General features: G+C 37.1%; 3 protein-coding genes across 9 annotated transcripts; 2 read left to right on the top strand and 1 right to left on the bottom strand.

The window, feature by feature from the left end:
- The first annotated feature begins 20,473 nt into the window (after positions 1-20,473).
- Positions 20,474-21,643, top strand: LOC113332015 (putative F-box protein At1g50870). The gene has a single exon (XM_026578705.1). The coding sequence runs from the start codon at positions 20,474-20,476 to the stop codon at positions 21,641-21,643; it is 1,170 nt and encodes a 389-aa protein (XP_026434490.1).
- A 654-nt stretch (positions 21,644-22,297) lies between these two features.
- Positions 22,298-29,374, top strand: LOC113290404 (putative E3 ubiquitin-protein ligase LIN-1). 4 transcript variants are annotated; one of them, XM_026540019.1, is made up of 17 exons: positions 22,298-22,553; positions 22,906-23,892; positions 24,003-24,063; positions 24,156-24,533; positions 24,626-24,702; positions 24,829-26,112; positions 26,264-26,408; positions 26,524-26,781; positions 26,888-27,197; positions 27,284-27,408; positions 27,490-27,609; positions 27,752-27,883; positions 27,979-28,101; positions 28,195-28,305; positions 28,474-28,617; positions 28,729-28,983; positions 29,073-29,374. In XM_026540019.1, exons 2-17 carry the CDS (start codon positions 22,958-22,960, stop codon positions 29,088-29,090), a joined length of 4,476 nt encoding a protein of 1,491 aa, XP_026395804.1. In that variant the 5' UTR covers positions 22,298-22,553; positions 22,906-22,957; the 3' UTR covers positions 29,091-29,374. The 4 variants fall into 4 exon arrangements, with proteins under 4 accessions (XP_026395804.1, XP_026395801.1, XP_026395798.1 ...); XM_026540016.1 differs by having other exon boundaries at positions 22,895-23,892; XM_026540013.1 differs by having other exon boundaries at positions 22,892-23,892.
- LOC113290379 lies at positions 29,275-52,783 on the bottom strand. Of its 4 annotated transcripts, none has more exons than XM_026539988.1 (34): positions 52,432-52,783; positions 49,307-49,589; positions 44,661-44,875; positions 44,396-44,569; positions 44,208-44,303; positions 43,462-43,531; positions 42,678-42,814; positions 42,419-42,559; positions 42,181-42,338; positions 41,928-42,096; positions 41,738-41,836; positions 41,580-41,657; positions 41,436-41,495; positions 41,152-41,309; positions 40,401-40,602; positions 39,559-39,678; positions 38,899-38,984; positions 38,674-38,784; positions 37,997-38,095; positions 37,755-37,843; positions 37,304-37,452; positions 36,978-37,121; positions 36,782-36,889; positions 36,343-36,453; positions 35,540-35,647; positions 35,319-35,429; positions 34,771-34,925; positions 34,201-34,636; positions 33,596-33,703; positions 33,404-33,462; positions 32,088-32,472; positions 30,264-31,832; positions 29,716-29,926; positions 29,275-29,630 (listed from the first exon to the last, which is right to left on the bottom strand). In XM_026539988.1, the coding sequence occupies exons 3-34, from the start codon at positions 44,796-44,798 to the stop codon at positions 29,530-29,532; spliced, it is 5,940 nt and encodes a 1,979-aa protein (XP_026395773.1). In that variant the 5' UTR covers positions 44,799-44,875; positions 49,307-49,589; positions 52,432-52,783; the 3' UTR covers positions 29,275-29,529. The 4 variants fall into 4 exon arrangements, with proteins under 4 accessions (XP_026395773.1, XP_026395779.1, XP_026395785.1 ...); XM_026539994.1 differs by having other exon boundaries at positions 44,661-44,866; XM_026540000.1 differs by lacking the exons at positions 49,307-49,589; positions 52,432-52,783 and adding an exon at positions 45,891-45,918 and having other exon boundaries at positions 44,661-44,785.
- Positions 52,784-72,089: the final 19,306 nt, after the last annotated feature.

Genomic DNA, 72,089 nt, shown 5'->3' with positions numbered 1-72,089 from the left:
TACATCACCTTTTGTATTAACCGGAGGATCATAGCCATTAACAACAGTACCCATGTTTGAAAATCACGAGCTTGAAGAAAAGCACGCATAGCGATTTTCCACCATAAGTAGTTTGAGCCATCGAATACTGGTGGTACGTTTATGGAGATAAAATTCTTGTTCATAGAGTCAGATTCCTACAAACACTGACTTATAAGGTCTTAATCGTGTTTGCCTGCTCTGATAGCAATTGAAAAAGCGGGGGTCTAACAACCACACCCAATATTTCGATTAGCAATCTGTATGGACTGACTCCAATATACTTTTAAGAGAATCAACTAGACAGTCAGACTCAATCTTAATAAAAAGTATATCAAGGAGTTATATCTCAATTTCTCGATTTAATACTTACTCAAGCAAATAGAAATCTGCGAGTCTAATTGAATACAATAGAAATCACATGAACGGTACCAAAGACCAATGTTCAAGTATCAATCAATTTCAACCAACAACCAAAGGTTGGATTTACCAATTGATCGATTCAACACACAACCTGTGATATTTCAATTATATAACAAAATATAATGCGGCAATGAAATAACACATACACCAGAAGTTTTGTCAACGAGGAAACCGCAAATGCAGAAAAACCCTGGAACCTAGTCCAGATTGAACACACACTGCAATAAGCCGCTACAGATACTAGCCTACTACAAACTAAGTTCGGTCTGGACTGTAGTTGAACCCAAATCAATCTCACACTGATCCAAGGTACAGTTGCGCTCCTTACGCCTCTGATCCCAGCAGGATACTACGTACTTGATTCCCTTAGCTGATCTCACCCACAACTAAGAGTTGCTGGTGTATTTTCAAATAGTTGTAGTGATAGTGATAAAAATGGGTTCTTTTCAGATTTGTGAAGGGAATAAAATTTTTAGATTTTTTTTTTAAACTTAAGAATGTAGCAAAATTAAATAGCAAAGTGATGTGAAATTTTATGGACAAATAGGGGTTTAAGATTCCACCATTCAACAATACTTATATGATCTAATTTTTTTTTTTACTATGCAATTTAAATAATTGGTTTGATTCAAAATATTGCCAAAAGCAGATTTCCAAAATATCAAATGTTAATCACAAGTATAATGCATCAAGAGTCTAAAACTAAGCATGCATTATCAAGGAAAAACACAGTTGATTAATAAAAATTATTTAATTCATTTTTATCAATGCAATTAATCACATAAAAATATTGCATTAAAAAAATAGAGATTACCACATAATTATTGTGAGAATGGCTTCCTCTGTCACCCCTGGGATTGGGTTTAGCTACTCATGATGAAAAACCTCTCAAAATATTTCATTGATGCTCAAAAGTGTTTTACAATGAAGAGAAAGACAAGAAAATTATATAAAACAGGATTCTGCGACCCACAGAAGGCGTCCAGAATCAACGATAGAGATGAAGTGTTGTTGTCGTTGGAAAACTATGACCCACAAACGACAGTCGTTGTCTTTGTTGGTAAACGACTGCCTTTGGTTGTCTGTTCTTCCTCTTCTTCTTCCTCCTCGAGCAGCAGCAGCAGACCCAGAATCTCTGCAACTTCAATTTTCTTGCTCTGTAGTGCTCTAAACCTCTCCCAATTCTCTCTCCCATCTTCTATGAGTCCCCAACACTCTATATATACTCCACAGGATCAAGAAGTCTCGCTATAACTCGAGATAATTCTCTCTTAACTCGGTTTGATGAAAAAATATTCTGGGAATATTTTCTTCCCTGATTTAGCTTCTCACGCGTAGATTTCCATCCTTGTCACTCTAGAAATGTTTACACACGACCCACAATGTTGCTAGAGCCCTCATGGATGAGCAGAACACGCTCAAATCTTCTCCAATCCCGTGTTCAACCCGTGTTTCCCTGTTTTGCATTCCGTGAATTATCCAGCTAATTCTGGCCAAATTTGATCGAACCAAAACCCTAAAACGTGTTTGCTAGGACATATGACAACTTCCTACCAAAAATCAGCCATTGAATCGCCCTAGAACACGTTCAAAAATTCCAACAAAACATCTGCCAGTTGATAGTATTTTTTTCCCGCCAATTTTTGGTTTTTGAATTTGGGAAGAAGATGTCCTCCCCCTAACCAGAACTGGGGTGCGAATAGCAGCTGCCTTGGGGGTGACCTGGGGGTGCTCCGTGCAACTTTTCGAGCCGAATTTTCCAACAATAATTATTTTCCAAAAATACCTACAAACATACAAAACACCATAATAAGGACGAAAACAAGTACTAACAATACGAAACATTGAGGACAAATTAGACACATAAATGTGTCTATCAAATACCCCCAAACTTATTATTTGCTAGTCCTCGAGCAAAAATAAAAAATAAAATCGAGTTAATCTCGGGAGGGTTTACCAGAGGTGTACCCACAAAACCATTACTCCAGACCCTAGCTATCTATGTCGAACCTTGGAAGGCACTAAAGAATCTCCTTGGTTGGCTTACAATCACTGACTAGAGGAGGAAGTACCCTGATGCGAAATTCCAATTGTTGTACACGAGTTTACACTCAAGCATACTAAAATTCATATAAAGTGACAGAGCTCTACTCAGATAGTTGCACTATGGACATCATATTCGGAGTCAAACTAATCATATGGATAGAAAAAAGAGATGGAAATAGAAAAATGTAGATGGTTTTGATGTTAACCAAATCATCGATGTTTCACATATCTGTCTGAAGGCCACTGCCAGAATGAACCTATCCTAATGGACTGAGATACCGGTCTGACTAATATCAACACAACTGGCATATACAAGGGAACCAGTGGTCAATAACTTAAATCTAGATCAACAAACTGGCAAATACAAGGGAACCAGCAGTTGACTACACAGAACAATAACCATTTTTTTTTTTAAATCAACGGCATGAATAGATCTTTTTGATCCAAGCGCATGCTTTTTGTCAGCAGATTACACGATAGTTCCCACGGGTCCTGCAGTCCACGCTTGCTTAGGCGACGTAAACAGGGAGAACACACGCATATTTCTATCCAAGTGTTAATACTTATTCCGATTGGTCTAACTGGTCCGGTCTCTCTCTCTCTCTTTTTTTTTTTTTAGTAACTCAGTCACTCTAATTCACCCTAACAGTGGTAACAACTTGAATCATGTGCCCCACCTAATCACTTAGAGAAACATAGTTTAAAATGAAAAAATAAAATAAAAAAAAAAGAAATGAAAAGGACTCAACGAGATATGGTGCAACTATCATGTTATTTCTAACACCTGAGCTCTGTGCTTTTATGAATAGACTCTATAGATGTTTCCATCTAATCAGATTGGTTCCTCAACTCCTACAACCAAGATGCTTCCATCCACTTAGATTAGTTAGTGCCATCCTGAATACGCATAAATTTCTAGGCTCTAGAGTTTATTTATTGCAACTAAAAGCTAACAAAAAGTTTATTTCCCACCCCCAAACTTAAATCTAACATTATCCTCAATGTTTCTAATTAAAGAGCAGTACCAAAAGTAAAATAACACGAGGATAAGTTGGAAAGATAGTACCTGGGTGAAGAAAATCAAAAACTAATATACAACATACAACTGCCTCGATGGTCAATCAAGGGTAAACAGGGTCCTCCAGAGGGACCTCCTCAACATCACCTGTAGGAAAGGGCTTTAAAAATGGTTTCAATCTCTGACCGTTAACCTTCGAAGAACTACTACCATCCGGTGTCTCGATCTCAACAGCTCCATGAGGAAAAACAGTGCGAACAATAAAAGGACCCGTCCACCGAGAACGTAACTTCCCAGGGAAAAGATGCAAGCGGGTATCATACAGAAGAACTTTTTGAACTGGAGAAAATGACTTCCGTAAAATGTTTCTATCATGCACAAGTTTCATTTTGTCTTATACTCTTCGCACTATCGTAAGCATTTATATGAATCTCGTCCAACTCATTGAGCTGGAGTTTCCTATGGGCTCCTGCCTCGTCAAGTGAAAAATTTAGCTGCTTAACAGCCCAATAAGCTCTATGTTCTAACTCAACAGGTAAGTGACATGCATTGACATAAACAAGCCGATAAGGCGACATTCCAATGGGGATCTTAAACGCAGTACGGTAAGCCCATAAGGCATCAGTAAGCCTAGACGACCAGTCTTTCCGATAGGATTAACTGTTTTCTCTAATATACGTTTTATCTCCCTATTGGAAACCTCTACCTAACCACTAGTCTGTGGATGATATGGGGTAGCTATCTTATGTGTAATACCATATTTCTTCATCAGAAGCTTAAAAGGCCCATTACAAAAGTGTGACCCTCCATCACTAATTATAGCTCGTGGTGTACCAAAACGTGTAAGTATATTATTTTTCAAGAACTCAATCAAAACCCTATGGTCATTGGTTTTACATGCAACCGCCTCAATCCACTTAGAGACATAGTCTACGTCGACAAGGATGTATAGGTTACCAAAAGAATTAGGAAACGGACCCATAAAGTCAATACCCCACACATCAAAGACCTCAACAATTAAAATAGGGTTCAAGGGCATCATGTTCCTACGGGAAATGGTTCCTAATTTCTGGCATCGTTCACAAGTAACGCAGTAACTGTGGGAGTCTTTAAACAACGAAGGCCAATAGAATCCACACTGCAATATCTTAGCAGCAGTTTTCTTAGCACTAAAGTGACCCCCACAAGCATGATCATGACAAAAGGAAATAATACTGGACTGGTCACTCTCAGGTATACATCTCCTAATAATCTGGTCTGGACAATACTTAAACAAATAAGGATCATCCCAAAAGAAGTGCTTAACCTCAGCTAAAAATCTAGAACGATCTTGTTTACCCCAATGTTGGGGCATTCTACCAGTAACAAGATAGTTCACTATATTCGCATACCAAGGTAATTGGGTAACAAAGAACAATTGTTCATCAGGAAATCTATCCCTTATAGGAAGGGAATCATCTGGGGAACTAACAACTAGCCTAGACAAGTGATCTGCTACAACATTTTCGGCACCCTTTTTGTCTCTAATGTCTGGAGAAAACTCTTGCAACAACAGAATCCACCTAATCAATCTAGGTTTAGTATCCTTCTTAGGCAAAAGATATTTTAAAGCAGCATGATCAGTATATATGATGATCTTAGAACCTAAGAGATAGGGTCCAAACTTGTCTAAGGCAAACACAATGGCTAATAGTTCCTTCTCGGTAGTGGTATAGTTCAACTGGGCATCATTCAGAGTTTTTCTAGCATAGTAAATCACATGAAGTAACTTATTTTCTCGCTGACCTAGCACAACACCAATAGCATAATCTGAAGCATCACACATGATCTCAAAGGGTAGGTTCCAGTTGGGTGCCTGGACTATGGGGGAGGTAGTGAGTAATGACTTAAGCTTCTCAAAAGCCTCTAAACAAGCATCATAAAAGACAAACTTAACATCTTTTGCAAGCAAATTGCAAAGAGGTATAGACATCAAGCTAAAATCCTTAATGAAACGACGATAAAAACCAGCATGCCCTAAGAATGACCTAATATCTCTTACGGTTTTTGGGACCGGTAAAGTTTTAATAAGATCAAATTTAGCTCTTTCTACCTTTATATCCTTTGAAGATACAATATGCCCTAGAACAATTCCTGAACGAACCATAAAGTGACATTTCTCCCAATTAAGCACTAAATTATTTTCCTTACACCTAGTCAAAACTAATGACAAATGATGCAAGCACTCATCGAAAGTCGAACCAAACACTGAAAAATCATCCATAAAGACCTCTAAGAACCGTTCTACCATGTCATAAAATATGCTCATCATGCAACGCTGAAAAGTCGCAGGGGCATTACATAGCCCGAAAGGCATGCGTCTATACGCAAAGGTACCAAAGGTACAGGTAAAAGTGGTTTTCTCCTGGTCTTCTGGGACAATAACGATCTGATTATATCCAGAGTATCCATCTAAAAAGCAGTAGTGACTATGTCCAGCTAATCTCTCTAGCATTTGGTCGATGAAGGGAAGGGGAAAGTGGTCCTTTCTAGTGACCTTGTTCAATTTCCTATAGTCAATACAAACACGCCAACCCGTGGTCACTCGGGTCGGGATTAACTCATTGTTATCATTCTGGACTACAGTAATACCAGATTTCTTGGGAACAACCTGAACGGGGCTGACCCACTTACTGTCTGAAATAGGGTAGATAATGCCTGCATCTAATAGCTTAAGAACCTCAGTTCGAACTACTTCTTTCATATTGGGGTTTAGTCGACGTTGCATCTCCCTAGAAGGTTTGGTGTCTTCCTCTAAATAGATCTGATGCATACAAACAGTAGGACTTATACCCTTAATGTCTTCTATGGTCCACCCTAAAGCTTCCTTGTTGTTTTGAAAGACGGTTACTAGCCTACTTTCCTGATCTCTATCCAAGTCAGAAGAAAAAATCACAGGTAAAGTCTCAGACGGGCCTAAAAATACATACTTCAGGGTATCTGGCAATGGTTTTAGGTCCAACTTAGGAGGCTCTTCTAAAGAAGGAACTAGGGTAGACTTAGAAACTGGTAGTGGTTCGAACTTAGGTTTCCATCCATTACTAGTATCTAACAAAGGGGTTGAATCTAACAAAGCATTCACCTCATTAATCACCTTATCATCATCAAAATCAATCCCAAAGTGAGCTATGCATTTCTCTAATGGATCTTCTAACAAAGTGTTTGGTAATGACTCCTCGACTAATGTTCCTATTATGTTCACCTCTTCTATATTCGAGTCATCTAGTTCAGAGGGTAGCTTACTAATATTAAAAATGTTCATCTCAATAGTCATATTACCAAAAGACAAATTCATAATACCATTTCGACAGTTAATGATCGCATTGGATGTAGCTAAAAACGGGCGACCTAAAATCACTGGTATTTGGTTCTCTGGGTCAGGGACAGGTTGGGTATCTAGGATAACAAAATCCACCGGATATATAAACTTGTCGACCTCTATGAGAACATCCTCGATCACACCACGAGGAATTTTAACGGACCTATCAGCTAACTGAAGTGTCATCTGTGTAGGTTTCATCTCACCAAGTCCTAGCTTAAGGTACACATGGTATGGCAGTAAGTTCACACTGGCTCCTAAGTCAAGCAACGCTTTCTCAACACGGTACTTACATATTGTACAAGAAATGGTAGGGGACCCTGGGTATTTATACTTAGGAGTAGTGGTATTCTGAATAATAGAACTCACATGACTAGCTATGAAGGCTTTCTTCTGGACACTGAGCTTACGCTTTCGCGTACACAAGTCCTTAAGGAACTTGGCATAAGAGGGAATCTGCCTAATTGCATCTAATAATGGAAGGTTGATATTAACCTGCTTAAAAACCTCCAATATATCATTAAAGTTGGACTCCCTCTTAGTCGGAACTAGCAGCTGGGGGAATGGGGATCTGGGAAAAAATCCGGGCTCATCAGGACCCTCATTGGTCTCTTTGGAGACTCTATCAGTCTCCTCATTTTCTGGTTCATAAGGGTGAACTACAGCATGTTCACTTTCAGGTATGTCGACCTTATTATCGACTTTGTTTCCACTCCTGAGAGTTGTAACAGAGTTCACATGATTGTACGATTTTTCTCCTCTAGGGTTAGGATCAGTATGACTAGGGAACCTTCCTTCTTATCTCTCATTGATAAACTTAGCTATTTGGCCGACTTGAAGCTCTAATTTAGCAAAAGACTGGGCACTATTCTTAAAATTCTGTTTGGTTTCCTCTTAAAAATTACCCTGCACTAATTTTCTGCCTAACAGCTGCAGTTTTATGCTTAGGGTAGAATTTCATATAGAAAGAAGCAATAAGTTCCTGCCATGTTTCAATGGATTCAGATGGTAGGTTGTTTATCCAGGTCTTGGCTTTATCTCTCAAGGAAAAGGGAAACATCTTAAGTTTCAAGACCTCATCAGTAAGGTCTTTTATTCTGATTGTCCCACAAATTTCCTCAAAGTCTCTAATATGAAAATAAGGGTTCTCATCATACTTTCCTAAGTATATATGGATCATCTGAAGAATACTAGGTTTTATCTCGAAATTAGTCGTAGTGGCTGGAAATTTAATGCACGAAGCTCGGTTGGACCTAGTTGGGAACATGTAATCTTTCAAAGTTGCCATCAGTGGCACAGCAGAAGTACTAGGGGTACTTTCCTCACGAAGAGATAGGTTCTCAAAACTGAAGTTTCCAAAAACGGGGCTCTCAAAGGAAGAGTCTTCGAGCTCCCCGCTTCCACAAGAAGATCTTTTAGGCTCGTCACTAATCAAACGGCCAAAATTATCTCTTTTCCAAGCACGCTCTGTAAAGGAATCGAGCGCTCTTGGCATACACAAACAAAAATCCTAAGGAAGGGAGGTTCTAAGCAAACACACAGCAGGCCGACTCCACCAAATCAAACCTAAAAATTTCTATCAAACAAAAAGCATGATGGCTCCACTTAGATTGTTTCTAGACCATCTTCTAATCCTTCGAAAAAGGAATTCGTTACAATCTGAGCAAATTCTCTGGAATCAATACGAGTCAAAGTGAGTTGAATAGAGGCGGGGGAAGCTCAGTGGAGCTTTGATACCCAAGGCCTCACCGGTATTCAAGGCGGCACAGTCACGCATTCAACTCACAGACACCATCCTGAACTTCGAAGTATGCTCAAAAGAGTAACCAATATTTTTCGAATGACTGTCCTATTAAGCTCGTTACCCTATAGGTCTCGTTCTATTCAAAATTTTAGGCTTAGGTTCGCGTTTGGTTTCGTTTTCCTAAGGCGGGCAAGAAGAGAACGGTGATGAAATCCGAACCCTTATCTTATATGGCCAGTTCTTGCCCTTTACTAGGAAATTAAAGCAGTCGGTTCAGTCCTCAACATATAATCACCTTAAGGCAGATAGTAAACCCGCTGACAGGAGATTCGCGAGTGTTTAGAAGTTTACCTCATGTACCAGACGGGCGAAGAACCGTTGTAGTCGACTCGGGCCACTGACTCCGGTGTCAGTGTGCGAACCCGAGGGGCCGAGACGATATTTTAATCGTTGTCCTTCCCTGCAAACAGTTTGTATTTAAGGGTACCCTTCCGTAGGGTTTAAAAAAAAAATTGTCCAAATGTCCAAAGTCCAAAGTAAAGTGCAAAAATATTACAAAAATTTCCTAATACAATTCTAAAAAAAATTAAAAATTAAAAAAATAATAATAATAAAACTAAATCCTAAAAAATTATTTGTCTTCTTTTTTTCTTTTCTTTTAGCTTTGAGATTTGTTCCAAGTCCTTAGTGTCCAATCTTCAAACCTGCAAATCAAAGACACAAACAAAGAAACGTACAGAGGAACAAATGAAAATAATAAAAAATAATAAAAACCTAAAAATTCTACCTAAGCACAAATCCGCGTCGGCGGCGCCAAAATTTTTGATGTATTTTCAAATGGTTGTAGTGATAGTGGTAAAAATGGGTTCTTTTCAGATTTGTGAAGGGAATAAAAATTTAAGATTTTTTTTTAAAACTTAAGAATGTAGCAAAATTAAATAGCAAAGTGATGTGAAATTTTATGGACAAATAGGGGTTTAATATTCCACCATTCAACAATACTTATATGATCTAATTTATTTTTTTTACTATTCAATTTAACTAATTGGTTTGATTCAAAATATTGCCAAAAGCAGATTTCCAAAATATCAAATGTTAATCACAAGTAAAATGCATCAAGAGTCTAAAACTAAGCATGCATTATCAAGGGAAAACACATTTGATTAATAAAAATCATTTAATTCATTTTTATCAATGCAATTAATCACATAAAAATATTGCATAAAAAAATAGAGATTACCACATAATTATTGTGAGAATGGCTTCCTCTGTCACCCCTGGGATTGGGTTTAGCTACTCATGATGAAAAACCTCTCAAAATATTTCTTTGGTGCTCAAAAGTGTTTTACAATGAAGAGAAAGACAAGAAAATGATATAAAACAGGATTCTGCGACTCACAGAAGGCGTCCAGAATCAACGATAGAGATGAAGTGTTGTTGTCGTTGGAAAACTATGACCCACAAACGATAGTCGTTGTCTTTGTTGGTAAACGACTGCCTTTGGTTGTCTGTTCTTCCTCTTCTTCTTCCTCCTCGAGCAGCAGCAGCAGCAGAACCAGAATCTCTGCAACTTCAATTTTCTTGCTCTGTAGTGCTATAAACCTCTCCCAATTCTCTCTCCCTTCTTCTATGAGTCCCCGGCACTCTATATATACTCCACAGGATCAAGAAGTCTCGCTATAACTCGAGATAATTCTCTCTTAACTCGGTTTGATGAAAAAATATTCTGGGAATATTTTCTTCCCTTATTAAGCTTCTCACGCGTAGATTTCCATCCTGGTCACTCTAGAAATTTTTACACACTACCCACAATGTTTCTAGATCCCTCATGCATGAGCAGAACACGCTCAAATCTTCTCCAATCCTGTGTCCAACCCGTGTTTCCCTGTTTTGCATTTCGTGAATTATCCAGCTAATTCTGGCCAAATTTGATCGAACCAAAAGCCCAAAATGTGTTTGCTATGACATATCACAACTTCCTACCAAAAATCAGCCATTGAATCGCCCTAGAACAGGTTCAAAAATTCCAACAAAACATCTGCCAGTTGATAGTATTTTTTTCCCTCCAAATTTTGGTTTTTGAACTTGGGAAGAAGATGTCCTCCCCCCTAACCATAACTGGGGTGCGAATAGCAGATGCCTTGGGGGTGACCTGGGGGTGCTCCGTGCAACTTTTCGAGCCGAATTTTCCATCAATAATTATTTTCCAAAAATACCTACAAACACACAAAACACCATAATAAGTACGAAAACAAGTACTAACAATACAAAACATTAAGGACAAATTAGACATATAAATGCGTCTATCAGTTGCTACGACCCAAAGTCGAAGCCTTTAATAAACAAATTTGTATCACACAGAAAAATCTACAAGAACAGATAAATTTGTCTCCTACAGAAATACCTACGAGTTTTGTTCCGTATTTTGATAAATCAAGGTGAACATAAACCAATCAATAACCCAGACTCATATTCCCGAAGAACAGCCTAGAATTATCAATCACCTCACAATAATCTAAATCGTATGATGGCGAAACTAGATATTGTGGAATCACAAACGCTGAGACGAAGATGTTTGTGACTACTATTGTATCTTGCCTATCGGAGAAATTAATCTAAATCCAATCTTACTATTGTACTCAAACATGATAGAAACATCAAAATCAAATCACGCAACTACAGAGAAAATAGTTGGGTCTGGCTTCACAATCTCAATGAAGTCTTCAAGTCGTTAACCTACAGGGTCTCGATACAAACCTAAGGTTAAAGGAGAATCGAATCTAGCTTATACAACTAGTATCACACAGGAGGTGTGGGGATTAGGTTTCCCAGTTGCTAGAGTTTTCCTTTATATAGTCTTCAAATCAGGGTTTGCAATCAATGTTACCTTGGTAACAAAGCATTCAATATTCACTGTTAAATGAAAACCTAATTAGATTCAAGCTAATATCTTTCAACTGTTAGATCGAACCTTAGCTTGTTATACACACATGAAATGTAACTTCATTTAGTTTGGGTAACCGTACCTAAACGTGTACAAGTCGTTGGTTCAACGGTAGTTAACCATAGGTTAGCCATATGAGCACTTTCATATCAACCTTATTCTTCTTTACCATAACTAGTTCAAATGACTCAAATAAACTAGTTAGAGGGTTGTTTAATTGCTTAGATCTCATAGAAGTATACAAGACACAATCGAAACAAAAATAGTTTTGATTCACTCGAATCGCTTCATGAACATTATAGTCACGGTTTGCAAAGATTGTATTCCTTAAAATATAAACGTCTTAGTTCACGAATTAAACTGTTTTAGAAAATAACCTACTTAAGTACGCATACTGGTACACAGACTTAAGTACCCGGAATAAGTTTGTTTTCAGTTCACAAACTCCAACAGAAATTCACGGGATGTGAACTTCCGACAGTACGCGTATTAGTACGCGGACTTTAGTTCCTGTTATCCTGAGCAGCAAAGTACACATACTTTGGTTCAAGGTATTGGACTTACATACATATGATTTGTCTCACAATGTTTATATCCAACCATGGTTATATATTCTAAACTCATTTCAATTATTGAAACATTCTTAGAGAACGTTATACAGTTGTTGTTCACAAACTATTTTTCGTCAAAGCAATTTTCAAGTGATTGGAACTAATATTACTTTCGTCACTAGTAAAGATGAACTTGGCCAAAGCTAAAGCTTACCAACACATATTTCGAGAAATAGATAAGCGAGATAAACTCAGATCGAAATAGTACATATGTATAATCATAGTCTGTATAGCAATACGAATTTTGTCTCAAGATATGAGATAAAGTACACTTTTGAGTGATAGATAAGTTCAAGTCTCCACATACCTTTTTGTCGATGAAGTTCCACCAGTTCCTTGAGTAGTTTTTCGTCTTTGCATGATGAACATCGTGGAGTCTAGATCTCAACTACACTTTTTATCCTAGTTTGAGACTTAGATATTAGTAGACTAGAAATCAAGACTTATCATTTTGGCAACTAAACTTGACAAACAAGCTTGAGATAGAAACGCTTGAGAGTTTGACCGAGCAGTGCTCTAATAAGATTCACTCAAACAAGATCGAAGTTTCGACGGGAATCTGTAGATCTAAAGACGTCTTGTGATAATCCATTGTTAGAAGACTTCGTTCTATGTGCGATTGATCACAAGAGATTCAAGTTGATTGTGTGCAGGTGTTTATTGAAGATCTAAGAAGATTTGAAGACAAAGAAGATTGCTTGTTTGAGTTCATAATATTTGGTGTGCACAAAACTTGATCTCTGGGGATCTAACTATAATCGGTTTATCTTTGTGATAACCTTGATTGATTAGTTGAGTAGATCGGCATCAATATATTATCTTTGTGACTAAAAAGTATTGATCGCAAAATCTATACAATTACTTTGGTAGTTGTATTGAGATAGATCTAAGAACCTGACAAAGGAGTTTATTGGGATAAACGGAAGAGCCTTTTATCAAACTCATATCACTTGTTTGAAAAGAGTTGTTGCCGAAGAGATTTGTTGTTCCTTTACTCGTATCCAAGTGCGTCACTTATTACAAGTTGGAGGTGCAGGAATACAAACGGGACTAGGTGAACTATATGTTTAGTTGCTTGGTTTCAACTATACGAAGTTGGTTTAGATTTTGTATAGCGGTTTAATCCTGAGAGTATTCAATTCTTGACAAGGTCCCCGGTTTTTCTGCATTTGCGGTTTCCTCGTTAACAAAATCTTGTTGTATCTTTTACTTTTATATTTCCGCAATTATAATTGTTTTTATTATAATTAGAAGTAACATACACAAACGTTAATTCCTAATTACTTGATAGCAATCCTATTGTGTTTGGTTAAGTCTGAACCTATTATCAAGTAATCATACTTCGTTGTTGTATTGTCTCGATCTTGAATCCATAGTCAATCACACAAGTTATCTTGTTGTCGTTGTCTCGATCTCGTATCCATAGACGATCACACGAAGTGTGAACCGATTAGTTGTATTGTCTCGACTCAGTCCATAGACAATCACTTTCGGATAAAGGACTTATAGGTGGAAAAGTTTTATATTGAGGTATATTTGGGTACCCTCGTCTTTTCAGATGCTTCACAAAACCTAGCCATAAATTTATATAATTATTATCTAAAAATATCCCTTCATACATCGGTTGGGTTTCCTAACCGTTAGCAACATTCAACGGTTAGGATTCCTAACCATAATTGGCTCTGAGTTTGTAAACAAATAGTAGGCTAGTATCGGTTAGAAACTCTTGGCCGTAAGTGAAAACAAGGTTAGGTAAACCAATCGTGGGGCATTTACTGTTGGGAAAGACCTAGCCTTGTCTTTCTATGATAACCCAAAAAAAATTGAATCCTTGTTGCGGCTTGATATCCAGGCCGTGTATCTTGTGTCACGGTTAGGACTCCAAACCGAATATGACATAAAGTAACAACTCTGGTTTACGACGTAGATTCCTATCCGTAAATCTGAAATACCCCAAAGCCTACAGATTTATACTTACTTACGGCTTGGTCGTCATATCGATTTTCTAGCCGTAAATACAAGAATTTCCTTTTATACCACATCCTATCGGCTACCTATTGAATTTTGAAAAATGGATCCGTTAGAAACTGATTTATAGAAGGTTCTAGTTGTTCAACCACTTATGTATACTTGAAATAACTCCACCTCCATTAACCACCCGTTCCAAATCAAAATCACACCTTCTACATCAATAAACTCCATCAAAACCCCTACAAACTCAATGCAATGTACTCAAAGGATAAACCCAACTTTACTTTGATAAAGACTTATCTCTTTGCAAAAAAAATTTGTACTATGCTATCCAAAGAGGGGGAAGAACGAAGAAAAGGTGTTTTATCCAGTCAATCGCATTGGAGTAAGATTTTTGAATTTTTTTATAGTGAAACAAGTAACACTAATAACCATGATGGAGTTGAATTGTATCTTCGATTTTCAGACATACGCAAAAAAGTGGCAGTGGAAGAATATATGGCTTTACTTCGTATTGCAAGTAACTTCGACTTAGAGGTGAAACTGATGATGAAGTCATAACTCGAGCTAAGAAGGAATTGAGAAAATGGAAAGGTTATAATTTTAATTATGAAGCTCAATTCGCCATCATCAAAGACTTCTTGATACATCGTAAGGGATGTTATTAAAACCAACTTTTTAATGCATATCTAGTAAGTATGTAATGGGTTGTATTATGGTCTAATTAATTAAAGTAATACTACCTTTCAATCGTAGTATGTATTCATGTTGAAACTCTAAATTTCTTAACTTGCATATTCATTTACGGATGTCAAAATTACCTTCTAAACATCTTAACCCAGTCGTAAAACAGACTCAGGTGATTCTGGACCAAATAACGGCCAGAAGTTCTTCACTTCCCATATGTTATCCTTATCTTCTTTTCCCAGTCGTGTCCTTACTTTTACGGCTTGGAGTCCCCCAGTTTCCAACTGTAATTAGGTTTTTACGGCTGGTTGGACACAATATTCCAGCCATAATGGTAAAAAAACTCAGATTTTTCGCGGGATTTAACGGATTTGAATCGATAAAATTGCTATTGAGAGTTGATTATAAGGTTTTCCTGATTATTTTGACGAAGGGTTTCATCATTTTCTTTTTCAAAGTTTTTCAAAAAAATCTCACTATACTCATCCTTCTCCTTATTCAAATTCCATGGTTGATTTTCAAAAGATTAATCATTTGATTAGTCTAATCAACTCACTAATACTTATTAGTTAACTTAATCATCTTAGTTAGCACTAATAAAATTGAGGATATATTAGGTATTATAAAAATATCATGATAAAAGGTTCTATGAATTACTATTCCATGACATTGTGCAGCTCTTAGAAAAACAAGCTTATTGCAGCCCCCAACAATCGGATTCAAAAGGATTTCTTTTACCGAACGCCTTTTTTTTTACCCCCCATGTATGCATGATAAGTCACCGACCAAACGACATATCACCAAATCATAAAACCTGAAAGATTTCTTAGAACAAGGGAATCAGAGATGATGAATCAATTAACAACTCCTTACCCTTCAATCTCAATACTTCAAACACTCACAATAATCCTATTTTTCAAATAATTACAAATGGTGTTGATGAATCAACTAATTTTGGTGATCTCCCCGATGACAACAGGGTGGAATACCACCACAATCAAGAAGATGATATTCACTCAATGGCATTTGATAGCACAAGATCTGTACCCAATGGAACTTTTGCTCAAAATCACTATGGAAATCCTGCGACTTTTCACCAGGTTTTTTTACTGAAACCCTAATTTTACTTATATTTATTATTTTCTCAATGATTTTTGTTGTGGTTTGCATAAAAGTAAATTAGGTTGCCTAGTTAGGAATTTTTTGTATGATAATTACTCCCTTCTATCAATTATTCTCAGAGCTCTTGTTCACCAAATTTGCACATTGTTTACATCAACCATCTGCTCAGTTTTTTTATCTACTGTTTGGGTGACTACTATTTGTCTGATTTCAAAAACACTACCAGTGTTGTGTCCTGGCATATCTCTAGATACTTAACTAGTTTTCTTAATAGCTCTAGTCATCAAAGGTTCCATAGAAATTCTGGTTTTTGTTCTTTAATCTCAACTATGAGAATTTTGACGTGGAATTGCCAGGGCTTTGGCAACCCTGATACCATAAATAGTCTGTGGAAAAAAATTAGAAGTCAAAACCCTGATGTTATCTTCCTATGTGAAACCAAAAATGACTCCACAAAAATGAGATAATACCTTAAGAGATTCAACTATCCCAATTATTGGATATCTCAGTCTATGGGTCTCTCCGGTGGTATTGCTCTCCTGTGGAAGAGTGGTTTCACATTCAACATAATAGAGTCCACTGATAAGATGATCCACACAATCATCTCTTCATATCTCAGTAAGCCTGAGTTTCTTGCTACTTTTCTCCATGGTTCTACATACCATGATGAGAAAATAGAACAATGGAACCATATTAATAGTATTGGAATCATAAATCTTCCATGGGTTTTAATAGGAGACCTAAATATAACTATGTTTTCCCATGAAAGATCTTCCAATACTAGACCAACTACTATTGAGCATCCTATTTATTATACAACAAGTTATTGATAGGTCTGACTTAAGTGACCTTGGTTATATAGGGTCTCAGTTTACTTGGTCTAATAGAAAATCTGGATCTGATAATATTAAAGCTAGACTTGACAGGGCTTTAGTGACTGGTCATTGGCTGCATCATTATAATAACTCTAAACCGTTTCATATTGATGCAATAGGCTCTGACCATTTACCTATTCTCTTGGTTGCCAATTACAATGATCACCAAGGTAAAAGACCCTACAGATATTTTATGTGTTGGTTTAAAGACCCTAATTGCCAACAAGTTATTAGAGATGCTTACTAAACATCTGTTAGAGGGTCTCATGCTTTCAAAATGGTCAACTGTCTTAGAAATATTAAATGTGAGCTAAAGAAATGGAATATCTCCCATTATGGTAATATTGATCAAAAAGTTTTCTCTTTAATTGATGAACTCAAGCATCTGAATAATAATCCTTATTCTATTCAGAACAATGAGGCCATAAGAGAGGTGGAACAAAATCTTGAGTTGGCTCAAAAGGCTTAAGAATATTTTTATGCTCAAAAATCCAGAGTAGATTTTATTAATAAAATCATAGAAATACCTCTTACTACCACACAAATGTGAATGGGAGGAGATATTTCAATCATATCAGTGCTCTAAAACTTGCAAATTGACTTTAATCTAAGGATAGAGATACTCTTGAAGACCTCCTTATTTCTCATTTTAAGAACATCTCTAGTACCACCAATCCTATCCTAAATGATAATTTTTCGAATTGCATTGATAGTTGTATCACTAATGAGGAAAATGAGAAACTTTTGAGTCTCATTACTCTTGATGAGATTAGGAATACAATCAAGCAAATGGCCCCATGGGCTACTCCAGGTCCAGATGGGTTTCCTCCAGGATTCTACAAACAAAACCTGAATTTGCTTGAAAAAGATGTTTGGGAAACTGTTAAAAGTTTCTTTGACTCTAAAAATCTTTTAAAAGAAATGAACCACACATTCATTTATTTGATTCCTAAGGTGAACAAGCCTAGCTTCCCTGCTGATTTTAGGCCTATCTCACTTTGCAATTCTAACTATAAAATCATCTCTAAGATTCTAGTCAATAGAAGAAGAAAAATGATAGATGTGGTATCATGGGACTTAAACTTGATATGTTTACGGCTTTTGATAGAGTAGAATGGCCCTTCTTAATTGATGTTCTTAAAAAGTTTGGATTTTCTGACCACTGGTGTCAGCTAATCTTTCAGTGCATTAGCACCACTAATATCCCAATACTCTTGAATGGATCTCCTCGCTCTTCTTTTACTTCCACAAGAGGATTGAGGCAGGGAGATCCCTTGTCTCCATACCTGTTTATACTGTGTATGGAGTCTTTTTCAAGGTATCTCAAACATGCTGAGCAATCCAATCTCATCAATGGTTTGAAGGTTACTAAAGAAGCCCCTAGCATTTCTCATCTGCTTTTTGCAGATGATTGCCTGCTTTTCACCAAAGCTACTCATATTGAGTCTAGTAACCTCATGTCTCTAATCAAGGATTTTAGCAACATTTCAGGTCAAATGATAAACTTTGAAAAGTCTGCTTATTTTTTCAGCAAAAATGTTCACCCTGAACATTGTGTGTCCCTAATTAGATCAATGAATGTTAGGAAATTGATCTAAATGAAAAATACCTTGTCATACCACTCTTTATCACTAGAAATAGAATTGAGTCTATGTCCCATTTAAACACTCATCATGACTCTAAAGTGTCTAAACGGAAAGGTAAACAACTAGCTCAATACGGAAGATCTATTCTTATTCAACATACTTTAAAATCTTCCTCTAACTATCATATATATGAATTCATTCCTCCTTCCAGACACCATAATTGACAAAATGGAACAGTCTCAAAGGGACTTCTGGTAGGGGGAAAATGGTCATAAAGGTTACTATTTTAAAAAAAATGAGAAAAGGTTAGTACTCATAAGTTACATGGGAGTCTAGGCTTTAGGAATCTGGAAAAAAAATGAATTTAGCCCTTTTGACTAAAACAACTTGGCTTTTAATTCATTCTCCTAATGAACTGTGGGTCAAAATTCTGAAGTGTAAGCACTTTTAAGAACTGTCATCCTCTCCATTATAAAAATCCATGGTGCATGTCTTGGGTTTGGTCTAGTATATGTCATGGATTAGATATTTTAAAACAACATGTTTATTAGGACATTAGAGATGGTAATGTTGTTAATGTTTTGATAACTGGATCTTAAATCCAACACAACCTTTATGTGCTAGTTATCCTAATCCTAATTATAAGGTTTATGAGTTCATAAACCATGATACTAAGACTTGGAATGATGCTTTGGTAGAGGATTTCTTTTCTAGAGAAAATAGTCAAAAAAATATGCAGCTTGAGAATCCCAATTTCATGGTGTGATACTTTAGTCTAACCATGTAATAGGAATGGCATTTTAACTTTCAAATCTGTTTACAAAATTCTGGCATGTGAACTTCCTCATAATTCTATTCATAATCCTGACTTGAACACTCATTAGGCTCTTTGGAAGTCACCACTGTTGCCTAGAACTCAAATGTTTCTATGAAAGTGTGTTGAAAATATTCTCTCTACAGGTAGTAAATTAGCTAGATACAACAATAATCATGATTATAGGTGTAAATTGTGTAATTCTGGTGCTAGTAAAACTCCAGAACATATGTTGCTCCATAGCTCTTTTGCTAACAATATTTGGTCCAATATCCTTGTTGTCAGTCAACTTGTTTCGCAGGATTTGAACACCAATATTAGCATTAAAGACTGGATTTCCAAATGGCTCACATCAAAGCACCTTCAATAAAAATGTGCTATTGTTCTAATTGTTGCCTGGTGCATCTGGAAAGACAGTTGTTCTAAAGTTTTTGATAATAAATCCTTAAACCCACAAATTACAGCCAGAAATGCACTAAGAATTGTTGAGGAAACTGTCAATACTTTAGCTTCAGCACCTGTTCCCAATAACAACTATTCAATAACTGCTAATGAGTCTAATTTTCTTGATACTATCTCTCAAGACAGTCTCCTTATATTTTGGGATGCATCATTTGATACTAACAAATCTGGTGTGGGAATTGTGGCAATGAAACCTGCAGGTGAATTCAAAGGCTGTAAACTAATCTCAGGGAGGGATGTGTATTCTGAAGGAGCTGAAAGTGTGGCAATTCTAGAAGCTGCAAAATGGATCAAAGAGAAAATATTTCAGGACTTTTACTTAATTAGTGATGCCAAAAATGTAATGGCTTACCTTAATAATTGCAAAGGTCATGCTAGTGGACCTCTTGCTTTGTTTTAGATGATTCCTTCTTTCTTTTAAAAGACATTATTCCTCTTAGATTCCAACATCTTAAGAGAGAGCTACATGGTGCAGCAGACCTAACTGCTAAACACAATAGAATTGGGAATGTAACATGAGAATGGGATGAGAATAACTTCGGGATGAAGATTACGGTCTAACTCGTCTAGCTTAGAATCATGTAGTCTTAGCAGTTTGTGTAGAATTTTGGGTACTTGTTTACTTATGCTTTTTGCCTAATTGGTATTTTTGGTGTTCTTGAATTCCTTGTTACAGATCTAAGTTTTCGAATGTTTTGCTGACATGTTGAAATTACCTCTAAATTGAACAGAGACTACAACAAGTATGGATTACGAAGTAAAAGAAGTGGTGAGGCAAAATAATAGAGCCGGTAATGTTGATAATATTTTGTAACTCTTTTAGTAGTCTTATTCTTGATGTTTGGAGTCGCAATGATGATGTGATTGCATATGAGATATTAAGTAGACTCACTGTTAAGGAGCTCATGCGATTCAAGTGCGTATCTAAACGTTGGCAATGGTTAATTGAGAACGATCCATACTTCATTAAGTTACACCTTACCCAATCAAAGAAACGTCCAATTTTCCTTTATGTCATTCCACTTTCAAACTACTGGAAAGCCCAAAAAGAAGACAGATATAGAGGATATGATGAACTTCTCTTAACCACAGACTTATCAGACCAAGGTAGAGCAGAAAACACAGTACAAATTTATACCATCAGAAAGACGGATATGTTTTGCTGCGATCATTTTTTGGCATCCTTAAACGGTCTAATTTGTTTCATTGATCGGTACGAGCATGCTGTTTGCATATATAATGTAAGTACCAGACAAGTCACTCCATGGATCAAATCAACATTATTGATAGAAGAACAAGAAAAACATCCAGGTCTTGATGTATACGTCATAAGGGAATGTAGCTTTGGATTTGATCCTTCCACTATGGAGCACAAAGTTATATGTATATCGTCCATCTCTGTGGAGGAATATCATGATGATAGCGATGGCGTTGGTGATGATGATTATGAGGTTTGGGAAGTTTGTGAAGTCCTGACTGTTGGAGAGAATACCTGGAGAAGGATAGATCATGTCCCACCTTCGTATGGATACCAGGCATGTGCATGTGTAAATGGTTCTATATATTGGATGACCAGACATTTAACTTTTGGAGATTGGCGCAAGGATAAGGATCTTGAACATATAGTGGCATTTGAAATTAGAAGTGAAAAGTTTAGAACGATTTCACTTCCAAATTGCATTGTTGACAAGCCTTTGAATCCGAATCGTTATTGCCATCTTGATCAGTTATTTGCATTAGAGGTGGATGGGCGTGTAGCCTTCTTGCTCAGATTAAACCCACAGTTTGTCCAGATAAGAATTTTTAATGAAGAAAGTTCTTTATGTAACAAGGAAATAGGCAACAAGATAACCATTAGTACCGGGGAGAAAATTGGACTGAAGAAACCATTAAATTACCTTTCAACTGGGATAGATTTGGCCAACATGTTGAGTTTTACGGTGTTGCTGGAACAGATCGTATAATTATAGAATTTTGTGAAAGTTCTAGCAGAACTATGAAGTCTGCCTCTCTTTATTCATACAGTTACACGGAGAAATCATTGATGGAAATTAAAGTGAGCGGTATTCCATCTTCAATTCCGGAAGGCCAAATTATTTACACCATTTGTGGAAAGTGTAATACCTGTTCAGAAGAAGTTAACAAGAAGAACCAGGGAAGAACTAGAACTGCATTCAGATTAGAGCATATGGTCTGCTTTGTTGTGGTAAACAAAAGATAATACGAGTAAATTTGCTGGTGTAGTCTAGTCTGGACTTAAAAGGGAGCATTGAAGTCAATTCACAGGTGAGTTGTCCATATTTTTCTGCTCTTAGTAAATTTGTTTTATGTTTCTTTGCCTATCTACCTAGGTTTTGTAGGTAGTCACCCTCTTTTTTCTATAAGAAGTTTAAGATAGAAGTTAACTGAACAAATGAACAATAGAAGTAGAATGTTGTTATATCTATTGCATTTCTTAATCCTTGAAAACCAAAGAAGTCAAATTGTGAGACGGTGCAAATAACTAAACCAATTGTATTAAATTAATCAAAATTAGACATTACAAAGATGCTAAAACATTGGTGATATAAAACCAAATAAACTATGCTTAATTAAAAGTAGTTTGATCATCACCTTTATGTACTTACAAATCAAAAATAGGCCGGCAATTAGAGTGACAGTCAAAGCCGGCTTCCGTCTATCTACCTCACTATAATTAGCAATCAAAAGCTAGTTAATTTTCTTAAACTCTTTTTCCATTGATATCCAGTCCTTCATTAGAATCATTTGCTAAAAGATTTCATTTGTTGCATATATTAACTTTTGTTCTTAGACAAGTCATCCTCGTGTGCGTGGAAGATTTTCATACCCCATTTTCGTGGAGCTTATCTGATGGTAAGATATTGTCTAGACTTTCTGGAATTTGTTTTTCATTTTAGTCTTGAATAGTTATCTCATTTTTTGTATGTTTTTGAGAGTTTGGTTGCAAATATAAACTCTCTGGTTAGTTTTTGAATGTCTGTTTATCAAAAGGGAAAAAAAAAAGGTTTCTGAATATCTATGTTTTTCATTGACTTGTGCTTGACTATGGAATACTTAGCAAGAACCTACTGCTCAAATATGATCATGTTTCATGTAATTTTTCACCTTCGTGACAAACTTGCAAATTCTTGTTTAAGATCAATTACTTTGGACTATGAATGATATTTGAACTTCTAATTGATTCTCGACAGAAGTTTTAATGAAGGGAACACAGCGTATATTGAATTGGAGTAAATTTTGATCGTTGCAATTAAGAAATGGCTGGAAGGTACAAATTCCCGGTTGATCAAAAGGACATAGTAAAGTTCTTGATAGCAACTGTGGGAAGTTCCATTCAAGATAGGTTGATTAACAAGGAAGAAAGGATTCAACACAAGGAACAATGTGCAGAGAGGTTAGCATCTGAAGAAGGGGATGGCGATAAAGAGTCAGAAGTACAGTACTCTGAACAGGCAGTTTTAGCGAATTTGGATTGGGGTATCGATGCACTAGAAGAAGCGATTGATACGTCTAATGTTGAAACTAAACTTGCACGATTAGACCATGCTGAGAAAATGTTGCAGGTTTGTGCAATGTTGAACTCAAGGAAGAAAACTGCTGGAGTCCCGAATTTCTATCTTTCGGCTTGGGCACACCTTAACCTTGCTTTTCTTTGGAAAATGCGGAACAATGTTCATAATTCTGTTCTTCATATTCTAGAGATGTTTTCTGTTGACCCGTTTTTTTCACGGATTGATTTTGCTCCTGAGCTATGGAAAATTTTGTTTCTACCACATATGAGTTCTACTCTTGGGTGGTACTCGGAGGCAAGGCACAAGCTTGTTATGGAGTTAATTCCTGATTCCGCTGATTTGTCGTTCACTGCGGACTTTGATCAGTTTTTTAATGAATCCTTGATTTTAACAATGAGACCTGATCAAGCTGAGAAACTGCAAAAGCTGGAGCAGCTGTACGGGCATGCATTGGATGAGAATACCAGGCTTTATGCGAAGTACTATAAAGATTGTCTGAACTATGATCCTCTAACAAGCAAGAAGGCCGTTCCCATGCTTCCAATTGCAGAACCTCCAATGACACCTTTGCATGAAGTGAGTTCTTCGATTCCAGATTATGTGAAATTTGGTCCTATCTTTCCCCCACATGCTGGTTTTGCTCCATATCTTAAAGATAGGGAGAATGAAAGAAATAGCAGGTTAGCTTCCTACAGTTTTTCAGTTCAATGTGGCACTTATGTTTGTAGATTTATCTCAGTTTGGCTGAATAAGTAGCTTGATTAACTGTTTTTATGGCCTTGACTGACAGATTGAACAAATCTTCAAGTTCTACACCAAGATTAGACATTTCGCTAAAACCGCTTCCTAAAGTATGTTAATTTTGCAATTAAGAAATGTGCTATTTTATGCTATATATCTTTCCTTCAGATTTTGAATCTCTTAGCTTTGTTCTCGTTACCAGGGAGGCTCGTGTGAGGAAAATGAAGATGATTATGACTCCTCATACAGTGACATAGATACAGATACTGAAGCTAAACCTTGCATTGTAACGGATAATATGAGAATGAATGAGAATGCAAGTAACAGGTCACAAATAGAACCAATGGCTTTGAAAAATCTTGCAAATTCTCCCTCGGCTACCTCTCCAATTACTTCTCCCAAGAGCCCAAAGGTTTTATCTCCAACGACAGATATACGTGGTAAACGAGTTCCTGAAGCCATCTTGCGTCTTTCATCTAGTCGCTTCAGTGATCCAAGCAATTCAAAATCCTTGCCCACATCACCAAACCTATGCAATGATTCCGGCATCAATGTAGCAGGCTTTGACGGTGAAATGATTGTACGACAACTTCAAAACATTAATTTTCTTACTACATATACTAGTATTGTGGTTAACCTTCTGACTTTGCTTTATGCACTCCTGGTCTGCAGACACATAACAGTAAGAACTTGAGTTGCCGACGTAACCTCATTTTTGGAGATATAATAACTTCGCCATCTCATAATTGGTAAAGTCTACTAACTTACTGCAAAAATATACCTTTGCTAAGTTCATCATCTGACAATTATATACAATTGGATTTTCTTTATGAATTCTCTAGTCATTTATGACAGAAGTTTTTTCGCCTATGCAGTTATCTTGATGAAACTGAAGACGGAAACCAAAGTTGCCACTCTGCTGCACCATCATCCGGAAAGTTGACTCCACATGGGAGACCGCCAAAGGACTTCATATGTTCAATTACAGGCCAGCTTCTAGGTGATCCAGTGACACTTGAAACTGGTCAAACATATGAAAGAAGAGCAATTCAAGAATGGTTGAAAAGAGGAAACACTACATGCCCCATCACACGCCAACCTCTCTCAGCAACCTTACTGCCCAAAACGAACTATGTGTTGAAGAGATTAATCACTTCTTGGAAAGAACAGTATCCTGATCTAGCCCAAGAATTTTCATACTCGGAAACACCCCGAACCCCAACAAGCAACCAATCTTCAAGAGAACTTCCATCGGTAACCACTCACTTAACAGAATCTAGCCTTCCAAACCCTCTCTTTGCAGATAATCATGTCAACAAAAAGAGCAACCGGTTTATGCGTGCTGCAGTTTCTACATCACCCACTAGTGTCATTTCACAAGTTGCTTCTGAGATTATTATAAACGGGCTAAAGCCTTTCACTTCGTGTCTATGCACTTCAGAGAATTTAGAAGACTGTGAAGCAGCTGTGTTGAAGATAGGGAATATATGGAAAGACTCAAAAAATGATCCAGGAGTCCAGTCTTATCTATCGAAACCTACGATAGTAAACGGCTTTGTGGAAATTCTTTCAGCTTCAGTCAACAGAGAAGTTCTTCGAACATCTATTTATGTTCTATCTGAGCTTGCTTTTGTGGATGAAACCGTTGGCGAGACTCTTAAAAGCGTGGATTCTGATATTGATTGTTTAGCTGCTCTTCTTAAAAATGGTTTAGCTGAGGCTGCCGTTCTTATTTTCCAACTGAGACCAACATATGCTCAGCTATTTGTCCATGACCTGATACCATCCCTTGTCCAAGTAGTCTCAAGCAGAAACGAAGATTCAGATGATTTTCAATTAGGAATGGACCCCAAGGATGCTTCAATTGGCATGCTTGATCAAATACTCAGTGGAGGAGATGAAAACAGCAAGTCAATCAGTGCATCAACTGTTATTTCAGCAAATGGTCTTCCTTCTTTGCTCAGGTGCTCAGATAGAACAGAAGGGAGACAATCTGTCGTGTCTATACTTCTAAGTTGCATGCGAGCGGACAGAAGTTGTAGAAACTTGATAGCTAGTAGAGCTGAGTTGGCTCATGTTCTTGAACTGTTTCATGCTGGCAATGACAATGTAAAAGGCACATGTATCGAGTTTTTACATGAGTTGGTCTGCCTGAACAGGTACGTCTTCCATGTTTTTCTTATTCCATAATAATGTTTTGCTTCTAGCAAGTTAAGGCTGTTGGTTTTGATCAGGTACTTTAATCTGTCACTGTTTCCTTCATTTCTTATAATCGGTGTTAAGATTAAATTGTTCGTTTATACGTCTCAGGAGGACATTCTGCAACCAAATTTTGCAGATTATTAAAGGCGAAGGAAGCTTTAGTACCATGCACACCTTTCTTGTGTACCTACAGATGGCTCAAATGGAGCAACAACCTGCCATTGCCAGTCTTCTACTCCAACTTGATCTCCTGGTTCGCAACATTTATACTGAAAAACACTCAGCACTATATTAAAGTTGTGGCAGTCATTTTCAAATTTGTGTGCTAGTTGAATCCAGTTCCGGACTTCTATAATTACTTTTTTCAGGTTGAACCTCGGAAGATGAGTATTTTTAGAGAAGAAGCTATAGAAGCACTCATTGAAGCACTTCGCAGAAAAGATTTCCCTTCATCTCAAGTCATGGCTCTGGATGCATTGCTATCGCTTTCTGGACGTTTGTCTACTACTGGGATATCTCTTACCGAAGCCTGGTTACTCAAAACCGCAGGCTTTGATCAGACTTATAATGCTTTAGTGAAAGCGGAAAAATACAGAGAACAAGAAAATGAATCTATGGAGTTAATGGTTTGTTTTAGACTTTTTAACTTACAAAATTTATATGACTGTTAACAGTTCAGTGTTGTTTTTGACGGCTTTCTGTTCTACCATTTCGATGTGCGCTTTCTAATAGGCTGAGGAGGAAAAGCTAGCAAGTTCATGGGAGAAACATGTAGCTTTTGTTCTTTGCAACCATGAAAAAGGATCTATTTTCAAAGCTCTAGAAGAATGCATCAACAGTAACTCTTTGGAGATGGCAAGATCATGCCTTGTAATTGCAACGTGGCTCATCCACGCAGTTAGTAATCTTCCTGATACTGGAGTTAGAGATATTGCACGAAAATGCTTACTTCATCCATTTATCAACGTCCTTCAATCATCAAGAAACCTTGAAGAGAAGATTCTCTCCGCCTTGGCTTTGAAATGCTTCATCAATAATCAGGGTAAATATTTACCACACGTGGTTTCGCAACTCTGCTCAACCATTACGTCAAGTGGTAATGACACTGATGCTTTTCTGTTGATTCAGATGCCCTTAAAGAACTTGGAGTGTATGCCAAAAGCATTTGCAAATCCTTGAGAAAGCTCAAGAGTAGTTCGATAGTGGTCAAAGATATACTTAAAGCACTAATGAACCTGCCATCCGTTAATGCAGTGAGCACAATTCTTACCATCCTTCTCTACTAACAGAGAGAGCCACATGATTTTCAGTCCTAAAGTTGGCTTTGTTTTCAGAAAGATTTATGGTCTTGTATTGAAGCGGGCGAGTTAGAGTCAAGTGCCAATGGGGAAGTTCTTTCCTTGGTTCATCTAAAAGGTCGGATGTTTAGCAGCCATTCTGATGGAACTATAAAGGTAAGGTACAAATAGCAAACACCACATTTGCCATTCATATGAGTAAGAAACATGATATTTCAGTTTAGCTATTAGATCAACCTAAAAGCCTATAATGCTATGTAGTGCTAATTGTGTAATGATGTTTTTGGTATGCATTCAGGTTTGGGAAGCTGGGAAAAGTGCATTAAGGTTGATTCAAGAAGTTCGTGAGCATACAAAAGCAGTCACATGCTTGGTCATTCCATCATCAGGTGACAAGCTCTACAGTGGGTCACTTGACAAAACAATTCGAGTAAGTAAATCCGTAAATTTCACAAAATAGATCCTCAAAATCTGATTATCTTGGCCTCCAATCATTACTTCACTAATCCCTGCTTCTACTTCTAGGTATGGACAATCAATTCAGAAGAAATTCATTGTATTGAGGTTCACGATGTGAAAGAAGTAGTAATTGGGTTGGCAGCTAATGCTAGGTTTGCTTGTTTTGCTTCCCAAGCAACCGGCGTCAAGGTAGGTCATCTGTTGCCCGTCTATCCCATTCATATAAATCGAATTGGTATGATTTTAAATCAAACTATTATCAATCAATGTTTATGGTTGCAGGTATATAACTGGAGTGGAACTCCAAAACAAATTAACTTCAACAAAAATGTCAAGTGCCTCCTCATTAGTAACAGTAAACTGTACTGTGGATCTACTAATTACAGCATTCAGGTAATGTAATATTTGGCCATGTTTTGAATGGGTTTTGCTGCTGGATTTATATTTATCGGCCAATAATTTTTAGAATTCAAACGGGGCAGCTTTTGTCATACTTTAAGGTTGCTGAAATGATCGTATACTCATATTTGGTATAAGTACTGCTACTGAATGCATGAGCAGGAAGTGGATTTGAGCAAAGGCACGTCAGGCACATTTTTTTCTGGGACTAAAAAGCTCTTGGGGAAACAGGCCATACATGCCCTTTATATACATGGTGATCTCCTCTTTGCTGGTGGCTCTTCAGTTGATGGCACAGTCGCTAAGGTATATTTCGCTATCAAATTTATCAGAACATTCATCATTCTACTGTTGGAAGAAAACCATACATCTTTTTCTGTAATTTGTACTAAGATATAAATCGTCTTGGAATTGAAGGTGTTCTCCCTCGCGACAAAGGAAGTTATTACAACCTTACCGACAGGATCAGACATCCACTGCATAACTGTCAACAATGATTTTGTATTTATGGGAACTAAAAGTGGAATTACCGATGTCTATTTAAGAGAACGACTTGTTAGAGTTGCTTCCATTAAAACAAAGGGTGGAAGAGAAGGCTCAAAAATCACAAGTTTGGCATCAGATTCTGATGGAGAAATGCTTTATGCAGGTTCCTCCAATGGCAAGATTCAGGTGTTTACTTACATCCCTTGTTTCAATACAGTATTCTTATAAAATATCTCAGCTGCTTACCCTCATGTTCCTCAACTAATTTACTGCAGGCTTGGAAACTGGACTAAGAGATTTACAAAAAAAAATGGTGTAGGTTGAGACAGCAAGAGGGCAAATTGGAATTGGTCAGTTCAGGTTCATGCTTGTTCACTGCTAGTCTTGACCTGAACTTTGTATTATTATTAAATACATAATCAAACATATAAACATGATATTATAGTAAAGTAAGTAATGTATTAATGCTAGGTTATGTAACTCGTCAATCAGTTTAACTGACTTGATCAAACATATAAACATGAATATAATTCAGAATCCTCCCCAAAAAAAATGCCCAGGGGGTATTTAAGTTTCAGTAAGAAGAAAAAAAAATCCTTGAGATATTTACAAAGGAAAAATGATGGGGAAATATTGATAATACAAAACCTTGGGACATTTTATGTTACACTCAATTTTATTACACATGATTAAGATACATTTTCTATTTTAATATATTACCACTTAAAAAGATCACAAAAATCCTTCTGTCTGCAACAAACCAGGGTACACAAGAGATATGATCTGTATCAATGACTTCACCGACGCTGTCAGTGAAACATGCTGCTCAGCCACTACCAAAAGAGAGAAACACAATATGAGATTTCACTGACAATACAAATAAAAAAGATTGATGAAAAAATACCAATAGCTGCATACCTTCTATCAGCAATTTGATTTCCTTTGAGAAATCTTCAACACGACCCTGTACCGGTCTCATTCCACAAATCTGTGAAACACATAGTTCCAAGAACAACGCCTTCTCCATTAACTGCAACAACAAGACACATCCTTCTTGGATACCAGGGAGCATATGCTTTGACTTCTTGTTGGCCAGACAGATTTCAGTAACGATTGCAATCGTTTGGTCCTGCGCATGAATAAAGGTCTTTGAGTATCTAATATATGTAAAGTGTAATGTTTCATCCAAGGGAAAATACTCCTCATCTATTGAAAGATTCACTTCCCTAAGTCATTTTTCAAGAATTCTAGAAACCGACAACTCCTTAGTTGTCAAAGACTAAGATTAGTCTAAACAGACTTTGACAGTTGTGGAATGGCAAACCAGATGCGCTGTGGCCATAAAAGCTGATGAGGACTATTTGGGACACTTGTGACCAATGCAAGAGCAGTTTCAAATCCTAGACATTAGTAGCAGTTTAAGCAGAGTAGCATATTCGCATGTAAAAATCCATACAGTTGTTTACCTGTAACCCATGTAAAATCTCAGGCATGGGAAGCTCGGGAAAATGTGCAAGATCAATAAACCCCACCTCATGTGCCCTTTTAACAGCTCCCTTAGCTTGAAGACAGAGAAATTCCAGAAGAAGAAGCGCTATTTTATAAATCTGAATAGCAGCAGTATCAGAGAATCGAGTTTGACTTGTTACTGCATTTTCTGTCGAGGGATTCTTGGCCAGTGAAACCAACGACGAGCTCAGAAGAGCAGAAACTTTACTTTGAGGTGATGCAAGTGCAGGTGGTGAAGATGCAAACCATCCGCTCTTGCTGCCAACGAATGAAGGCCTTCTATTTTCCTCAATCTCCTCCTGGCATAATGGAGAGCATAACAAAGGTGCAATCTTATTCGGAAATTCCCCAACACGTTGAGGTCCCCTGCTAATAAAAGCTAAAAGATGAATACTTCTTTCTCTTAACTGTGAATCCTTTTCTTTCATTGTCTTGGCCCATATATTCCGATGTTTCGCAAGTACGCAGATTATCATGAGTGTTTGCTCCATTTCTCTTAGACCACTTAAAGAAGTTTGTGTCCTCCGGGTCCTGGCTCTCTTCTTATCGTGATCCCCAGATTGAAAGTCTGGTGCATTTAGATAATAGAACACCAAATAAGCATGCTCGGAGAAGTATGGAGTCACAGTCTCCACAAAATCAACACATGCACCATCTCCCAAAGAATTAATCATTGCTGTGACTACAGCCAAGCCAAGTCCCCAGACATGCTGGTGTTTTTCATCGTGGTCTGAAGAAGTAGAAAGAAGGCACTCATCCTGGATATTTAGGAATGGTTTCCCCTCTGCTGACCAAGCAAATAACACCTTCAGAGATGAGAAAAAATTAGAGGCTTGAAGCATCTCAGCACCTTCTTTAACTCTTGCAAGGGTTAAAAGAAATTTGAAAATTATGGGAATGGAACCATGAGAATCCTTTTCAAGAAGCTTTTGTATGACAATACGCAACCTAAGATGTTTCTGTATGACGGGCAGCCAAGTATTGGGGGTTAAGAAAACTTTTAATATCAAATCCATAGAAGCTAGGGAGAGGGTACAATACTCGGCAGTTTCGATACTGTTGCAAAGAATTGGTAACAAACCCAGACTGAGGAGAGACAACTCAGAAGAGGCTTCAGCTGATTGGATACTTGGCTCATCTTCAATATCTGGGCCAGGGTAACAGAACTTAACTGATGTAAGCAGTAACATAAGTAAGAGCTTCATCGGTGTCCTAAGCCCCACAGTTGTTGATAGGCTACTCAAGACCCTAAGGCCAGCACCAACGGTTTTCAAGAGAAGAATGCTCAGCGATAATGGAAATTTCTTGTTGGGTTTTTCTGCACGAGTTCTTGATAAAAATCTGAGAAGATGGAGAAGCAGTTTTACTTGTGCTCCAAAGAAATTAAGGATATCCATAGATGCAGCCAGAAATGGAACTGACGATCCCACAGTCCCCAGCAAACTTTTACAAACGTGTTCTATGCTCGATTCAAGGAGAGGCTCTGGAATTCCCCCGCCACTTGATACTGTCTTTCTTTCAGCAAACTGAAATAGCAAGTAAACAAGGATTGATAAGTCATATTGCAAAACCAACATTCCCTAGTGTTATTGACATTACTTCTTGTTGGAACGAATAAATGGCAATTTATCATCATGGCACCTTCACTAAGTCCATAGATATTAAGTTTATAATCCTTCTCTTTACTTGTCAGTACTTTAACAGATAATACGATAGCCTATTGCATACGAATTTCCAAATTTCAGCACTGGCAATAACGGACGAAAGTTATCTGGACTCACATTGTCCCCATGCATAGATATGATAATCGTCAGTGCCTTCAATGCAGAAAGCTTGGAACCTGCAAGAGCTAACATGGAGTTTGCCTCATTCATGCAAAGCAACATCCTTTCAGCAATTTCCTTTGACGCCTTCCAATCGGAATGATCCCAAATTTCTAATCCCAAATCTGCTTGTAGATGCACACTATCAAAGAAGCATGCACCATTAACAGTTGCGAGAATGTCCATGTTGCACTTCTGATCATTGTTCTGCACAAATTTCAATCCAAGCAGAAAATCAGAAAGATCTTTGAATGGTCCGGGATTTATCTCTCGCCCTTCTAGCTCCCCTTGTAAATGAAAATACAGATCACTCAGAATCAATGTCTTCATTTGATTCCTCTCGCTGCAAATAGAAAGAGAATCACCAGCATAAACGAAGTTAATCCACAGTATATATTACACAATGTAGTCCCATGATAAGCAGTAATGAAAAATATGAGAAGGGTGCACCTTTATAAGAACTTAAAAAAGTTAAAATCGAAATGCAAATGAGAAAAGGTCCTGAGCAACAAACTTAAACTTGAAAAATATATTTTTGGTGCAAGTGTTAGTACGTTCACATAAATATGGGTAAGGGTTCAAAGTAACTACTGAAAAGAACATTTTTAATAAGCAGAGACTGGATGACCTAATCAATTCCCACAATATTAAATGAATAAGGGATGCGAAATCAGAAACGAGCGAGCACTAAATATCTAAATTAAATGATAATCAGAATATACAACCGCATACTTAACAAGGGAAGCAAATGAACAAGGCTGACAAGGTAATGAGTTATGCCAAGATGATAATGATACTTATCATAAATCAACAAAAGCCAGAGAAGGATCAGATCTGGGCATATGGTTTGGATTAGGTTTTAAGATTTTATTGAGGCAAACCAAATGTAAACATCTAGTTGATGCATAAGAAATATGAAGAACAACCCAAATATTGAAAATGAAGATGTTCTTAGAAACAAACACAGACTATTTTATTTCTAGAATCGAGAAAGATGAACTGTCGGAGATGCCAGAAGAAACGTTTATGGCACGGGTTGTATCTTCTCATTCTAAGAGCAACAAAGGTAAAGACCTTTGAGCACACAAGGAACTAACTATCACATGACCGTCACTGCGATGACCTAAAAATCATAAACAACGAGAAAAACCTCTCACCCTTATCCACTTGTAAAAGTCACGCGCAGTTCGACTAAATGCAAACAGATTGAGATGGAAGAGCTAAAAAATAAAATAGATGTTTATGACCGACAATGAAGTGGGAAAACACTATACCTGTAACCACGCAAGGAGTACTGAGCTAACAGTTCAGAAAATGCAGGTTGCTCAAAGAACTGTGAAGAACAAAAAAAGACAACACAAGCAGACAGTTAAAAACTGGTGAGTAATTAGAGGAACCAATTATTGGACTTCGGAGAATACATGACATGAAAATCAAAAAACTCAGAGATCCCACTCAGCACCAACCTTTTTAGATATGTCTTCAATCTTTTTAGTTAATGATAAAGATAAACTCCCACCATTACCACCTATTAACTTCTCCATCACATGAACGATGAACAAACTCGAAGCAATCTGCAGGTGCTAACAAGAAATCTATAAGCATAACTGGTGTACAAAGAAATTACACCACAACCAACCAAACTTTAACCTTTAGAGATGTCTTCAAGAAAAATAACTATCACAACTAATCCAGCTGATATGAAGAAAAAAACAATTTAACATTGTCGTTAACATTATAGTGATGCACAACATATTAAACTCATGAATGGGTGCAGACATCGAATTTTTATGTGATATGTAGTACAGCTGATAGCTAAACAGAATGTAGGCACAATACTACTTCTCAAACAAAAAGGAACCAAGAGTCACTGTGCTCAGCTGTATGAAACGTTCACAAACATGGCTTCTTTCAGCTATTTTAAAAATTTTAAAAGTTTATGCAACATATATACTTCAAATTTGATCCCATCAACATACATCACCAGAAATCCAAGTTAACAAAAAAAAAATCTTGAGAGATTGCTGATATCAACCTTAACCAAACTAACTCAGGTTATTAGTTAGTTTACCTTTGCCTGCAAGAATATTTTGTTATCATATCCACAAGATGCATACGACGTTATCAGGTTGCCCATAACTGAACTCCCAAACCAGGCTAACAGAGTGTCGGTAAAAATGCTATCCATCATCTCCTTCGGTAATGCAGATGTCTGTTTGGTAAGAGGCTCAGCTTGCTGTACTTTTCTCTTCAAGAACATGGCATACGCCATAATTTCAAATACAGCAGAATGACACCGGTACGTGTATGCCAAACACATTGTCTCCCTTTCAGGCATATCATCGTGTGAAGGAGCTTTGTTCGTTGCAAATGCAGAAACAGAGGATAACAACTGTTTCCAAAACATTCCATAGTTCTTGAACACCTCCAAGATCTGCATGTACTGTGTAGCCCCTTGCCAAAGAACTTTTATGAAATTGAGGACACTTAACAATAACTTGGGACACCTGCAACAAGAAAAAAAAGCTAACACATCTATATGGTTGAAAACCACCTTTCAAAGTTTTACAACAAGCTAGCTGATGCTTTATTATATAAGAATGAACAAACAAAAATGAGGACCTCTTTCCAGACTGCATACCGTAAAATAAGATCCTCAGATCTTTTAAAATATAGCATAAGTGCATCTATAATGCTTCGTCCAGATGAAGAATCAAGTTGTTTCAAATTGCCGTCACTATCCCGCTGAACCTCAGCATCCTCCTTCGTGGATATTATGGATACAAGAAAAGCAGGCTGCAAACAAAGACTCGTTAATATCTGCTACACAAAAACATAGCAAAACTACGTCACAAGCCCAACCCACGTTTATCGTTTCGCCAACGGGATGACCATGAATACATGCTCACCTAACTTCGACTGCTGAACTATTTTTAGATTGACCAATAATTCAACTTATACTTTACAAACTGACAAACAGGAAAAAACACCAGCCACCCCAAAAAAAAACTTTTAAGCAGCAAAGACTGACCTATACTTGACACCGGAATACCTAGATAAAAGAAAAAAACAATATCTTCTCCTCTAATAGCGAACAACCTAAAGGGTTTCTGCTAGAAACCTACCGTTATAATATTATCTGATGTAATCGAGTGAACTTACAGTATACATAGATTGGAAGAAACAAACCTGATATTGAGCGGCAGAAGTTAATAGTTGAACTATAGCAACGATTAAATCTTCATTCCTTGGTGTTTCCTCACAGAGGATCTCACAAATAGAGTATCTCAAATCTCGAATCTGAAGTCAATCAAGTTGTTGACCGGAAACTGAATTAGTTGCATGATTTCATGATAAACGCTAAAGACGGGGAAGCACCAGGTCTACTGAAAAACCCAAGGATACCATACCTGTGCATCATCGGAAACCAGGCATACACTTCCAAACAAATATGGTTGTTCATTCTCTGCCACGATGCACAGCATTGAAAGAACTCTCGCGGCACCAACTTGTATTCTCTGTAACAGAACACAGTTTGATCAACTTTATAACTCGCAGTACACCCAGAGCCTTTACCAACATAAAAGAATTTGAGTCACCGAGAGCATTTATTTAGTTTACATCAAGTGGAACAGGAAAACAAACAGAAGCAGATTTTGTTCAGGATATGTAGTGTAACAGAAGATGTTATGTCCTTGTCTAACACTACTGAATAGAATGATAACATGACAGCCACGCCTAGAATATTGTACACGTAGCACAATCATTATCACCTTGTCATCTAGAAGGGCATTGGGTACAATCAACCACCAAGTAACCGTAAGATAGTATAATTCACTCCTCATAGACATTGGTCTGATGCGTTGTCCTTCCTAACATGACCTGAGGGTGGCATGAAATATAAATACAGTGTGCACTTCTCACTAAATTTTAAGAACAGTACAGACAGCAATCTTACTCTGAATAGCATTTGATAATATACAATACCAAAATTGTTCATGATCAAAATTAGTCACCTTACTCTACCGCAGTTCAGAATCTTTAGATAAAAACTTAGTACATGTTGGAAACATTTTGGCTACGCTTGACATTTCGTGCATATTAAAAATAAGCATTACCTAAATAACTATAGACATGAACTGAAAAGTAAGGAAAGGATAGTCATAAACTGAAGCATAACACATTCCAATTTGTGAGTAGGGATTGCTCTTACTGGTTCATGGAAGTAGGATATCAAAGACATTGCTGCTGTAACAACAGGAATTGGTTTGGTGGTAGATGACAACATTGCTTGGTGGAAGGCTGGCAAGCTGGATACAGCGTCCTGCAATACCACGTAGAGAAACAAGTAATGAATAGTTTTGATTAGGTAGGAACAAAACAATTTAATTGTCAAGAGTGGTAGTTATAGATACAACAACAGGATACTGCACACTTAGCAATTAACTCAATGAACTAAACCCAGTTAAAAGTTTCAATGTTTGAGCAATCACACTGCGCACAAACGTAATTCAGACCACTAAACTGTTTCCAACGGGGGTCAAAGAGATATTTGAAATACAAAATAAGTGAGCAAGAACCAGCAGACAGAAAACCATTAATGCAATATAAACCTCCAAACAACATGTAACTAGGTTTTACCAATTGCTAACCTTCGAGAACGCAGCAAGCATCGTGAACGAAACGTCTAACGCAGAGCACACTGCATCTTGTAATCCTTCAATCTCCTTAACCTCATAAAGTCGGCTGACGTATAATCTCTGCTCAAAGTTTGTTGACTTTCAAAAAACTTGAAGCAGAAAAACTGAATTTTATAAGCACATTATTACCTAAAGCAACATTACTCACTTCTAAGGTTTGTGTGGTTATACACACTATGCGGCAAATTGTATTGTGAATGGATGAGTCACAGAGCAAAATATCTCGAAGAACGGGACCCAGTCTCTGTGAACTTGTGATCAATGTAATACATTTCTTCAATACTTCAAGTGCCTAAAACATAAGATGTAGATGCGAACGTTGAGGGATTTGGCCATAAGAAACTAAACAAAATTCTTAAGTAAGTTTGAACAAAGACATACACCAATTCCAAAACATAAGTCTGGTGTAGCAGCGTACTTATGAGTTACTAATACAAGGAATTGGATTAGACGAGAGAAATCATCAAATGGTACCTTCAACGTTACTTTCCAGCGAACATGCTTCAACTTGTATTTCCAATTCTCATGGTTTACAAGAACATATTGAAGAGAGAACACAACAAGAGCCAACACACAATCATCCTCCGCTCCTGATTCCACAAGCTGCATTGTGAAATCAAGCACTGCACGAAAACGTCGTGGGAGTTAGCTTATAAATAAAATAAAGGTATATGCAAGAAAATAGAAAATGTTGGAATTTGACATGACATCCCCTGATAAATAATTGACAAAGTTAGCCAAACTCGTGCAACTATGAAACCGAATTTTATGATATAAAGAAATTATTTATGTTCAATACCATTGCAACTATAAATACGCTGGAGCATAGAAATCTATCTTACACCATTTGACTGCAGAAGTATCAGGACAAAGATCTTGATAAACAATCATAATACACCTACAAGTGAATCGCAATCTAACATACCTGAAAGAGTCAACTGGCAGCATTCCTCAGTCTGCTCACAGTCAATTAAAAGCATTCTTGCAAGTCCTCCAGAGAGCAGCCATGTGCCACTGATAAGAAAAAAGGACCAACCTTAACAAATAATGCATTATTATAATTTATAATCAACACCAGCAGCACTGCTGTGTTTCATTCAACACTTATCTACTTCCAAAGAGCAGAACGCGATACCCTAATAAAAACAAGAAAGGCCATACAGTCACCTTGATGAATTGTCACTTCCCATGCCAAAGTTATTTGCCCTTAGAGCAGTATCAAAAATATTTTTCTTCTGTACTATGGCAAAAACATGAGAAGGTGAGCTGCAATAGTCAAAAGAAAAATAAAAAGTTAGTGCTGTATAACAAACAAAACATTGTCTGAGCTGGAACAATGGCATAGCCAAACAGTTAGTAGCCAAGTATAATTCAAAGATGAAGTGTAAGCTGGTATAGATTTACATAATTACACCGTAGCAACATGATATATATTTTTGAACTTCCCTAGACTTGAAAAAAGGTATCAATGCAGTTGCTTGTTTTACTTCTCTTTTCCTCTGAATAAAGAGTTAAATCTAACATAGAGGTAATAGAATAGTCTTCTCCAAATCATATTACATACTGTAGCTAAATGAGTAAGAAGGGTGGTTTGGGTACTAAGGCACTGAGCTTCTAAACCTCATTAAAGGTTCAGCTTGGTCCATTTCTAGTAAACTATTATCATTTGACCGAACAAAAATATCCCATTCTTTATCAAAAAACATACATAAAATTTGGTACTACTAATCAACAACATGAAGTTTGTTGGTGTCTGTAATCAACAAAAACAAGAAGAGCAGAAAAGAAAAATGGCATTACAGCTGATCCAAGGAAATGAAGCAACGGGATAATGGATATCTTACCACTTTAACAACTTCGTAAGGATACAAACACTCATGGACATCACTGCTGCACTGCTAACATTAGAAGGCAAATTTCTGACCAAAGTGCAAATTATCTCGACCACATCAACCCTACAATGAGTATTAAATAAGAATCAAACATGAGGTACCAAAAGATAATCACAGCGCAAACAAAATAAAGATAAAATAAATGAACAAAGAAAAATATGTAACACATATTTATACCTCATGCTCTTTTCGATATGCCCATTCTTACGTGCTGCTTGAATTTGTAATGAACTGTCAATGTTCATCAAAGCAATAGATACAGCCTGTAAAGATACAGAGTATTATACGTTTGATGAGAACAAGCTCCAGACTTATCACTTAATAATATAACAAATCTACAGCATAACATGCAAACCATAATTAAAATTATTATTAGTCTGAAAGAGAAAGCAGTTTAGATTAAAAGATCAAAACAATAGATAAAATTACAAAAGTTATTCAACCTCAATAGCACAGATGCTAAAACATACACTTATAGGTGATTTGTGCCTGATACAACAAAAGGAACCACGCTTCAATAACACGCTCTAAGCTAAAACATACACTTAATACCATCCGTCCGTGCCTGATGCAGTGCTTCCACTCATTACTGTTTACTATGAAACGAATCAATTGATGACGTAATCATTTCTATTAATTAAATAGTTTCTCTAACCAGAATAATTATAAAAATTATGATTTATTTTCATTTTCATGAAAGGCAGAAATATTGAAGACATAATCCAATGGGACCAATACAACTTTGAGTAAGTGCAAACCAGTAAAAACTAAGATTTCAGCCTAGAAATTTGATGACATCTAGTAAGGTACAAATCAGCTTTATGTATAAGATATTACCGTGTTAAAGGACACCAGTCTTGAAAGCAGGTCAAGAATAGCAATTAGTTCTTCGTACTTGTTCAAATAAAACTCTCTGGCCACACGCAGGAGCAAGACAAACATTCCAGATTGCATGTACTGCACAATGAATGAGCGCACATGTTAGCTGGAGAACAAAATCAATGACATACGTGAAACATGATCAAAACATTCAGGACGGCCTTATGATCAGGTTTTTTTTTTGTTGTTGTTGCTACTGTAGATATTATTACCATGCACTGGTAAAGGAAGATAAATAAAGATGAAGTACCATGCAAAAATCTAATAGAGGGAATTCACAATGCAACAGACCTTAGTTCATACTTCATAAAGTATCCTATTAGTGACAAGCAGTTCATATACTAATCAAGTTATATGCAACAGTCAGACTCTCAAGCATAATTGAAAGCTCCAAATTTTAGAAGCACGTATATATCCCTCCATAGACCCTGCAGTAAAAGCTAACAGCAGATGCTGATATAGAGAACTCATCTTTTGCATATGTCAGCATAACTACTAACTACAACCACAAACAGGGGAAGAAGCTCCTAAACATTCCAAAAAACATAAAAAGATGAACTCGAAGTACTAATATTTATGTATCCCATTCAGGATGCAGATTCTTAGTAACCGAAACTAATGTTTCGTCTTTTGTAACCAGACCCACTAGTCTCTACTACAAGCAATAAGAACTTAGAGTAACCACTTCAAGACAAAACAGCTAATGCAATTAAACAAAATCATAGAGCAATAATGGAACAAGAACAAGATAAGACAAAGAATTCCACTGATAACATTCAGGAAATCATAAGGTTAATTACCTCCCACCGAACTAGAGCAGTACTCGCATCAATTACTTTCAGGACTTGGCCACGGGTTTGACTAGGAATTAGCAAACCCGAAAACCCGAAAACATGCTGTGGCTGTTGTGTCTCAATGATCTGAGAAATATTTTCCGCAGAGGTACCACCAGGAACCTTATATAAGGATGACATACCAACTGATTTGTCCAAAAAATTGTATCTGCCGCCAGATAAACAGACACAAGAACAAAAAGAAGTTAGGAAAGCCAAAATACAAACAGCAAAAGTGTTCCGAGTAATATCGGATATATATAACTATGGATGGGGACATTCCGCTTTGTGATGAATTAACTAGGAAAACAAGGTTGCATGATATAGAGTTGATAAAGTGCCACACTTGAAGATATGGGACATCAACAACAACTGTGTCTAGTTTCCAGTGCTAGCTTTTGTTTAAACATGTACTTCATCAGAAACCATGTTTTGGATGAGAAAAACAGAAACGCTTCGGGTCCATGTCGCTCGAGAGTCAAATTTCAGTTCTAGAAGCTTAAAAGTACCTTCAGAAGTTTAAAAGCAATAAGTTTCTGGAATATCTAGTAAGAGTTGCTTCATCTAATGAAGTAAGTTACAACTTGTTGTCAAAAATCATTGTATGTTAAAATGAAATCGTAGTAGGTGTCCTAGAAATCATAGTAGATGTATAGCATTGCCGGGGGAGAGAGATGAAGACCATGAATATCGCATGAAAAAAACATTCTTTACTTACACGCATTCTGCAGGCCAACTTCCTTCACATAGAGCCGACAAGAAACGGACAGTCTCTACGATGCGGAAGGGGAATTCACCTTCAAGAGTGCAAAGAAGGCACCGAACTGGACCATCGATAAAACTTCCTTTATCCCAAAATTGAACGCAAAGTGACTCCTGCACCATTCTAAGAGAATAAACTATAAAAATAAAATAAAAATAGAAGAAAAATATGCTTACCAGTAACTTCGGTTACGGAAGAAGAAGAAGAAAAAGGCTTCCTAGAGTATTATGTAGTCAAACCTCTCCACGATAGATCCCACAAAGGACATCCAGTATCGAGTTGAGGGTGTCATCCTCTAACTGCAAACAAAATGGAAACAGGATAAGCAAGTCACTCATCATGCACTCTCATAATAGTACCTATCCCAGATATGCAACACTTGCCTGAAGACTAATCTCGAATGCTGCAATAAATGCAGAAATGAATGTTCTCATCACACTTCGATATCCAGCAACAGGACCCTGTATCAGAACATTTAAATAAAGATTAAATAAAACGAAGTATCAAGAAATTTATTTGAACTTTTTAAGAGGTGACTGACATCTGAATCCTTCAAGAGGTCGTTGTGAAGAATCTCAAGGAGGTAATTTAAGGGTGCAGCCTCAAAGGCTTGACTAACATAACCAACATGGTCCACCTCCTGTAACAATCAGAATAAAAATCAATAAATTACTGCAAAATCAAGTCATTCTGTAAACATAAGAGACAAAGATTCCTTTTAGTCCACGAACCGCAAGAAAGCTATTTTCTTGTTTTTCTGGGAGTGATGAAACTAGACAGAGGAATACTGCCCAGGCAAGGATCAAGGGGCCCGCTTCTTCTGTCTCAGTAGCATTGAAACTTGAAATAACTCCATCAATTTCTTGAATATCTATCAACGAAAATACAAAATGTCCGTGCCTGATAACAAAAGTTTACAGTGATCTTAGAGTAAGCAAAATAAAAGAAAAGGAAAACATTTGGATCCAACGATGGTGTGGATACCTGAAAGGCACTTGGTCATGAACCATCTGAAGAAGATTCTCCAGATCCAAAGTTTCGATAAGAATAAGAAGTAGTTGAACTTTTGAGTGATATAGAGAATTTCTTGCTTCAACTGATATTGCAAGCTTTGCGAAGTTATACGACCCCAATAACATTCCCTGTAAGTCAGTGTGATTGAGCAAAGATGGGATGGAAAAAGAAGATAGGACCAAACATAACATATTTGAAGAGATGTTACCTTGTAAATTGAGCACAAGCTTTTCCAGTTTTCGCTGTTACAAGTACAAAATGATTCGTAGTAAGCTAGGAAAAGAATGTCCAAAACCAAATTATCTTCAATCAGAGTCTCCTCTGCCCACAAAGAGGCAAGGTCAACTTCCTGCAAAGTAAATATTATAATATCATCAAAAGTTGGTATCTGATGAAGTTAACATTAAAAATAGCAAAGACATCAGTAACACTTAAGCCTCCACAGTCACGCATGGTGCTCAAAATACCATATGCTCAGGAGGCTTGAAGGATAACAGATCTTGGAGGACGTTCAGTAACTTCCTTTCCAGTCCATCAGAAATTAGCTTTGATACCTCATCCTTAATGGCATCACTTTCCGTAGGTTCACTGTTTCCCATATATGCTACGACCAATAAAGATTTAAAAAAACACTTAGAAAATTAGAATAAGTTATAAAGGCATAACAGATTTTGAGAATTCATACAGCAGAATTAAGAACGGCAAGAATAGGCATTAAGATACAAACAAAATAGAGGTACAGCAACAAAAGGACTTTCCAAAATAAGAGAACGTGATTGTACTGACACAAACAAAATAAGAAAAGAACTCTCTTGCACATTGCTAGAGAACACCACAAAATGTTGAGTAGAGAGAATGGAAGCAGTTTTTATTACTTGATAAGACATCTTGTTTCCTGTACAACGCCAACTGAAACAGTCTCATCTGAAGATTGCACAGCTACTACCTTCAGCAAGAAAACATGATATATGACTCACTGGATATACTCTTTAATATGCAATCTACCCCATACTATGTGAAACTCGTTTTTTTATTATATACCCTTCAATTACCATATAAAAATGTAGCCAACTAAACATTCAAGATCTCAATCTCATGCACTCATAATCATTATACCTTAACCACCAAAGGTAGAGCATAATTTTATTAGCTAACAAAAACGAAAAAACTATAATCCTCTTAAGAAGATAACAAGTCAGGGGCAACTAGTACATTCATTTCAAAGAACCGCTGACAAGGTTATTAACTTACAAGCGTGCATGATAATTTGCCTGGTACACTTCAGCAAGCACTGACGCTCAATGTAGTATTGAAGAAGTACCTTCATATAATTAGTAAAATTAAATATCAGATAATTGGATCAGGAAAAGGAAACAGCAACCAAAAATATTCTTGCGACAAGATTATTGGCCTCAGAATACTTCCCGGCACTTCAAGTCCAGATAAGGAAACGGCATACAATATGCACCAAAATCACACCCTGAATTTCCAATTACAGATACACAAGAAAGCATGTGATTATAAACACATGCACATATACTTAGAGGACAGAAATACATAAGAACTAGCCATGCATACTGTTTCAAGGAGGAGAATGCGATATACAATATTGCATCCCTGCTTAGCTTAATTCAGTCTTACTGGTAACCATACAAGTTATTGAAGATTAAGGTTCACTGCAAAGTAAATTTTTGGGACTCATCTTGTACATATATTGAAAATCAGTAGTGCGGTGTTAAGGATTCATAATTCTTAATACTGAATAAAACCTTCAGTTGCTTTGAACCTTCAGAACAGTAATACTACATTAATCCTATCTAGCTATGGTTTTGCACATACATGATTATCAGAAAAGGAGGGATAAATTATACTAACATCCAATGCAAGAACAATTCTCCCTTTACAAAACCCTTGAAGAAGTATTACTATGTTGCATCAAGCAGATTCAAATAAACCATTTCCATGCTATATAAAGACCTCGGAACAAAGTTACTAACCAAATGAATAAGTTCATGTGCTTTAAAATCATCTGATACATTTTCTCGCTCTACAGTCCTTTCAACAATAATGTATGACTGCACCTCATCTAAACCCTGCAAAATCATTACCACAATTCAATCAAACAACACATTAACAAAAATTTGTCACTAATTAGGGTTTCCATTTTTCATCATCTGAGACTTACCAGACAATGACTAACTTGTAGAGCTACATCTTTCAATTCAGGTCGCACAATCAATTTATTAGATCCCACATTAATTTGATTACAATCCAAAGCCGTCTTCGACTTCTGATTCGGAGGTTTAAAGAGAGAAACAGTATCCAAGAACCACACATGATTGCTCTTCAATTTCTTTACCTAAACACGCAAATAAAAGTAGCCTTTTCAATCAGTGATTACAGTTACGCTAAGAATACTAAAGATAAGGAAAATAAGGTTTTACTCGTACCAGAGAGGAAGGAATTTCGGAAAGATCAGATGCGTTTTCGAGTTCATCAATGAGATTGGCAAAAGAATCCCACCAGAGAGACTCATCGACAGACTTAGGGTTTGCAGCTTGGTCGATGGCAGCTGCTGTACTCGCCATAGAAGATAAACCCTAATTATTTGAGGGAGAAGAAACCTTTGTTCTTCTTTGTATGCCGCGCTTTTTCCCTGTCGAACCTTTTTTAAGGGTTTTGTGAGAGTAGCAGTGAAAAATGCGCTAGCGTTACTTTGAAGCGTGGGGATGGGTAGGGCTGTTCGTGGTTGGTTTTGGTTCGGTTTCTAGCCAAACCAAAACCGAAACCAATATTATTGGTTTCTAAAAATCTAAACCAAACCAATCCATTAACCATTGGTTCGGTTTCTAAATGGTTCCAGTTGGTTTCGGTTTGTCTCAGTGGTTTTTGGTTAACCAATAATTATGTCAAACCAAAAAAAAAATACACAAATTTACAGATAAAAAAATCGTAGTTGCCGATAGTATTGGTTTACACAAATATACAGACAAAAAAAAATCAAGAATAGTTAAAGCTTACTCTAATTCTAGAGATCAAATGAAGATATATAATATATCTTAATTTAGATATTGACAAATAAAAAAGAAGAAAGACGGGAAGAAAAAAGTCGAGTAGCAGCAGCTGTAGTTGGGGGTGGAGAAGGGAGGCGGCTGAGAGAAGGAGAAAGAGAAAGAGGGAGAGTATCATAATGAAATATTAGATTTAGGGTTTCTATTTATCCTCTAAATTAATGGGTAGAATCTAATACTTTTAAATCGATGGTAGAAATTAAGTTTTAAAATTAATCGGTTCCCCAATGGTTTTTGGTTCGGTTTTCAGGTCAAACCAAAACCAAACCAGTAATGTCGGTTTTTCAACATTTTTTACCAAACCAATCCAAATCTAAATGGTTTGGTTCGGTTTCTTGTTTATTGGTCTGATTCGGTCGGTTTCCAACGGTTAACCGACACCATGTTCAGCCCTAGGGATGGGATGTATAGCTTGGCCTAGGCTGTTCATTAAATTTTTATAATGACGTATTTGGAACATACGATGGCGGAAGGGTATCCCGTTCACCGGAATAATCCTAAATTTTTTTTATTTTTTTTATGAAAAATGTTACTATATTAACTTAAGCAATGTAATACAGAAGATTTATAATTTTATTTTCACTCAAAAATATTAGAATTAATACTCACTTTTCGCACACATTGGCACAAGTGTGTTGACATGTGGTGAAGTCTTCTGATCCTTGCTTCTTTTGCAACGGAGTCCGCAGCAGCGTTGTAATCCCTGTTTATAAATTTAATCTGAGCTTGAGGAAGGTTGTCCAATAAGTGAATTGCTTCTTTAATATTATTCTCCGTACACCCGTGAAGCTATTGTATCCTTTTTGGATATATATTCCCAAAGGAATTTACAGTCTGTGACTATACAGATACTAGAAAAGATATTATTTTTTAGTCACTTTAAAGCATTTACCAAGACTTTAGCTTCCGCATGTAACGCCGAAGACGCCCACTCGGAGCCTGGTGAGATATGAAGGAAAGCTTCTAGGTATGCCGAATATAGAATGAAGGCATATCCCATGGATAAATTTTCTTTTTTAAAGGACACATCAATGAATATTATCCAATCTGACCTTAAGTTGTTCCACCCTTTCTTGATAATCTTCGTTTTCTGGATGCCTTGAGATTTGGTCTCTTCCTTGATAATTGAACATTGGATGAAGATTTTTATCTGTTGTATTAGATAGGAGGGATCCGGAACCGTTTTCCTGAAAACGACCCCACATCTATATTTCCATATGAACCAAGTGATGATTGCAATTTGTTCCCAGAATGGCGAGAATTTTTGATCGTCGATCCAAAGTTCAACCCATTTGCTAATCACATCTGTGTTAATTTGCGAATTGACCATTTCCAAGGAACAACCAGACCAAACTGCTCTGGCAAAAGGACAAGTTCTAAACATATGATTTTCCGTTTCTATCTCTTGGTTATTGCACATTTGACACTCAGGGGAAACCTCTGGGTTATGAGTCGCTAACCTACTCGAGGTTGGTAAACCTTTCTAAATTAATTTCTAGATAAACAACCTGATCTGAGGCAGAGTCTGTAACTTCCAGAGTTTTTTCCACGGGAAATCAATATCATTCTCGTTATCAGGATTACGAGTAATGAGAAAGTTATAAATATTTTTTGCCGAGAAATCTCCAGACTGGTGGTGAGCCCCCATCTTATCCCGTCACAATCTTATTTATTTGGGGTAATAGCTAGAATTTACTTCATTTATGTCCTCAGAGAATAAATCATCTAGCTTTTCTGTGTCCCAATATCCTTCATTATTTATTAATTCTTGAACTTTTTGCGGCAAATTATCATCTCTGTCCCTTGGTATATTTAATCTGACCGAGTTGGGGATCCAATTGTCCTCCCAAATCTTTGCAGTAGCTCCATTTTTTACTTGCTATATATAATTTTCTTTAGTAATATTTAGACCTTTCTGAATGCTTGTCCAAATCCATGATGGCTCATAGTTTCCTGTAGGCTCGAGAGGGTTTGAATTATAGAAGTATTTCGCTTCTAGGATTTTAACCCATAGTTGTTCTTTTTCCATTACTAGACTGCTAGCTAATTTAGTTAAAAGGGCTATACTGAAATTATGAGGATTTTTTATTCCCAAAACCCTCTTGTGCTTTTGGCCTGCACATTCCTTTCCACGCCTTTATATAACCACCTTTACCTTTTGATCTAACTTTCTTACACCAAAAATCTCTCTGAATTTTATCTAATCTATTCAAGGTTTCTTTAGGAAGAGATAGCATCTGCATCTGGTATGTCGGGAACGCTTGAAGAATGGATCGTATCAAGACTGTTCTTCCCGCTTGAGAAAGCAACTTGGACTTCCAACCTTGTAAAGTGTTATAGTATTTCTGAAGAAGCGGCTCGAAATTCTCCTTCTTGTTTTTATCAAAAAATAGGGGAGTTCTTAGATATCTATTTTTTTTAGTCATCAGCTGGACCTTTAGGATTTTTGCTATTATTTTCCCGTGTTTGGATGGATTTTGGGGCTAAAGTAGATTCCCGATTTTTGAAGATTGACCATTTGGCCTGTAGTTTCCCCAAATTTAGATAAAATATCCATTAAGTTCTTCGCTTCTCCCGGGTCCGCCTTGGTGAAAAGAAAACAATCATCGGCGAAGAATAGATGTGAAATGGTAGGGGCATACTTATTTATTCGAATCCTTGATATTTTATTTTCTCTTGTTGCCTTTCCAAGGAATCTTGAGAGGATATCCATGCAAATTAAGAAAAGATAAGGGGATAAGGGATCATCTTGCCTTAGACCCCTTGAATTGGAAAAAGTTGGGTCTGGGGATCCGTTTAGAAGGATAGCAAATGAGGTAGTGGAGATGCATCGAAATATGAGATTCACCCAGTCATCACTGAATCCAAATGAAGATAATACTTTTCTAATAAAATGCCACTCGACTCTGTCAAAGGCTTTTGAGAGATCGATTTTAAGAGCGAAAAACCCCTTCTTCTTTTTTTGAAGATTTCGTTGAATGAATCAGCTCGTGTGCTATAATAATGTTGTCTATAATTTGTCTTCGAGGAAGAAAGGTCGATTGATTGGGTGAAATAATCCTATTTAATAAGGGCTTTAATCTATTGGATAAGATCTTAGAAATAAGTTTATAAATCGTGTTGCTGAGACTGATCGGTCTGAAATCCGCTGGGGTTTGAGGTGTTGATATTTTTGGGATAAGAGTAATAAAAGAATGGTTAAATTCTTGTGTTAGAATCCCTGTTCTAAAAAAAATCATGTATGGTGTTTGTAATATCAGACCCCAAGATCTCCCAATTGGTTTTAAAAAATCCCGGTTGAAAGTTGTCTGGTACGGGAGCACCCCAAGGGTTCATTTTCGAGAGGGTGGACCAAATTTCTTCTTTGGATGGAATTTGGGTTAAAGAAGAATTTTCCGAATCTGAAATACAAGGTTGGATTATTTCTGAGAGATCGATATTGGAGCTACCCATTTGAAAGGTTCCAATTTGGGTAAAATGATTGATCAGTAAAACATTGATTTGGTCTCGTTCTGAGATTCAAAGACCAGAAGGTTCTCTAAGGGAGTGGATTGCATTGACGCTTTTTCTATTGGAAGCAGAAGCATGGAAATACTTAGTATTTTGATCATATTCTTTAAAGAATTTATCCATAAATAATTGATGGTAATAGTCATTTTTAATCTTGTACCAGTTCCGCTTGGAGGTTCTTGAGAGTATCAATTTTAGAAGCAAAATTCTCGGACTTGTGTATGTTTTCTATTTTGTTATTAAGAGCTTTAATATTTTTTATGAATATTGCCGAAAACATCGGCATTCCAATGAGCTAGATCTGAGGAAAGATATTTTAGGGTAGATTCAAAGTTCCTATCAGGGTATTTTGAGGAATGGAGGTTCCAAGACGCTGCCACTACTGTCGATAACGTAGGGTGTATAAGCCAGGATCTAAGACATCTAAATGGTTTGCTGATTTTTTTTTTTGTTTCCGGGTTGGAATCAAAGAGTATAGGGGTATGGTCAGAACCGACTCTTGTTAAGTGACTTACCTTTGTGTTACGGAAGATCTGAATCCACTGGTAAGAAATTTAAAGCTGTATCAATCCTTTCGCAGATATTAGCATCTCCGCTTCTGTTATTTGACCAAGTAGATGGTGCTTCTTCATATCCCGCATCTTTGAGGCCCAAAGAATCGATAACTTGAGTAACGAAAGCCTTGCTGCTAGAGCTCGAATTATTGTCTCCTTGTTTTTCTCCCGGATTCAGGATCAATTAGCACCCAAGGCTTTTGAACTTGTTTTGCAAGTTGTGTTATTTTCTCATCTGCTTCCACTGCACCATAAACACAAGTAATTTTTATTTATTTTTCACTAATCAACATTTCAAAGTGACAGACATTTAGATGAGATGAGATGAATTTCAAGTCTACATTAGTGTTTCAGGCTATTGCTAACCCCTTAGCGATAACCACTGAAGGAACTATAAACCAATCATGTAAGTTAGATTTTTCAAAAAAAAAAAGTTCATTCTGTCGGCCTTTGTCTCTGATAGAAAAATAACATCTGGCTTGTAAAAATGGTAGAGATGGTTTAGATGATCCCTAGTGAGTGGTGTTCCAATTCCTTGGACGTTCCACGATAGCAGTTTCATGGTGGAAAAGGGGATATTAATTTAAGCGAAACTTAGTAAGAGTAAAAATAATATCACACCAAGGGAAATAAAGTTTAAAAAGTTTGTAACTAAGTAAATAGATTGGGATCAAAAGATTCCTAAGGGTTGTACTTATGAACCCAGGAAAAAAAAACTAAAAGCCAAAAGAGTGGGCCAAGAAAAAAACTTATATAAGGGAAAAAATTTAACAGGGCTTCATAGGGTAAGAAGGAAGTTCTAAATGGCATAATCAACAGATTTTTACAGAGGCAATGAAAGCAATATTAGAGTTATTTCTAAAAGGCTTAACAGGACTAAAGAGTCTAGATTAAGACTAACAAAACAAGAGCAAAAGAGAACCAGATTTTTATGGAGAACTTGTCAATAATGTCCCAGAGAATAAGCAAAATAGCTCACTAAAACTACTACCAGACTGAAAGCTCAGGCCCTGGTAAAAGCTGAATTCTGGCAGACTAAATAAACAGAGGAGATAAGAATGAAATGAAACAAGTAATACTAGTTACATAAAAGCTACAGAAATAAGATTAGAAAACAAATGCATGAAACTATAGAGTAGCAGGAATAGATAGCAAGAGCAACAAAAAACAAGCAAAAAACAGTATAGAGAGCACACAGGCTCTGATGGCTATTTGTACATGGTCCCCAAAATAAACTTTTGATACTATCCATGAGATTTGTTATAAGCTAGACTAGTCTTCATTGCAGAACCCCTTGAGGATTTCCATCTTGATTTTCATCTGTTGTGTTGGAAGACTCACCCTTAAACCATTGATGAGGATAGTTCTTTACATTACTTCCAGCTTCATTACCCTCAATTTCTCTAATAACCACTTGACTTTGGTTTGGCAGATTCAAGCTTAAATCCATATCAGTCAATTTTGGTCTTTTAGGCAGTGGAAAAGGATTGTCCCAATGGAAAAAGCTTTGCATCAAAACCCAATTTATCAAATAAGTAGCATTATCATTACTGGGATTTAACTGAGATGAAGATGCACAATCCCAAAAACTATTAAAATTAAAGAGATTGCCAGGTCTATCCCTTTTCTGCATCACCTTCCACATATATTGATCTCTTTGCGCAAATGCAGGATTTTCAACTACTACACTATTAGTACTCTGCCTATTTTCAGGCTGACTTACAATATTAGATTCGAGTTATGCTAGATAATCAGAGCATATTATCTCAATAGCATTTTTTTTCAGATACAGAACCGGTCAGTTTGTCTTCTGAAGGTTTCATGCCTGCTTGCACCATCAATGGTTGCATCAGATCTTGCTGTAATACAACCTCCTGCTGCATAGCTACCAGGGTTGCATTAGCTTGTGCTTGTTGTATCTCTGCATTGTGTTGTGCCATGTTGTAGTGTATGCAATTTTGTTCCTTGTACCCAATCAAATCACAAAAATCACAGAAATTGAAAGGGAAGTTATGAAACTAAAAATGAACAACATTAATACGACCCGATTCATTTTCTGCATTTACACTGAACCTGAGTCTCTGTCTGAATCTTATACTTGCTCTCCCAGTGATCGAATAGCTTCCATTAAAACTTCTCACTGGGTAAAAAAAAAAGAGAATCTCCCCCATGCAAGCTAGATATCTTCAGAGGTTTTCACTTGTCACTTGAGATGGTGTTAGGTTACTTACTGTTATGAAGAACAATTCTTTTGTGGGATACCAATTTTGCAAGTTATCAGTGACTTCCCATTTCTTAATGCAGAAAAGGTCTCCAAACACTCTTCTGGTGGCTAGATTCAAGACTCTATGCATCTCATAATCATGTTGGAACCTGATTATGTAATAGCCTTTCTTACTGATATACCCCCATGAATCTCCCACTGAAACAATAATGTATTTTTGACATCCCATCAGTTTCTTTCTACTAGTTCAGCAAAAGTTCTAATCAGGCAGCTTGTCCAAAGAAGATGAGTGTTCTGAAATCTAGTTGTGATTATTTCATTGAGATTAAACTGCCTACACTACTCAGATTCAGGAAATGTTGAAGTTGGTTTGTTAACTGAGAAACATCACCATGCCAAATAGCAAACATGGTGATACACTGACTAACATCTAATAAGCTACAAGGTGTTGATGAAAAGTTTTTTGAGAAGGAAGCTAGGTAATAGAGTTAGTGGTTTAAAGGTTTTCTCTGATTTGAGAAGCATAATACATAAATAAAAGAGAACTTCATTTTCAAGAGTATTTACAACCTAATGGCTTTAAAGCAAGGGAATAAACTAACAACTTGGTTTAAATTAAAAAATTTATAGAAAACTCCATGAAAACCAGCGTGCTTAAGAGGATAATCAGATTAAAGCTGGATTAACAGGGGGAAATCACCAAGTGTAAGCATCAAGGGAAGGAAACTTACAAATGTCACAAGGGAGTAAATAAATCGATCAATTATCAAGTATTATAATTGAATCTTCAGATAACCCTAATTTTAAAATTCAATCTTATATAAACCGATGCAGTCTTGAATTAACCGAAGCAAATCATTACCTGACCCAAGGATGAAATCGGAAGCAACCGTCTGAATTTTGGATTAAGCAAAAGCTGAGTCCGACATCAAATCTCTTCTTTTTTGTGACTCCATAAACAAATCTACTTTTCCTCTATCCACTAACATAATTCCCAATAAAAAGTCTAGCTTTGATAATAACAGACCCAAATCTCAATTAGTAGCAGAAAATCGTAAGAACCATGTATGATTTTGCCATCAGAGCCCATGAGACGGCTGATTAGCCGCTCATGGTGAAGGAATTTTTTTTAGGGGAAGAAAACTCGGAAAAAAACTGGTTTAGACGTGGGAAAGCGCTAAGGGGTTTCAAATGCTCCTAATCCTAAATCCACCACCTCGTGATAATGATTTCATTCCTTCCAATCGAACACGCTATAAATGTTTCTATTTTGCACGTTGGTGCATCTCTCTTTGCAAACGTCATTTTGGTACGGTGGTAAAATCTTTGGGTAAGTATAATGGCGTGTTTCGAAAAGAATGATATCTCCATTTACCTTATTCCTTATTTATCGAACATGGATGTCAATCGTGAACCTGGAAAAGTGATTTTGTTCCTTCCAATCGAACATGCTATAAATGCTTTTATTTTGCATGTTGGGGCATCTCTCTTTGCAAGTGTCACTGTGGTACAGTGGTAAAGTCTTTGGGTAATGATGGCATCGATCTGAGTTCGAAACTCGTCAACATCAGAATGGTGGGGTTTTTCTTTCATTTTTTCCCTAAAATCCCAACTCAAGTAGCTAGGAAAAGAAAGTAGAAAAGCGGGTTCTATACAGTGAAATTCTTGGTAAATAGAGAGTAACAAAATTTATAGATGAGCACAACCATATGTTTGTGAGTCCTGAGAAGTGGATTTGGTTATGGTCAAATCGATATATGCCAGAAGTTGTAAAAGAAACAAAATCATTTAATAGATAAAATTTTGAATAGAAAAAGTACCTTCAATTTCTAGTAGTTCAATTATCGAATTTGATCAAAGAGATTGTTATAATCATTTAGGATTTATGACTTGGAAGTTAGTAATTACATAAGTTTTTAACTAGTTCCACAAAAAGCAAATGGAAGATCTATATTTTTTTCATAAACTTCAAGTTGATAACGACGAAAGATCGATTAATTCTTTTTAGGGTTGATTCCAGATCGCGTGAGGCTTATGAACGTTTTTGTGATGTGGTTATTTTTGATACCACTTGTTGAAAAACAAACACCAAATGCCTTTCACTTCATTTATTGAAGTAAATCACCATTATGGGTCAATACAAAACGGATGTGCGCTTCTTCAAGAAGAAATTGAATTGAATTTGTTTGGTTTTTTAAGGCTTGGCTTGAAGCGATGGGCGGTCGTTGATGAATTTTCCTTGATTACAACCGTTGAATGGACAATCTGTAGTCAATAAGACTTTTAGATTATTCAGAAGATATCCATGCAGGATGTTTATAACACGCCGCATTGTCGTTGGCCCCGGGTGACCTAACCGGTCATGCCAAAGTTTAAAAACGTTGAGATCAGAAATCTTCGAATGACTCACATGACATGATTCAATAAGGACAATATGATATAATACAAAATGCAAAGCAGGAAGCTTTTCCAATACTTGTTTCATTCCTGAGAGAATGGTAGTAATGCATGGAAACGACATGTTAGTCTCATTTGTTATATCAATATGATACCCATTCAGACGAATGTCTTTAAAACTCGACAAGTTTCAGCTATTAGATTTTGTTGAAATAAGGCGTAAATGTGGAAAGATTGATTTAGTTAGAATATGAAAGAGGAGAGAGACACTCTACAACCATCAACAATAGGTCACAACCTCGTTTTTGCATACCTTCTCTAAATACTTCTTTAAATCACTAAATCAAAGCCGATACACATTCACCTTGCTTCATCAAGGAAGAATATGAACTAAGCTCCCTTCACCTGATTTTCCGATTTACCTCCGGCACCGTTGTCGCCTCTCCAGTTAAGAATTATATGTTTAAAACTCTCTTGTTTATCTGATCTCCTTCTAGTTTGTTTCAGGTTTTACTAAAGGCACTTTCCCTATCCTCTGCTTCTTTCTCACCCTTTCCTCATCTTATCCCCCCATTTAAGTCTCTTGCTGAGAGAGATTTTTCTCCCCCTGCAATTCGGCGCGCCTCTTTTCTTTGTCAGTCCCTGTCTGCACCTTGTTGGAACTCTTCTATCCATGCTCATCTATCATTTAATATTCTTTTCCTCCCCTCCTTACTCGAGCTGTCACTTTCGAGAGGATTCCCTCTCTCTTTCCTCTTTTGCTATCAAGAACAACAGTAGATTTAGTTCACAAGAAGTAAATGTCCCAACCATTATACCAAAAACAGATATTGCTGCGCTTAAAATACAATGGTGGCTCTTTGGACTATTCCTCCATGATTTAATGGCTAGCCTCTGAAAAAAGTTCTCAAATTTGTTCAAGAAAAAGAAACACTTCATTTCGCCCTCAGATCTCCTAACCAGTACCCCAAATGAACACTACGTCACCTTCGTCGTCTGCTTCCCCTATGGAGAATGATATTATTGATAGAATGAACACCCAGCTCTCCTTAACCAAATTTCTGGTCATCCCCAGTGAATCAATCTCAAGATGTAGAATCAAAACTGAGTGCATGGTAGTGGCACACATCTTCTGCCCTTTCAAACTAAACATCAGGAAAATGATGGAAATGCTGCAATTTCTATGGGTACTTGCTTATTTCCCCCTGGAAACTATTGTTAGTGGCTTAAACGAAAACAACAAATTTGTGCTTGAACTTCAGACACCGGGGGATGCTCAAAGGGCAATAAGATACTCTCCAACAAAGTATGATGCTTGGCTTCTGGTGGTAAAATCATATCAGTTCGCAATCCCGACAAATCTAATCAACACAACTGTGGTTAATCTATGGGTTAGATATCTTAATCTCCCTGTGGAGTTCTTCGGAGAAGGGATACCAGAAATGATCCCAAATGGAATTGGTGTGTTTATTATGAAAGAGCTGCCACAAGGTTGTAACCATGCTAGACCTTTTGTTAGATGCTTGCTACAGATGGACCTCAACAAAAAACTAGATCCTACCTTCAGAGTGTATCACACTTTGGACGATTGGTCGGATGTCATGTTATACTACGAGCCATTGCTAAAGTCATTTTGCAAGATTTGCAGAATCATCAATCATCCGAGGGAAAGATGCATAGCTCCATCACCAAACTTCTACTCACATGTCTTTCATGAACCTGAACATGAGGAAGTAACAGGGATGGCACTGGCATATGACCAAACGGAGCAAATGATTGAAATAGAGACTCCTCAACCCTTACACCCAATGGTTGCAGAAGAAGTATTTGATTTCAAAGATCTGGTGGGCCCTTCCTCTCGAACAATCCAAAACTTGGTAGCACCAGCAATCCCCCCAGGGTTCAGCCTCAAGCTATCCGATGAAGATATTGAAGCTACTCATTTCAACTCTTCTGGCAGTGAAATTTCGATGACTAGCACTCTATCTTCAAAAAGAGCATGGTCAGAGAATATAGAACTGGGAGCAAATAAATTTCAAAGATGGAATAGCCCTGATGAAGAAGGTGCAACTATGACAGGTGCTTTCGGATGTATTCATGGCCCACCGCACGACTCAAGCCAGATGTGGACACATGAAAACTAAGATATTATCTGTGAGGAAAATTCCATGGACCACCAAAAAGGTGTTCAGATGGTGTTGTCTACAATAACATATGATCAATCATCAGCCACTGAGGCACCCACAAAGGTGCCCTTATCGAATGGATATGGTTTGGTGTTAAAGAGTCAATCTGAAATCTCTGTCTCCAAAGAGATAAATCTCAAAGGAAAGATGGTTATGTCAGCCGATTAAGAATATGAAGAAGCGAAAAAATTGAAAAAAATTGAAGATAAGAGATCAGGAGACACTCTTAAACTTGCACCGTCTACAAGCATAGCTCCTCTGGCAAAAGGATTCAAGCTTCAGCTGAACAAAGAGAACTTGATGAAATTGTTGAGAGAAGATGAAAAGTTAGATACCAGAATGGATATGAAAAAATCCCCAATTTTTGTCTCTGAAGAGATCTCAAATCAAATCTCAGTCAGTAATTCCACGGGTATTGTTATCAACCAGTCAGGAGTCCCAACAAAAGAGAAGACGGCAAAAGGCAAATCAAAGTATGTAAAGGCAAGGAAACCGAGAATGGAAACCCTGATGTTTAAAAGAAAGCTCCAAAAAATAATTGGTGAAGTCACGGGGGGGGGGGGGGGGGGGGGGTGAAATCAAGGGAAAAAAAAGACCCAAGAAAAATCTTCATCAAAACAGGCAAACCCTGAAGTTCTAATCCCTCCTCATCAATACTTCCCAGCCAAAACAATGTCAAAAAACAAGCCAATTGAACCAGAAAAACTGCCCTTCACGTTCAATACCAAAATTATCAGTGATCAAAGTGCAATCTCTACTTTTATTGGCCCGGATCAAATCTCAATATCTATCTTGGCCCCTCCCCTCCTCATATCCTTCCCTTTCAATACCACTACTTGGCCATCAAACCCATCTGAATTTCACAATTTCCTCAAAATCTCTCTAAAGACAAAGGGAAAGTGCAAGTTAGTGAGACTGTGAAAGAACCAGAAGAGACTAATGATTACCAGAGAGCAAGTGGAAAAGTGAGAGAGACGGCAGTTGGTGCAACTCAGGAGCAAGTATATGAGGAAAATCAGGTATGTACAATTAATCATCAACATCACTATTTACCTGCACATTTACTCCATCATGATATTACTCTATTTGCTTATTTTTTTACTTGCTGGGAAGTCCATAATTTGGAACAAGAATGATGGTACAATTAATAGAAAAGCTCTAGTGTCTGTTTGGTTTGTTTTTCTCATTAGGCGAATCCTAATTTACACTTACAAACCTCTAGAACTACACCTTGAGATAACTTGTGAAATTTCAGTTCTGAAACACCGCTCATTCCTTGTCTTTTGGATAGAAGTCAATATACCTCTGGCCAGGTTTGTGAAATTAGAGTTCTCTCATCAATCTAGCTCAGATAATTTCCCTACAAAGTCCCCCAATTTTCACTCTGCTACTTTTAATCATAAAATGTCTATAAACATCCTCTCTTGGAACATTCAAGGGATAGGGAAACCCTTTTCAAAAACTCATCTTCAAAACCTTGGCAAGGAGTATCACCCAGACATTCTTTTTGTGTCTGAAACCAAACAATCCAGAGAAGCTGTAAACCGCACTATTAAAAAACTTAAATTCTCTAATGTTGTGATTGCCGATCCAAAAGGAGTCATTGGGACTGCTGGAGGACTCTTCCTATCTTGGAATGCCAATGTCAAAGTTGATATTTTAAATATCAATGACTGTCAAATAGATGCCATTATTACTGACTTGACATCTTCCCTGCAGTGGATGTTGTCTTGTGTTTATGGTGACTCTTGTAAGAAAACCAAGTTGTTGTCCTGGAATTATTTTCAAATTTTAGCTATCATTGTGGAGCTGCCGTGGTTAGTTCAAGGAGATCTCAACTTTGTTTTAGGAGATGATGAAAAACGGGGAGGGGGGCCTATAAACCAAAATGAAAGTTTTTTTTTCCATAATCTCATCAATAAGGATAAACTAATAGACTTGGGTTTTGTTGGTTATCCTTTTACTTGGTCTAATAAACGTAAAGGAAACGCTTTTATAGAAGCCAGAATAGATAGAGCCCTTGCAAATGACAGCTGGTTAACTAGTTACCCATCTGCAAACCTTCACCACTTACCACCGATAGCATCAGACCATTCTCTCATCCCGTTAAAAACCTCTCCTATTTGGTTAGTTGGTGCCAAACCTTTCAAGTTCTTTGGCTTCTTTCTAGAAGATCTCACTTGTTTTGAGGTTATAGAGGAAGCCTGGAAGGTTGAAATCCAAGGATCTTCGGCTTTTAGTCTTGTATCTAGGCTAAAATTTTTCAAACTTATGATTAAGAATTGGAACATGGATTATTTTGGAAACATCCAACATCACATAAAGAAAACAACTAAGGCTATTGAAAATGCAAAAAATGTTAGGAAACTGCCAGAAAACTCGGATGTGCTGTTACACCTGAATTTTGAACTTGAAAAATGGTGCAACTTTGAGGAAGCTTTGTGGAAATTAAAAGCCACTGAAAAATCGCTAAAGTTAGGGGATCGAAACACAGACTTTTTCCACACCACTGCTAAACAAAACTATATACGGCTTAGAATTGATTCCTTAAAAGACAAAAATTATGAGTGGTATCAAGATAGAATTGAAATCTCTAATGTTTTGCTTTCTCATTTCGGAGATGTCCACCTCTGAGAACAAAGAAATCCCCCAACACATTCTTGATTTAATTCCTAAAAGCATAACTGAGGAGGAAAATGCAAAACTCACTTTGATACCCCAAGAAGACGAATTAAATTTCGCCCTTTTTGGAATGCACCCTAATAAAGACCCAAGAACAGATGGCTTTCCTGCCATTTTCTTTCAGAAAAACTGGAACCTTATCAAAGAGGATCTAACTAAAACTGTCCAAGACTTTTTCTCTAAGAAATCCCTTCTCAAAGAAATCAATGCTACCTTCATAACTCTCATCCCCAAAGTCCAATTCCCAACAACTCCCTGAGACTTTAGACCTATTTCCCTGTATAATACGGTCTACAAAATTATCTCAAAGATCCCTGCAAACAGATTAAAACCACTTCTTGATAAGCTCATCTCCGCTTTCCAGTCAGCTTTTGTCCCTGGCCGTCATATCTCGGACAATGTTATCATTTCCCATGAGATAATCCATACGACAAGAAGTAGGAAAAAGAGAAAGACATGTTATATGGGCCTAAATATAGATATGTCTAAGGCATTCGACAGAGTCGAATGGAATTTTCTTTTGCAAACTTTATAAAAACTTGGTTTTGGGGAGCATTGGTGTGACCTAATTGCACAATGCATTGGAACATCGACTTCTGCGGTGCTTTTAAATTGCTCCCCCACTTCTTTCTTTAAACCAACAAGAGGTTTGCGACAGGGAGATCCCCTATCACCTTACGTGTTTATCTTGTGCATGGAAGGTTTATCTATAGTTCTAAAGAGCGAAGAAGAAAAAGGGAAAATCCATGGCATTAATATAGCTCCGGGAGCCCCTCCCATTAGTCATATGCTCTTTGCAGATGACTGCCTTATTTTTTCCCATGCAACCAAAACTGAATGTAGAAATCTCTTAAAATTTTTGGAATCTTTCAGTGAAGTATCTGTCCAATTAATAAACTACCACAAATCGGGGATCTTTTTTGGGAAGAGTGTGAATAATAGAACTGCTAGGGAGTTAATTGAAATCATGAAGGTGGGAAGGATTAAGCTAGAAGACAAGTATTTGGGAATGCCTTTATTCACCCATAGGCCGAAAAACCAATGCTTTGAACCCATTCTGGATAAACTTAAAGGGAGAGTCCCAGGCTGGAGGGGAATTCATCTTTCGCCACCAGGAAAAGCTGTCATGATCAAACATGTAGTTGATTCTATGGCAACTTATCAAATGACATGTTTTTTCATTCCAAAAAATATCACAAAAAATGGATTTTGTTAATAGGAGATTCTTCTGGGGCATAAGGAGGGGCAAGTTAATGGAATGTGTCCAAAGAAGTGGACAGCACTGTGCCTGTCCTAAGATCTAGGGGGACTAGGTTTCAAAAAATATTCTGAGTTTAATCTGGCAATGATTATAAAAGTGGTTTGGAGAATGATCCACAACAATGATTGCCTGTGGGGGAAATTATGAAATGTAAATACTATAAACTTTGCTCCCCTCTTCTCCTTCTTGAAACAAAACCAAAACAAAATGGTTCCTGGATGTGGAAATGTCTGTGGAAAGGTCTCAAAATCATTCAGGAAAATGCTTAATGGTGCATAGGAAATGGTAAATCTATCCATATCTGGAAACTGGATACCCTTGGACTACCCAAACTCAATCACCAAAGAAAACATCAAACCCTTGGTCCAAAACACCTTGATAACAGTCGACCAACTCTTCCTCCCAAACTCTGGTTGGTGGAGTGTTTCATTCATCGACCAAATCTTCCACCCATCTGTGACGGAAAATGTGAAGCATATTATAATCCCAAGTGGGGAAAGGGAAAGCGATAAACTTATTTGGCTAACAAACTCTAAGGGGGAATTTCTGTCAAAAAGGTTTATAATTTCCTTATAAATTCTCGCTCTGATCTAGAGACGGGAACCATTAACACAGACAGTTGGAAGAAAATATGGAGCCTGGGATTAATGCCCAGGATACAACTTTTCATTTGGGAATTGATGCATAATATCCTACCTGTTAATCACAACCTAAATCTAAAAGTTAAGGAAATTTCCCCAATATGCACAATGTGTAATATGGGGGATGAAACTATTCTGCACTTGCTTCTTGAATGTAGTTTCAGCAGAACCATCTGGTTTGGAATGGGCATCTTTTTGCCTTCTAGTTTGCCAACTAATGGACCCGTAGAGAATTGGTTCCTGTCCTGGTTTAATAGAAATCAACAGAACAATCACTTAGAGACAGATTACCCCGAGATGTGTGCTACAATATGCTGGGGGATTTGGAAAACTAGATGTCTAAACACTTTTCAAGGTCAGAAACCAAACCCTGTTTACACTATAGAGTTGATCAAAACCCAACTAAGAGCTCAGCGAAGAACAAAAACACAATTCACTTTCAACATGAAACCAAGCATATTACAGAGAAATGATCTTCAACTAGTAACTCAACAAAAACAGTATACGATCAGTGTACACAATGCTATAAAAGAGAAAGAAGAACAGGCAGCCATACTCTTACTAATTACAGATGACAACAATGTTCTTACATGTTCGATTGGAGTCTATTGCAGGACATGCAACTACTCTCAAGACACCTCAGTAGGAGTTATAGCATCCCTCCAAATAGCACAGAAAAGGGCTAGAAGGAGATAACGCTGGAAGTACTGGAAAGCACAGTTAGAAGATAAGTCAACAATAAAGCACAATTGGGAGATGAAGCCACTGATAACATCACTTTTAATTCTGCAAAGAACCTCTTTTACTATTTAAATACTATAAAATGTAATATCTCTAAAAGGCCGCTTAGGCTAGACATTTGTGATAAGGCAAAAGATTTTCTCAACTTTAGACCAGTGGGAGGTCTTTAGGAAAGATCATGCCGGAGAACAACAATCCTCAGATCTATAATGCTAAGTGAGAATTTTTCATTACCAGTTAGCCAGTTTTTAATATATGTGCTTTTCAAAAAAAAAAAAAAAAAAAGGCGTCATGAATATGGATTTTTGCACCATTAGGTAATATTAATAAAGTTTACCCACGACCCTCAATAAGATTAAATATCCCTGATATTGTACTAATAATACCCCCAACTAATATTAGATAGGAGAAAATCGTTTGTCACAAAGAATTGGATGTGTCCACAAGACATGAGACAATATCCATATTCCTTTAAAAGATAAAAACAACATAATAAGTGTAAGAATAAAATTCTTAAAACAAAATTAATTAAACTTAAAATAAATAAAAATGATTGTTAATCAATCTTTTTAAAAAAAATTAATAAAGATGCAAATAATAATAAAAAAATTATGTTAAACAAAATGGAATTATTTTATTTATTTATTGGTTTGTGTTTGTGTTTCTTCTTTGAGACATGTAAGACCATGTCAGAGCCCATAACCACTCATACAACTGTCAAAAGGACCAGCATATGCTTCAAAGAAGTGCGTTGAACCACTGAGGTAACATTAATGATTCGTAAAAATAAATTATTACTTGGTTCAGCATCCGAAAGGCATGAAATTGAGTTAGAGTGCCTTTCAAATTTCCACTATTTATACTGTTATTGCATGTAAAATATTTAAAGCTGAAACATGAGAAATATATATAAGTCGTATTTTTCCAAAAGATCACGTAGAATCGTAGTTTGTCCGCAAGAGTTTAAGCGAGAAACAACTCGAGAAAGAGTTGAAATGTATGCCCCAACTATTTTTCAAACGTAAGTGCATCCACTCATCTCTAGCACGTGGAAGAATGTCAATTATCTGATGATTGCAACAATCTTTTACACCTAATCATAAAATATACGGGTCTGGTACTATAACATATTTGGTCTCTTAATGTCTCGTCAATAAGGCTTCAAACAAAAAAATATCACCTTGGAACAATTTTCTAAAAATTCGTTATTATCTTTGATAATTGTAAAAAGGAGGGGTACCAACTACACCACCAAATTTTAATTCGGAAACTTGTATGGACAAACTTGTCACATCAGTAGCACATATCAAAAATAAAGATTTGATGCCTGATACGAAGACAAGTTTTACTTGGAGTCAGAATTCAATATCAATATCCAAGTAATAACCTAGTATGTAACCGAACTGTAATACGAACTGAATTCCAATAAGAACAAGTCTTGTAATCTCTATTTCAAGCTATGAATTCTCAAGAATAAATATTATAGGTTTTATACAGTCTTTAGTCTAAGTTATTTAACGTACTACTTGTGATATTTCTAATATAAAGATAAACAATATAATGCGGAAAAGAAATAACATAAGACACTAGAAATTTTTTTAACGAGGAAAACTGTAAAGCAGAAAAACCTCGGGACCTAGTCCAAAACTTGAGAACCACATTATGTTGAGTCACTATAGACACTAGCCTACTATCAAACATTATAATGGAATGTAATAGAGACTGAATCGACCCTACAAGCAATTCATCTTCAGTTGTGCTCCTTTACGTCTCTTGGATATTGTAGTAACCTACGCAGCCTGATTCCCCTAGCTGACGTCCTTTACAAGCCTAGGAGTTGCTTCAACCTAAGTGAAGACTTTTATGACTATTCAGCCTCTAACATAAAGCCTATTTGATTTACTTCAGAGAGATATTCAATCAAGATATAAAAAATTGTATGTTACGAGGGATCTTCAAGAAAATACGATATCAAGCAAACTCAAGATTAGGTTGAACTTATTATCTTCAAAAGTTATAGAGATGCCTAATCAATTTTACCTTACAAGAACAATGTAAACAAATCAAATCAGAAGTGCTTTAGATATCTATATGTGGAATCACAAAGTCTGAGACGAAGAGAACTTTGTAATTTATATCAATCAAGTTACTGATCTAAAGTTTCGAAAACTTAGAAGATAAATAAGAACAAGATCCAGGTAACAAGAACTATCAAGTAAAAGATAGTCTTACCGGGCTTCACCAATCCCTTAGTAAAGTCTTTTAAAGTCATAACCTAATACAGTTTCCAGAGGAAACCTAGGTTTTTAGAAGACGACTATAGTCTGCAACTAGGACACATAGTCTGAGACGAAGAGAGCTTCGTGGTTTATATCAATCAAGTTATTGATCTAAAGTTTCGAAAACTTAGAAGATAAATAAAAAAAGATCCAAGTAACAAGAACTATCAAGTAAGAGATAGTGTGACCAGGCTTCACCAATCCCTTATTAAAGTCTTTTAAGGTCGTAACCTAATACAGTTTCCAAATGAAACCTAAGTTTTTAGAAAACGACTATAGTCCACAACAAGGAAATATAAGTATCACGATTGAGTTTCTATTGTTTAGGAATTCCTCTATTTATATTGATGAGAAATACTAAACAAAAAAGGTTCACGAACTAGGTTTCTTGTTTACGATTTGCTTTGTATTCAAGCAAGCTAAACTTCTCCATATTTATTGTGCATGAAAGCATGTGAGAAGTTTTCTCTGAATTAAAATAGATGATATGTGCGACACTAATGCACCAATAGGTTTTCCAAAGAGCCATGGTTAATGGTTTCAGAATAGTCAAGCATAAGTAAAACAATTATCACAAGGCCGAATTAGATCTTTATTATGTAAAAACAGTTTTTGAATGTCAAAGTCGTCTTGTAACTTATAAACCTTTTGATTTGAACAAGTAGCGAACTTTCAAAATAATTTATGTACTTGGAAGCAAAAGGTGTACAAAAAACATTCAAAGTCATCTAGTTCGCGGACTATGAAAATAGTTTGTGTACATATCCGATATTATCTCAAAATCGAATTGTTCGCAAACTGACCACTTCAGTTCGTGTAAGCGAGTTAGTTGAGATAAAAATATCAAGTCTTTATATTTAAAATTTCAAGTTCGTGAACTGGTAAAATAATTTGTGAATTTCAAGAACTAACTTGATTTACTTCTTAGCATGCATTCTTTGTAAATGTTCATCATTATATTAAAGTCGTATGACTTGTCTCAGTAGATAATGTGAGTAAATAAGGTAGTCAGTCTTTACATACCTTTGTTGATGAAGTTCCCGTTGACGTCATCTTCAGTCTTCAATCTCCAAGGCCGGTTGATGAATACCATACTCAACTACCATGTTATAATCTTAGCCCAAGACTGACTTTAGGAAACTATAAATCAAGACATAGTTTTGATCAACTGAATTTAACAACAAGCTTGTCATTCCAAAACTTATGACATTGACCGAGTGATTCTCTATCAAATTACGTTTCAAAGTTTCATGGTTTTGAGACACATTTCAGCATCCAAAATCCAAGATGCATAGTTTTTACCATGCATATCCAAGATATCAAAATCCATATTGAAATTTTTAGTTGATATTCTGATATTAATGAGAAAAAATATTAAACATCAAACACTAACCAATTTATATAAAAACATATACATGTACATAGAAATAAAAATAAACATGTAACAGAAAAAAATGCCCCTCGCTAGAAAAGAGAGGAAAAAGAGACTAAATATCAAACCTTACAAAAACAATTGACGAAAGTATATGATTAACAAAATAGTAAGTTTAATAATTTTACCATAACTTGAAATTCATATAACACTGAGATGCCGAAGAATTTGATTAAATGGGATTGTGGCATCATGGATATATCATACATAGTTCAAAAAAAATAATAATTCCTTTTTCAAAGTTTTTGCACATGGAATCAACATGTGTGAAAGTATAACCCTAAACACCCGATGAATTTTAGTTGATGTGAAAGTGTGAGGTGATGTTAAGAGGAAATAAAAAGAAAAACAATTTATTAATCCTTCTTGTGTATACTTGCGTACAAGGTTAGGTACACCGTGTATATAAGATACACTATTCACGAAGGAAACCCTTCATTAATACAACAATACTTCTACGTGTGTATATATATTCCTTTTGGCACTTTACAAATTTTCAAAATAGTTAAAGTATGGGAAGTCAGATGGATTTGAACTTTTTAAGTTCTAAAAAGTGATCAGTATTCGTTAGAATAACGATAAGATATCTCATTTTAAAACTCACTGACATCAAAAGAATACGAAACTACAAAGAAAAAGGCCTAAGAGATTAAAACGAAGTTTTTTTTTTTTGTTAATAAATAATGAGATGTGAATTGGAAAAAAAAATACCGAGTAAAAATACTCAGGGTATACTTTTGATTTGATTATGTATAAGTAATAGAATAAAGATAATCAAAACTATTCATGTGAAAAAAATAAATCATATTGTATGGTAGAGCTATGTGTTGATGACGTGTCACACACTAAAAATGAGACATGTAAAGTAAAGAGAAAATGAAAAAAATTCTTATTAGATGTGTTTACATCTGTCCACCTTTGAAGAACATCACCGGTTACCTCATCCTGGATGACGCTGAGTTTACTCATCTCCTTCAATGTGCTACACCGATCGTTACGCACCTCAGCACTACCAATACCTGTATGTATTCCCATATCATAGGTTGTGAAGCGACTCGATAACCATTATTCGGCCGCTTTGTTTTCACGATCCATGAAAGTCGATGAAGTGGCTGGCGGCGGTTATTAGAGAAGAAGAGATGTGAAAGGTAGAGAAGAAGAGATGTGTTTCCACGTTTGTAGCCAAACTCGAACCCTAATACTTTTTTCTTTTTCTTTTTCGTTTTTATACAATGGGCTAAAGCCCAAAGACAAAACAAAAAGGCCGACAAGCCTAAAAACCAGGAGTGAGCAACGAGTGGAACCCAAATCCGGTCCATCAAAATAACATGTGTTATAAAGGAAAATTTGTGTACTGATATAAACTAGAGCATTTACAATGGATTTAAGGGGCATGCATCTGTTATTTTCTAGTGGTAGTGGTTACAAAGTAGTAGAGGAAGTGAAAAGGTGAAAATAAGACGAAAGGATTGTGGTGAAGAGGAATATAAGTGTGGTTTGAATCCACTATACACACACACATATATATATATATATATATATATATATATATATATATATATATATATTATAGCATAATTACACTTACATTAACTAATTATTACATCTTTCATTGATTTCTTTAACTTACCGCGCATTCGTTATCTCGATGTTGGCTTTAAGAATCTTATGCTTATCTAGATTATTGGAAAATCTCTCCACAAAAAAATGACTAGTTTGAAGCTCATTATTTTCTAGTGGTAGTGAATAAATGATATCATCATAAATAGATCAATTTAGATTAGAATAACATGAATCGATATTTAATAGAACAATTATAGATCACAAGAGAAAGAATCATACTTATATATTGATTTATTTTGTTTTTGAAAGAATTGATGAAACATCTAGACCATAACGTAGCCCATAGCGAGCCAGAAAAGTCCAGAATCCAAAGTTGCTGGAGTGGGAAACATAAACCCACCCTTTTCAAGGAAAACAAAGTCGTTCTTCAGCTGGATACATACATGTAAATTATTCTTATAAATGATAATATGATCGTGAAACTGAAGTTTTGTTATTCTCTCCCTTATTCTTGATCGCACTCATTATCTCGATTGTGAACATCTCTCTCATCTGCATCTTCCTCACCTTCTTCTTCATGTCTTCGTTCACCGTGAATCTAACAATTCTAAATGAAATTATGAGTCATTGTATGAAAACAAAAGAAAGAAGAAAAATCGAACAAGGAGGCCTGTAAAACAAACCTTTAGATCCCCTTCGTTTAGGATGAAGAAAAAAGAGTGTTGATGGTGGTTTTAGGACAAGGGGTAAAACCGTAAAACTTTACGTATAGCATGACGTCACCGGTGACACTAAACACATTTATTAGAGCATTTAACGCGCTTATGTAAAAATTACCAGGGTACCTTTTTCAAACACTGAATTAGGGTTTCGATACACAAAACCCTAAATTCACACATAACACGCAACCATTACGCAAAAAGCATGGCAAACATGCCAAATGCACGCACCATGCAATCATCGCGCAGAACATAGTGATTGCACGGTGCGCAAAAGCATGGCAATCATGTCACTCACACATGTCACGCAACATGCCAAATGCACGTACCGTGCAAACATCGCGCAAAACATAGCAATTGCACGTACCGTGCAATCATTGCGCAAATGCACGCACCGTGCACTCATCACACAAAACATAGCAATTGCATGTACCATGCAATCATTGTGCAAAATATGGCAACCATGCCAAAACTACAAATAACGCGCAACCTTTGCGCTAAATATGGCAACCACGCCAAACCGCAAAGCAACGCGCAATCATCACGTTAACCATGCCAAAAATCCAAAAAGCACCACCATTGCACAAAATGGAAACCATGCCAAAAGCGCACGCTATTGGCACATGCCATGCAACCTTTGCAACATGGCATGCCAAGCCGTGCAACCTAGGGCCAAACCCGCCACACGCGCCATTGGCACATGTCGTGCAACCTGGCATGCCAAGCCGTGCAACCTAGGACCAAAGCCGCCACACGCGCCATTGGCACATGTCGTGCAACCCTTGCAACCTGGCATGCCAAGCTATGCAACCTAGGGACAAAGCCGCCACACGCGCCATTGGCACGTGTCGTGCAACCCTTGCAACCTGGCATGCCAAGCCGTGCAACCTAGGTCCAAAGCCGCCACACACGCCATTGGCACGTGCCGTGCAACCCTTGCAACCTGGCATGCCAAGCCGTGCAACCTAGGGACAAAGACGCCACACGCGCAATTGGCACGTGTCGTGCAACCCTTGCAACCTGGCATGCCAAGCCGTCCAACCTAGGGCCAAAGCCGCCAAATGCGCCATTGGCACATGCTGTGCAACCTTTGCAACCTGGCATGCCAAGCGTGCAACCTAGGGCCAAAGCCGCCACACGCGCCATTAGCACGTGCCGTGCAACCCTTGCAACATGGCATGCCAAGCCGTGCAACCTAGGGCCAAAGCCGCCACACGCGCCATTGGCACATGTCGTGCAACCCTTGCAACCTGGCATGCCAAGCCGTGCAACCTAGGGAAAAAGCCGCCACACGCGCCATTGGCACATGCCGTGCAACCCTTGCAACCTGGCATGCCAAGCCATGCAACCTAACTCCAAGGCATACCACACATGCCATTGACACATGCCGTGCAACACTTGCACTTTGGAATTTCCACTTGCACCCGACGTGCAACCTAGGGCCAAGGCATACCACACATGTCATTGGCACATGCCGTGCAACACTTGCACTTTGGCACTTCCACTTGCACCCGACGTGCTACCCAGGACCAAGGCATGCCACACATGCCGTGCAACCCTTGCACTTTGGCGTGCCGTGCCTACATCAAATGCCACGATTCTTCTTGTACAAAATCTCCACCGTCGAAGGTCGCCACTGAGCCGACAAGTCTCTCAATCTCAACTTATCAAACACCAGCGACATGCTACATGTTTTCCACGAAAACACTCGAGACATCAAAACGTATGTCACAAACTGGGGGATGCTCATTAGGGTTTTGGTTTGGCGGTCTACAGCGTGCGACATACACAAATGCATGTTTCAAGAAGGTGTAATAAGAATAAAACGGTTAGTAAATGCAGGAAGTAATGGTGAAACGCTCTTTCATTATGGAACATCAATTCCATCAAATTCCATCAATACCAGGCGTTACCACCTGTTCCCATTTAACTCATCCGTTTCTTTTCTTACGAGGGCAGAGTACGTTTCACTTAGACTTGTATAAATAGGTTTTACCTATTTCCACCAAAAGACAAGTTTTTGGTCAGGGAGAAATACAACACTCAGAAAAGCAAATCTTGCTAGATTTCTCAAAGCTTTCATCTTCTGATACAAGTCAAGTACTACTCTTCCAGAACTGCTCTGATCTCAACACTCTCTTCGCTTCCCTCCCTAAACCAGCCCTTCTCCTCCTCTTTGTGACCAAAGCAAATCCGGGACGACCATTTCTTGGTTTAGGCCAGATTTGTATAGATTGATCTCTCGAATCTAAAGTACTCCCGTGCAGTACATTTGTTTAGGGTTTAGATTTGTTTCTCACCCACTCACCGAAATTACCAAAATCGGCAGAAACGATTTTTTCCCATAAACAATTAGCGACCACAGTGGGAGATTGATCTTTCGGTTACAATATCAGATGTCAATAATCGATCTCATACTTCGATCCAGACATCAGGATGGCAGAAACAAGCAATCTATTCAGGGATCTACAACTCGACTGCCAGACAACCTGATTACCAGTCGTAAGCCGCAAGAGATGGCTGGGGACTTCACAATAACTGAAAGCAAACGATTCGGTCACCAGGAAACTCCAAAAGCGACTGGGGACTATCCGTAGTCACGGCAACACTGCATACAAATCGGTTTTACACGGGAAGGATCTTGTTTTCATCAAAAGACCCAGGAAAACTGAGTAAGTCCAGACTAGACGGAATATACGATTTATTATTTTAGGTTCTCGATAAGACCATCGTGCTATTTGGTCTTATGCCAACTACCGACACACACTTTCATGAAAGCAATATCCTATTCGCAAGTCATAACCAGAGCAATACTATTAAAACCATTCATTTCAAAATAACCCAATATCCTCATAAAATACCAACCATCTATCAAAATCAATCAAACGTTAAAATAGGCACTTTGTTTGCCTTTCAAAAAAAAAGAGAGAACCTAAGCGAAAGTTTGAAAAAGACAGAGAAATATTCACGGAAAGTTATCCAACAGGGGTCTTCTCTTCTTGGACAAAGCCTCCCTTGCATCCTCGAGAGCCGCTCTCTTCAGAGTCAACGTCTTGGACAATTCTTCGACTTCTGCCTCCTGCTGTGCGATTTCATTTGCAGAAAGACTCTCGACTACTACGGTTTTCAATTTCTGGATCTCAGCAAATCCCTTGACGAACCACGAAGTGTTGAACTCATTTTCTATGCACATATCACGATGATACTTCCAACTGATGATGACATCCTCAGAAACGGTATGGCCGGTCACTTCACACATATCCTGGACAACCATTTGGTTGATCTTCTCAGAGTTTTTAATAAACGAGGCTAGAGTGTCTTCTAAACTTATGATCTTTCTATCTGAAGGGTTCTGAAACTGGGGTTGACCTGAAGAGTTCTTAGCATAACTAAAACCTGGGGGAGGCTGAGGATTACTAGACTGTCCTTGATTCTGACCCTTAGACCAAGAAAAATTAGGATGGTTTCTCCAACCAAGGTTGTAGGTCTCTAATTATGGGTCAAACTTCTGACGGTTTTCAAACCTAGAGTTGTTATAGACAGCATGGGCTTGTTATTCACTAACATGACCTTCCCAAAATGAGTTATCGTGTTCTACTCCACAACTAGAGACTTGAGAGGCTCTAATTCTATCATTAGGTTCAACAAGGGACCTATTTTTAGACTGACCCATTTCCAAAGCTTCTAACCTTCTACATAAAGCAGCAAACTTAGCATTTGACCCGAAGCTTGTATCTACCATATTGGTGCTACTTCTATTAACCAAGAGTCTTTTAGGGGGTTCAACACAATACTCCCACTGTTGGGATTTCTCAGCAACAACTCCTAAGAAGGTAAAGGCATCCTCAGCACTTTTACTAGTGAACTCACCAGCGCACATAGACTCGACCATGGCTTTGGTCGAATAGTCTAAACCATCATAAATAATCTCTACAAGTTTCATCTTATCAAATCCATGGTGAAGACACTGGGATAGGAGATCATTGAATCTCTCTAAAAACCTATAAAGAGACTCTCCCTCTTGTTGCACACTAGCACTGATTTTCTGCCTAACAGCTGCAGTTTTATGCTTAGGGTAGAATTTCATATAGAAAGCAGCAATAAGTTCCTGCCATGTTTCAATGGATTCAGATGGTAGGTTTTTTAGCTAGGTCTTGGCTTTATCTTTCAAGGAAAAGGGGAACATCTTAAGTTTTAAAACTTCATCAGTAAGGTCTTTTATTCTAACTGTCCCACAAATTTCCTCAAAGTCCCTAATATGAAAATAAAGGTTCTCATCATCTTTTCCTAAGAATATAGGGATCATCTGAAGAATACTAGGTTTTATCTCGAAATTAGCCATATTGGCTGGCAGTTTAATGCACGAAGCTCGGTTGGTCCTAGCTGGGAACATGTAATCTTTCAAAGTTGCCATCGCTGGCACAGCTGAAGTATTAGGGGTACTTTCCTCACGAAGAGACAGATTTTCAAAACTGAAGTTTCCAAAAACATGGCTCTCAAAAGAAGAGTCTTCGAGCTCCTTGTCTTCACAAGAAGAACTACTAGGTTTTTCACTAATCGAACGACCTAGAGTGTCTCTTTTCCAAACCCGTTCTCTAATGACCTCGGGCATATACTAC

The sequence above is a fragment of the Papaver somniferum genome, chromosome 1 (assembly GCF_003573695.1).
Source record: "Papaver somniferum cultivar HN1 chromosome 1, ASM357369v1, whole genome shotgun sequence".
NCBI classification, from domain to species: domain Eukaryota; kingdom Viridiplantae; phylum Streptophyta; class Magnoliopsida; order Ranunculales; family Papaveraceae; genus Papaver; species Papaver somniferum.
This window is presented reverse-complemented; position numbering and strand designations above follow the sequence as displayed.

Coding starts and splice junctions, on each gene's coding strand:
- LOC113332015 (XM_026578705.1), top strand. CDS start 20,474: ATGTTGATAATATTTTGTAACTCTTTTAGTAGTCTTATTCTTGATGTT.
- LOC113290404 (XM_026540019.1), top strand. CDS start 22,958: ATGGCTGGAAGGTACAAATTCCCGGTTGATCAAAAGGACATAGTAAAG. Junction 27,198..27,283: donor ATGCTTCATCAATAATCAGG/GTAAATATTTAC, acceptor CTGTTGATTCAG/ATGCCCTTAAAGAACTTGGA. Junction 28,618..28,728: donor TTGATGGCACAGTCGCTAAG/GTATATTTCGCT, acceptor TTGGAATTGAAG/GTGTTCTCCCTCGCGACAAA.
- LOC113290379 (XM_026539988.1), bottom strand. CDS start 44,798: ATGGCGAGTACAGCAGCTGCCATCGACCAAGCTGCAAACCCTAAGTCT. Junction 37,122..37,303: donor GCTGGAAAGTAACGTTGAAG/GTACCATTTGAT, acceptor CTTATGTTTTAG/GCACTTGAAGTATTGAAGAA. Junction 36,454..36,781: donor TGCTTGCTGCGTTCTCGAAG/GTTAGCAATTGG, acceptor GTGGTATTGCAG/GACGCTGTATCCAGCTTGCC.